Source organism: Ixodes scapularis, unplaced genomic scaffold (assembly GCF_016920785.2).
Source record: "Ixodes scapularis isolate PalLabHiFi unplaced genomic scaffold, ASM1692078v2 PGA_scaffold4__175_contigs__length_147842914, whole genome shotgun sequence".
Taxonomy (NCBI): domain Eukaryota; kingdom Metazoa; phylum Arthropoda; class Arachnida; order Ixodida; family Ixodidae; genus Ixodes; species Ixodes scapularis.
Window position 1 is genome coordinate 15433231 of NW_024609879.1, and position 72089 is coordinate 15505319.

The window sequence follows — 72089 nt, forward strand, 5'->3', positions numbered from 1 at the left end:
CAGAATGAAGACGGGCACCTTTTTCCTTGTTTCCGACATGTCAGACATTGTGCATGCATACCGTAATATCCCGAGTCATCACCCACCCCGGAGTCATTGCTAACCCCCGTTTTGGGCGAAATATCGATTTCGTAAAAAGCACAAGTCAACGCCCCCCGCCCCCCGCCCCCGCCCCGCCCCCCCGGCAATCGATTAAAAAAAGCACCGAGTCATCGCCTAGACCTGAAAAACGTCAATTCCGAGCCCCACAAATGGCAAACAGAAAAAAAAAAAAAAGAAAAGAAAGGGCATTCTCCTGCATTTTCACGACTCCAAAATCGGAGGATGCGTGTGCAGAAGAAACACAATAAAGATAAGAAAGCGAACCTATTTGCCTCGAGATCGAACCGTGCCGCCACCGTGCAGCTGAAATTGGAAACGCGCGAAAGCGGGGATACCGCCGTGCGTCGTCTGCTACGGGCGCACGCTCAGAAGCATGGATCTCGACGACGCAAGCCCGTTTCAGGCTGAGCTTGACATTCCTTATTAAATGTTTTATGTTTTTGTTGCCGTTGCTTCTAAAGGTTGTGTTGTATCATTTGCCATGCGTAGAAATTCAGCAAAGCGATTATTATTAAGTCGGAAGCTTCCATAATCTTAGTGTGTTGTTTTTTATACAATCGCTGGTCCCACGTATTTTTGCTATCTCGTACAAACCGTGGCTTTCATAAAGCATTGAATGTTGAGTGGGTCTGTGGTTTGATTAGAAAATTAACCCGACTGATCACTATCTTTCAATAGACTAATCAATCAATTAATCCGTGTGTTGATTTTTCCCCGGTCATATTGCGTGAAAGACGTTAAAACTACATATTTTTTTTACTGGGTTTACTATGTCATAAACGGCATATTGCATTCCCATTCTAAACTTCACGTTGTGAATCCTACATAAATATGAACACGGAAGCATTTTAAAATGAAGTATTTTTTAAGTTATTATTTAAACAGTATAATCACCCTCGGCGAAGTGACAAGCACGCTGAAGTGGTTTACCGTGCAAGCCTGTGTCACAAAAGAAGTAAAGACGCCAAAAATATTAAAGCAGGCATATTTTACTCCTTGATGGCTTTCCCCAGCACAAGACTCCAATTAACCGGCAAAAAAAAAATTGCAATTAAAGCATAACTCGAATGATCTGAAAGTTAATCGATGAACTGCCCAGTCCCGATATACGTTAGTTAAGGGCGAAAGGTGATCGGAAAGTCTCGTGAAGGTTGCTAGCCCTCATTAGTAAGAGTATCACGGCGGCCGATGCTGTCTGTGTCGTGGTGCGCATCGTTTGTTTTGGTTGCAAAGTCTACCGTGTTTGAATACAAGATTATTTAGCCAGAAATTTATAGTATTAGCCATTTGACATCCGCGGCCCTCACCGAGAAAATTGAAGCGGGTGAACCCGCACTACCGAGAAAAGCATTTAATAACAGGAACATTGTTGCGTTGCTCGGTTACACTCGTTTATTGTCACGGCAGATATATTAGAACTGTTTGTTTCACTTGTTTCAGTTGTGCTGCCAACGTGCAGTTTGCAGATTTTCACTAGAAGAGACACTCTCTCCTCATCGCAACGCAGTAGATTTGTTCAGACTCCAAAAACCTTACCCACACTATGGAACACTAAAAGGGCAGAGGAACTCAATAGCATGGTAATTTCCAATACAGCGCTAACTTATCTTCATTCTAAATATTTATATTACTGCAAAAGCTAGACGTTAAAAAAAAGCCTAGAAGCTGCGATTTCACAGCCCACAGGAGCAGTATTATGTTATCTGGGTTGGAATTTATTATTTTTTTAATTCCCATGTTGATGAACCGATACATCCATTCTAAAAGAAACAAATATTTAACATAAATATTCCAGTTTAGCCGCAGACAGGCATCAGTCGTGGTGATCCATGCTTTCCAACGTCTGCCTAGAGCAGACGACGCTCCCACAAAAGCGATTATATAAATTTGGGCCGCACGCTGGCAGCACGAATCGATCTTCACTGAAGCACCAAACAGTACTGCATCCTTTTCCGCTAGAAACGTTTTCCCACCGATAGTATGCGACAAAATAAAAGCAAAAATCTACGCCGTCTCGCGCGCGACCTATGAGAGCCTATGGGGCGGCCGTTTTCCTATCCCCGCTTTGATGATGATGATAGCGCGACCGTAGCGCCACCACTAGGTCGATCTCGAGGCCAATATTTATCTGGCAAACAAAACCAGACACGTTTCCGATCCTTTCTCTCCTGCCCGCACCCCCCTCCCCCCCCCCTCCCGAAAAATAAATAAATATAAAAGGCCAGAAGGTCTGTTTGCAATATAGCGCCTGCACGCGCGGATCATAGGGTCAAAAAAGGTCGTAGGAGGGAGAGAAAGAGATAACAGAATGCCGCTTTATGTTCTTTTTCCTGTTCATAACTGAAAGTCCATTTTCACCGAAAAGATAAGTCAAGCCGCGAAACCTCAACTTAAATAGGACGCGGATCGGATGACTAACTCAATACTGCGAATACAAGTGGTTCAGAACAAAAAGCCTCGTTTGGATTCGATTCTCTTTGTCCAAAACCTACTCCGGCCGACTTGGCATTCTTTGAAAACGTCACGACCACTCCACGCGAAGTCGAAGTACGTTTATAGAACGCCGCTTCCTTTTGTTCCTAACTGAAAGTCCATGTTCGCCCAAAAAATAAAAAACGCCCATCGGTAAACCGCAAAGGGGGCAAACACACAGGCATTCTTTGCGAATGCCGCGACCGCCGTGAGCAAAGTCGATTGGAGTTCGCGACAAAGAGAGACGAATGAGAATAAAAGGCAGCTTTGTTTCGTTTCTAAACTTGCATTTGCAGTATCGAGTTATTCATCCGGCCCGCACCCTATTTAAGCTTCGGTTTTGAGGTCTGATTTCCACTCTCCGTCTGTTGCTGCCAGCGGTGCTGCTCAATTTTTATACGAGATGCGGAACAGCTATACAGTGAAGAGGAAAGTAGAGATTGTCGAATGGCATCAAAAGCATGGATCGAATGTGAGTGCAACCGGACGTCACTTCGGCGTGGACCGCAAGCGCGTGAAGGAGTGGGACTCTAAATTCGAAACGTTGCTGCAAGAGTGCCACGGAAGCAAGAAGTTCCGACGATCCATCCACAGCGGCCGCGCCGTTTTCAGCGAAGAAGTCGACGAGGGCCTGATGGATTTTCTGACAACCGAAAGAGCAGCGGGACGCGCGGTGAGTAACCGAAGCCTTCAGGAGCACGCGCGGCAGCTTGCCCGGGAGTTTAGTCTCGGAAACTTTGAGGCCTCCCACCAATACCTCTCCCGATGGAAGGAGCGTTTCAACGTTTCGCTCCGTGTCGCGACAAACGACAGCCAAAAGCTGCCGGAGGACTACGCGGACAGGATCGCCTCATTACGCCGACTCAACGAGTCCGCCTCAACGAGTACACCGACTTCAACATTGGAAACATGGACCAGACCATGGTGAGGATGGACACCCCTGCAACCAGGACAAACAACTTGGTCAACGAGTCCAGCATCCGGATCACCAACACCGGTTGCGCGCGGCGGGGCTTTATGGTTGCCCTGTGCGCCACGGCTGCGGGGATCAAGCTTCCTGCTTTTGTCGTCCTCAAGGAACCTACCGGACGCATTCCACCCAGCGCCTATGATGATGATGATGATGATGATGATTAGGAGTTTATTGGCGCAGCAGCAACGAGGGCCATAATGCGCCAAACTGAACATATTTAGAGCATATTATAACAAAAGTTTACTTTGAGGCTACATATTTACAAATGGTATAAATATTCAGTTTGTTTTAAATAGTCTAAGACACGGCTGAATGGAACTAAAGGTTTATCACCAAGCAAAAAAGAGGGATGAAATGGGAGATGATCCCTAGAAAGTTTGAGAAAACATGATTGACGGAGTGGTTGATGGGACAAACAATGCCAGAAAAATATGCAACACGGTCAGAAGCTCTCCACAATGTTCACATAGTGCAACATCCTCACCACGAAACAGATACTGATGTGTCACATGGGAGTGACCTATTCTTAGACGGCATAGAAGAACCTCCACACGACGTTCCCTGTTGTAAGAGCTCTCTTAAACGCCCAGAACGGGCTTGATAATTTGAAGTTTGTTGTTGCTCTCTGTATCCCATTCCAGCTGCCATTTGAGAAAAATAGATTTCCTCAGAAGTGGTTTCAAGTCTTGGTAAGGTAAGCAATTGAATGTTATAGACGAGCCTCGGGCAGATACGGCCAATTTATCCGCCTCTTCATTGCCCAAAATCCCAATGTGGCTTGGCACTCAGCAGAACTTAATGTCCCGACCGCGTCGCAGGGCGCTATTGATCTTACCATGTAGATGTTGTGCAAGGCGGTTCTTTGTGGGCATCAGGGAGGACACAGCCAATAAGGCACTTTGTGAGTCGACAAAAATTACAGCTTTCATTATACTATTGTCGAGTATATGTTCGACCGCTAGTAAAATAGTATAAAGCTCTGCAGTGAAAATGCTTGGCCTACAGTCAACTTGTGTGGCTTTGCTGTAGGAGGCGGAATAGAAAGCACACCCTACAAAAGACAACGATTTGGACCCATCTGTATAAAACTCCAGGTAGTCTGCATATTTTTGTTGCAAGGAGAGGAACTCCTGCCGGAGGATTTGTGGTGAAATGACCTTCTTACTGTATTTTGCAAATGACCAGTCACAGAAAATCGGCAGAACATCCCATGGAGCAACCCTATGAGTGTTTTTAAGCAAGGGAATCTCATGGAGGGGGATATTAAGGGGTTGACAAGTACTTTGCAAACGGAGGCTTAATGGTCTAACAATGCTCGGCTTATTTTCGAAAAGCTGTGAACTTCTGCAAGTATGAAGGGCACTGTAGGAGGGATGTTTTGGATCTGAAAATACTTTGTAAGCATAAGAGACGCTGAGGTACTGCCTCCGTTTCTCAAGGGACATTTGATGCGTATCAGCATACAAACTCTTCACAGGAGATGTGCGAAATGCACCTGCAGAAAGTCGTAGTCCAAGGTGGTGTACTGGGTCAAGCATCTTAAGAGCGGATGGCCGCGCTGACCCATATACTACTGCACCATAGTCGAGGCGGGATCGAACTAAGGAGTTATACAGTCGTAGGAGACGGCGCCTATCAGCACCCCACGACATCTGCGATAGCACTTTTAGGATGCTTGATGACATCAAGCATTTCCGTTTCAAATTCTTCAGATGGGGTACAAAGGTAAGTTTCTTGTCAAAAATAACACCCAAAAATTTGTGTTCTTGTTGGACTGATATCTCAATGCTATTAGGATGCAAGGAAGGATCAAGAGACAATCCTCGGCGTAATGAAAAAGGAACGCAGACTGTTTTTTCAGGAGAAAATTTGAAGCCATTTTCGTCTGCCCACTTACACATTCTATTGATTGTAAGCTGCAATTGTCGTTCACAACTGGAAAGGTTACAGGAAGACACAGAAATTTGCACATCATCCACATATAGAGAGTAAGTTACTGATGATGGCATAACCTTAGCTAGACTGTTTATCTTTACAGCAAAGAGGGTAACGCTCAACACTCCTCCTTGAGGAACACCATTTTCTTGAGAAAAAAACATCTGACAGTGTGGAGCCCAATCGGACTTGAAAGGTTCTTTCGCTGAGAAAGCCCTGTATGCACTGAAGCATGCGGCCCCGTACACCACAGTTGTACAAGTCACGAAGTATTCCATACCTCCATGTGGTATCATATGCTTTGTGTAAATCAAAAAACACCGAGACACAATGCTGCCGGTGTATAAATGCCTCACGTATAGCGGTCTCTAGGCGAACCAAATGATTGGCGGTCGCTCGTCCCTCCCGAAAGCCGCACTGGTTTACATCAAAAAAATTCTCAGTCTCTAAGAAATGGACAAGACGACGATTCACAAGCCGTTCATAAGTCTTCCCTAAGCAACTTGTGAGTGCGATGGGACGATAGCTCGTAGGAATGGAAGGGTCTTTCCCAGGTTTCAAAAAAGGGATTATGTGGGCATGTTACCAGCAACGAGGAAAGGCAGCAGCTTGCCATAGATGATTAAAGAAAGTTAACAGACCGTTCATAGATTCAGGGGACAGTTTCCTCAACATTTCATAGTGGAGTCTGTCTGGCCCTGGTGCAGACTGCTTCTTTGCACCAAGAGCGACTTTGAGTTCACACATTGTGAATGGTCTATTGTAAAAAAATTAACCACCCTCCGACATCGAGATGGGCTGCTTTTCAACAGTCGACTGGAACTTCTTGAATTTTTCGCTAAAATTAGAGGAGTTACTAATAAGATGGAAATGCTCCCCAAGAACATTTGCTTGATCTTTCAGCGATACAGAGGGGAAAGAAAACAGAGGAGTTTGGAAAGATTGGTAATCTCCTCTAACTTTCCGCAGGCGATCCCAAACTTCTTTAGCTGGGACAAAACTATTTAGAGAAGATGTATATTTTTCCCATGATGTCCTCTTTGCCTGTTTCCGTGTCCAACGTGCTTTGGCCCTACATTTTTTAAATTCAATCAGGTTCAAAGCAGTGGGATAACGGCAAAATATACTCCATGCCTGGTTCTGTTTCCTGCAAGTGACTGTGCAGTCCTCATTCCACCAGGGTTTGCACCTCTGCACCCCGCGCCTATTGCGCGCTAAAAATTCCAGGTATTGTATTCCTTTTTTACTTTCCAGTTCTTTTATCTGCATTCATATGCTTAAAAACAAACCGACTTTTATTAGGCTGTTGTTCCTAATCGTCGATTACATCTATTGCAGCGAACGTGCGAGTAACGTGCTCAAAGAACAGCTGGATGACATCTCCTCTGCTTGCACAATGGGTCACAAGAGTCTGCGGGCCCAACAGGGATGACGTACGGCGTCTTCTTGCGTTGGACCAGGCACCGATCCACAAGACCGAGGCGGCTCAAAAGGCCTTCAGCGAGATGGACACCGATGTCGTCTCGATTCCCGGAGGATGCACGTCAATCCTGCAGCCTGCCGATGTGTCATGGATAAACCTGTTCAAGGATCACCTCCGAGGCATATGGGCCAAATTCATGAGAGTGGGAGCAACGACACCGAAGGGGAACCTGAAAAAGCCCTCCCGACAAGACGTCATCACTTTCGTGGCGGAGGCATGGGCCACGGTGTCGGAAGAGACTGTCTATCACTCTTTCAAGAGATGCGGCCTCTCCACTGCACTTGACGGCTCGGAAGATGGTGAGCTGAACGAGCGACTGGTATCCGCCAAACAAGCTGCACCTGCGGCGCTGGAGCCGGAACAGCGAGAGGGGATGGAAGACGAAGCCATCAACATTCTGTTCGACTCCAACAGTGATGCATCATTTGACGGTTTCAACGAGGACGACGAGTAAATAAAGATTTGCTCGTACACCCAGCGCAAACGTTTTCTTCCTATTTTTCCGCGCTTCGTTTATCTCGGGCGGCATGCCAGACGCACTGTCGACAACGCAGCCAGCCACTCTACGTGGCACCTTACGCAAGCCGCGATATCTGTAAAAGAAAACACTGTTGTTATTGTTGAGCGTTGAAACGCCGTTAGAGCTGTAGGCGATCGAAGCCTCTTTCGAGCTTTTTTTCTCCCACTCCCCTTCCCCCAACATGGCGCTGGAAACAAAGCGTCATCTTCCTTTCCCAAAGCATCACCCCCCCCCCCCCCCCCCCACACACACACACACAAGCCAACCGGGCGCCGGCGCAGAGCGTAACCGGTGGCTGCATTCTGAGAACAACCAATGGCTGCGCTCCGCGTCGGTGCCCAATTGGCCTTGGCTGCCCGCAGCTCCGGTTGTACTGCCACAGAAAGTCGTCCCGCAGCCGTTGTGCGCACGCACGAACTTGAAGGTCATTAAGTTTGTGCGTGCGCACGCTTCCCGCGGCAACAGTCGCGCCCGCGGAGAGAGTCTTTTTATGGTTTTCGCTTTTGTCATCTTATTTTTGCTTTTGTACTGGGTTCGTTTTACGCGTCGGTTAAAGGCTGCCGGTTTGCTTGGTTCCGAAGTCGAAAAGGAAGCGGGGACCCGCTTTCCTTTCGGCTTTCGTCACCTTTGCTCGGTCACTGTGGCTTTTTGCAATTTTTCTTTTCTTTTTCTCTTTTTTTTTCGATGATTCTCTTCTCTTTTTTTTCCGTTCACGTTGGGCCGAAGGCTGCAGCGGTCGTGGCTTCGAATTGCGCTTGCTCGGAGGAGGCGGAAACGAGCTACCCGCGAAGCAGTGGATTTTGCTTGACAGTAAAATGAGTCGCAAGTAAGATACCAACCCGAGATTTGAGTTCAGTTAACCTCCTGTCTAGCTTCGCTATACACAGACAAAAAAAATCACATTTTTAAACTTTTTCGAAACTTTTTGAGCTCGGTACCCGAGCCATGGCCCACCCCACAATTTTTTAGAATTTCAGGCAGTGGGGGGGGGGGGGGGGGGGGGGGGGGGGGGGGTTGACTCGGGATATTACAGTAGGCAAACCTCGAAAGATGAGGTCAAGTCATCTCTCCACAAAATTGAATCGGTGAGCTAAATTTTAATAATTTATGGTCAAGTACAATCTAACGTTGGTCGGCTTGAACCCAGAAAATGCCTTGTTTACCTAATGTCTTCTTCTTGTTACTTTGTGCAGCAACAAACAAGTCACGCCCTCGCTCTATAATCAAAGTTGCGCCCAATGCTGGTGCATCAACTTTTAAGAAAAGACAAGAAAATTACCCCTACTAAAACACAAAAATAACTGTGATGTCTTATACCCTAGTTACACGGGCCGTTTTAACTGTAGTTAAGCGTAACCGCGGTTAGCTTAACCGCAGTTACCCGCTGTTACACGGCAAACCTAACTGTGGTTGGCCGCTAACCGCAGTTAGCGCAAACTGAGCTTGGCAACCTCAGTTAGGGCTCATAACTGACAAGATGGCAGCGCCCGCAGCAGCAGCGAAGTCGCAGCGCTCGAAATCGGCGCAACCGGGCAAGAAGCGCATTAATTGGCCGGTTGCAATCACCGAGGCCCTCATCAGGATTTGGGAGGACAATTTGCAAGCGTTGCGCTCGAATACGAGAAACGCGGCCATCTACGCCGCAATGGCAGAGCAGCTGAACGCCGGGGCCGGGCTTCGGAGTGGCGAAGAACCGTACACGGGAAAGCAAATTCGCCAGAAGCTGGAAAACCTGAACAAACAGTACCGGTGAGTGATGCTTGTGACGATGCACTTCAGATGTTAGCTTTGTTGCGAGACTTGTAATTACGGCGGCGGTCCCGTGTTATGTAGGCTGCTTGACGCACCGGTGCCGGCTCCCTACCTGCCGCAACCACCGGTTCGCGTAGTCCCTGAGTATTTTGTTTCCTCTTAATATATCCAGTCAGGGTTACTAATTATGTTGCACTAGCTCGATAAAATAATGAATTGATAATTTTTGCGCGATTAAATGGAAGTTTTCTGTTCTCAAAGCTACATCCAGTATGGTTGTTGACAAATACATTTTGAAGAGTTTGTTACAGATTTTCAAGCCCTATCATTGCTGGAGCACAAATTTATGCTGCAGCAATATTGCAGACGTTGTTTGCTGTGAGGTTTCGTTCTCTGAAAAGTACTTGTCATATTTCCCATTCCGCATCTGTATTTTTTCTTAAATGTTGATTGAAAACATTGATTCTTTCAAGGAAGCTGAAGCAAAGTGGCACGACCACCGGATCCAAAGGTGTTGAGTGGCCCTTCTACTGGCAACTCCATAATTTCCTGGGGTCCCTGCCCATCAATAATGAGTTCCTGGCGGAGGAAAATGTCGAGGTAAATTGCAACTCCTAGACTAAAAGCAGAGGGTGGAAAGAGCTTACTAGTTAGATTATATCTACAGATGCCGTGAACATTGTCTTCAGACCTGAGGATCAGGCTTCAAACCAAGGGGCTCCAAAGGTCCTAATGTCTTCCAACTTGCAAACTTTTCACGTTGACAAATTTTGCTGTTCTCAAGCCTTCGCATTTATTTTGTCAAGAAACTCAATGAGTTTTGAACTGCAACCTCGTTAGTACGATAGATTTGATAATGTATCAGTCAGGCATGTAACTAACGAAGCCCAGGAGGCCCAAGTGCCCCCCATCAGTTTTACTGAGACCTCCTCTCTCTCTTTCCCCCCCCCCCTAGACCAAAGCCTGGCTGCATGCCTAGTATCAGCCTCAACTGGAGCACACCATCATACGCTTGTTTTAGGGGTGCTGGCCTAGTGGCATTCAGTGCAACTGATTAGCCACGTCACCATACGCTTCTTTTAGGGGTGCTCGCCTAGTGGCAATCGGTGCAACTGATTAGTCCCGTAAAAATGGTTCCAATGCAGTGCGTTGATAGCCGCGTCCCAATAGAGCGACAGATAGCAACAAACAACAGCGACACACGACAACGAGCGACAGACGACACCGACGGACAGCCTGTTTGTCGGAGTCCGCCGTCCCACCTGGCGGACAAGACGCAGAACACGGGGGCAAGGAAACTTTTTCCTAGTGGGACTGGAGTTGTCAGCAAAACACTTCAAAATACACAGACAAACAGAATCTGGCGACGTGGTTTTCGTGTTTTGCTCTTTGGGCATAAAACGCGCCGACAAACACGGTTAAAGTGGAGACAATCATTTTATTTCTTGATTAAAGCTTCCGCTTCTCTTCATTTGCCGTTGGCGACTTTCCGTAAACAGTCATGACAATCGACACCACACTTTTTCCGAACTAGAAATACCCGAATCGTTTCTTTTTTGGGCCGTTCGAGGCATTCTAGGTGAGCGCCACGGAATTTCTTGCTGATTTTGAGGATGTTTATAACTTCATATTCAAATGGTCGAGGTCAGGCGCTCTTTGGTGGACAATACGGCATCCTGATTATCACAGAACGTGACCACAAGTCTCTCGTCTGCCGGAATGGCTTGCCGCGAAACGTCGTGTCCTACCTCGTGGTGAGCGGCCTCTTTGGTCAGTCCTCGAACATGGGTGTAGCCATCCTGATGCAGGGGCGTAGACTTCGGCATCTTGAAGCACCACCTCGCGCACCAAGTTTTCGCGAGCAAAACCAGCCACAGCGAATTCCCTTTTGCAACACGATCGCCCGGCACCAGCCAGCAAGCCGCGCCCGCGACCACTACGTGCAATCGAGAGACCGGAACTGCGCAGCCGGGAACGAGGAATGGCCGCCAAGGGCTTCTTGTTCCGGGAGGAAGGGTAGAAGGGTGGCAAGGGAGGCAACAGAAGGCATAAACGGGCGAGGAGGATAAGTTTGTCTCTGAGAGATGTTCCTCAGTGGGACTGCTTGCTGCGCTTCAAGTCCAACGACAGACAAGAACTCGTCCGTCGTCGATCGTTTGTCGGTGCTTGTCGGCGAATGTCGCGGGTGTTGGTCGTTGCAGTGGGACAGCCTCGGCGACACGGAACTTTGTGGTGTCGCCGGACAAAAAACGGTGTTTGTCGCTCTAGTGGGACGAAGCTATGATGGACTACGGTAGCTCTTCAGATAAGATTTTGTGGAAACATTGCCTTTTCTTATGTTTTAGCGTGTCTTTGTGCTGTGCCCTGCATTACACCGCTTGTCTCTAAAATGAAATAATAGAACCATTCCAATCGTTGCATTGTTCACCACAGCATGCTTAACATACCAGGTGTTTTTTTTTTATTTGCACCATATTTTCAAATAAAGAGCAGCAATATGTTGGTGGGACTGCCCCAAAAGAGCTAGGAAAGGTGCCGAGATTAGTTCTTATTTGCTTCAAGCCTGCCCAGCAGTCCAGGAACAAGGATAAGTTGTGTGAAGAACGAGAACCAACCCACAATCGCCGCCTCTGTGGGAAGCAGAGACAAGTGATTTGATAGACCTGCTATTGCAAAATTATTGATTATTATTTCATCACACATGGATGCTACAAACTACTGGGATTGCTTTTTGAGCGGCTTCACATTAAAACTACAACGGCTCCTAAATCATGTAGTCACAATGGTAGCACTGCTACTCTGCAGGCCTACAAGTACCTGTTAGTTTATAGGGTATATGAGGTATGGGTATGAGGTCAGACAGAAGCGTCTGACCGGACATAGTGAGTCGGGAGTGGCCTCCAGTTACAACAGTCGATAACCCTGTACCTGCAGTTTACCCTGAGCCAATGCTCAGGGTAAACTGCAGGTACAGGGTTATTGACTGTTGTAATTGGAGGCCAGTACGGGTAAATTGCAGGTACAGGGTTATTGACTGTTGTAACTGGAGGCCACTGCCGACTCACTATGCCAGGTCAGACGCTTCTGTCGCGTCCGATGGATTGTGCAGCCCTTGGTTGCCATAGCACCTGATATTAGCACTCTTTTGCAGGCGGTCGTAGCGCAGGCGGTCGTAGCGCTAAACCAGAATTTAGCCTTCATGCTACAGCACCTACACAGTATACATTGCTAGAAGGCAAATTTGGGGGTTTTACGTGCCAAACGAACGACGGGCATCTGGCACGCCCCAGCGGAGGACTGAGGATTATTTTGGACCACCTACGGATCTTTTTGACGTGCAACCGAAAGCTCGGTCACACGGTGCCTTCTCCGCAATAAGCCTCCGTCAGATTGCGGGCATCTCGGCCGGGATTCGAACCCGCCACATGGGGATCCGTAGGCCAGCGCTCTTGCCCCGGAGACACCGAGGCGGCGTATACATTGCTGCATGCCACACCATTCCCTCAACATATAATATTAAGGGGACTCCAACCTATGCTAGAAACAATGCATGACAGTAACTTTTGGTATTATGGGACGCCACGGCTCTTGCCCATGCCCCATCGCTTTTGTACAGCGCTCTTATACGTCTCCTTTCCGGGTGCTGAATTACAACCCAAGGTACAGACTGTATGGTTCAAATCGCTAGCCAGCTTTTAACTGGCTCGTGCTGGTGCTGGTGGCCTGTAACGTTGGCTCTGGTCCAGTGTAGTGTGAGGCAAAGCATAGCTGGGTGCACTATTTTGAAAAAGTTAGGTTGGTATACAGTATGCAGGCCACAGATTGTGCAGTTAGGATGCTCGGGTCAAGCTGCAGCCGGGATTGAGTTGTGTTAGGAGAAATTTTGTTGTGGCGTGATATCGACGTGTTGTCTTCGCTGTTTTGTCATACACAGGTGCCACTAGTTGATGAGATTGCAGATGATGCCGAGGTGGTTGTCTCGTGGGACCAGGTCAACGACAATGACGATATGCCTCACGAGGACTGCACCATGCCTGGAAGTGGCAATGAATCTGCGCTGGCTCATTCCCCAGGCTCGCAGAGTGTGGGCCTGACTGATGGTGCAAGCCCCAGCAGCAGCTACTTAACCACTAGTGGCAGCAGTGGCAGCAGCGGTACAAGTACTAGCTTTGCCACGAGGAAAAACAAAAGCCGCAAGCGGCCAGCTGCCTCCCTTATGCAGCAGCTCCTCACCATGCATTCCGAAGAGACAGAACGAGCTGCAAAAATGGAGAAAAAAAGGCTGAAGAGGCAGAAGGAGCTGCTGTGGCTGCAAAAAGAGTCAAACGATATGCAGGCTAGCATGCTTCGAATGATGGAAGCATACTTTGAATCGAAAAAAAAATAAAAAGTAGGGCTATGTTGCCAAAGGGTCACAAGACGAGCTAAACTTTTGGGACTATAACGAATGGGATTTCTGATGCTAAAGCTTGCGCCCACTCGCATGCACCACTTGTTAAAGCTTGCGGTTGGTGCGCAGCCGTCAGGAGCAGACGAATGCTCATGATTGTAGCGCCTTTTGCTGTTCCTGCAGACTTGGGGAAAACTGGGATAACGAAAATATCCTTGTTTTTTTAAGGTTATGGCAATGACTCAATTTGATGGATGAAAGGTGTACAAACATTCTTGTGGGAAAGCTGGGTGGCTATGAAGTTCTCATTACTCATGGAACATCAGGTTCTCTGATGGCAATACACGAGGGATGCATTAATAGCAGCTACTGAGTGTTTGTTTGGTCCACAGGCTGACATATTTAGCACGGATGAACAACACTCTTCCACATGAGGCCACAACGTAACTGCACTCAATGGGTCGTCTCCATTGTATCTTGACAAGAATGTCGTTAAAACTGGTCGTAGAATCAGTGAAACGCACCTTAAAAAAATATTTGTCGTTTGTCGTATCAAGTGCACCTTGACTGTAGTGCAAGAGCAGGTCAGCAGTTGTAGGAACCCATCTTGACAGTGGTCTGCCCTGCTGACGCAATTCTTTACATTGATTCGTTTGTAATAAACTTTCTCTTGAATCGAGACGCCCCTGGCGCCTTGATTCAGTGAGAAGATTCCACGAAATGAATTCTGGATACCAGTTAGCACCTTAGTTTCGGTTTCAGTTTCAGATATTTGCCATAATTATTGTGTCCAGACGAAACTTGCTGCTTGTGTTTTCGCGGCTGAGGCATTTTGCACGAGTGCAATACTGTATGCGTTTCCAAACAATTTCAAAAAGCGCTGGCCACTGCATTACTGGTTCCCAGCTTGCCAGATTTTGGGCAAAAGTAAGCAAACTTAAAACACTGAAGTACAAGCATCCCGGCTTGCCGGCCTTGGTCAGTCATAACGACGGACAGACATTCAAAGCAAGCCACCCAGCCACTGACAAAGGCCTTGGCGATGGTGTCTGCTCTAGTGTTGGGAATCTGGACGGCTCCTGGCCACCGTGTATACCAATCTATGCAGGTGAGCAAATAGGTTGATCTTTGAGATGGTGATAGGGACCCCACTATGTCCGTGAGCACATGCTTAAAACATGCGTTAAGCAGCGGGAATGACTGAAGCAGCACACTTATGTGTCAGTCTATGCACATTGGCACTAAACAAATCTGCAAGTCCTGAGATGAACATCGGCATTGATTGTGGGTCAGGCGTAATGCTCAAGAGCCGCTGCATTGCTCGGATGCCAGGGTGGCTTGAATTGTGAAGGAGGTGAAACAGTCAGTGCACTTGTAATTAGATTGTACATATGTTCGGGGAATGTTACATGTGCTGCTGTTAATGAAATATGCATGCAGAGTTGGACAAGCTGCAATAATGACGACTTTGAAAAGCAGTCAAACCAAAAACCTTGTACCAAGAATAATTCAGATCTCTATTATGCTTTGAATATATGTGAGACTCCCCAGATCATTTCCTTTATGCATGTTCCTTCGTCCCAGTTTGAGTGTTGAGCATGTCGGGTAATGCTACAATGATCACAATGTGGAAATATACTCAAGTCATTAAAAAAAAAGTATATTCATTCACAAAAAAATCAAGTCGCAAAGTCAGGATTTCCTCGGAACACTTTAAGATTTAGACCTACTTTGGTTCCAAAGCGGCCACGCTTTGCTGTGGCCGCTTTGGAACCAAGGTAGAGAGAGTAGTGCGGCTGCGTCTCTGCTCTGCTCTCTGCACCTTGGTTCTAGGAGCGCCAACCACGTAGCATCACGGTAGGCTCCAATGATACTTGCCGCACGCTCAGATATTCCCTCTCATACAGTTCGCGATAGTACCATCTCAAACAGCACAACACAGCAGGGCCGCACAGGCACAGAAGCCAGCCATACCAAACTGTTCAGTTTGCGGCATTCCTAACTTCCACTCCTGATGGCTCCTCCACGCTGGTGAAGCGGACTGGCTGGGGCCGGTTCTTGTCGTCGCTCCGCACCGTGTTGAGCCAGTTCTTCTCACAGCGATCATTTAGCTGCTCACATATGTTGTGGAGCACACAGCACGCGCGAACAATGGTGTTCACACTCTCGATGTCCGATTCCAGTCCCTTGTGAAGGATTCGAAACCGCGCCTTGAGCCGACCAAATGCGTTCTCTACGACTCTCCTGGCACTGGAGAGACGGTAGTTAAAAGCCTGTGTGGGGGACCCAGCACTACCAGGCTGCGGGAAGGGTTTCATCATGTGGCACTGCAGAGGGAAAGCCTGATCTGCGAGAAGGACAGGGCCAACAGAGATCCCTTCAAAGGTTTCGGCTTCTGACTGAAACAGATCGCCAGCCAGGACGCCCGGAAGCCGTGAGCGCTGGAATACAGCTGAGTCATGATTCCTCCCAGGTGATCCAACGTTTGTGTACAGGAACCTGTATGCGTGGTCGGCTACGGCCAAAAGAATGGTGGAATACCACCCCTTATAATTATAATAGTCTGAGGCATGATCCTTCGGAGGGCACACCTCGAGGTGGCAGCCGTCCAAGGCGCCCACCCCTTGAGGGAAGCCTGCAACTGCTGCAAATTGGCGCAGGTGTTCAGCCTAGTCATTGGGTCGAGGGAACTTGACGAACCGTGGTTCAATGCGCTGCACCAGAACTTCACAAAATTCTCTGAAAATTATGTTGACGGATGACCGGCTGACGCCGAAAAGATTTGCGACAGTTCTGTCTTCTGCCGAGGTCGCCAGGCGATACAAGGCAATAGCCACACGCTTCTCCAGAGGGATAGCTTGACGCATGTTGGTGTTGTTTCGTCTCATACACTCGCATACGCTTACTACGTACCGGAAGGTGCTGCGGTCTAGGCGGAAGTTCTCCCTAAACGTGCTCTCAGGAAAGTACGGGAGCGTTGTCTCGTACCAAGACCTGGCACGGGGATACGCCCACACATGCCGCTCGCGGGAGCAGAGTCGCGCAGCCGCTAGCACAAGCCGGTTGCGCCGTCTCTCAGCGCGTTTCTGCTCAGAGAGCAGTTCGTCGATCTCGGCGAGTACACTTTGCTCCAGCATACGTCGCCGTTGAAGCACGGCTTGATGAGCGGCGAACATCGACCAGAAGTTGCATTCGTCCTCATCGTCCAGCACAGGATTGTTGAGAGTGCTCAACGCCATTCCACGTTACGGCGTGCAGATGCAAACCTCACTGACGGAGGGGAATACAATACACAGCAACGTGGCTCCGACGAAGATACGAAGCACGTGAGACCAAAGCGACAGAAACAAAGCCGGTCAATGGTCAACCTGAGCTACCCTACCTGAGCAAACCGGAAGCCGGAAGCGATGGATTGTTTCGGCTGTCGTGTCGGCTAACCAATTTAAAGCAGTCGATCACTACCAGTGTTTGTATTTTACCGAAAGCTGAACAGCTAAACGAACATATTTGACCACGAACTGTCTTAAATAACCACAAACTGATTATAACTTGAATCAACTTTTGAAACTAATGTTTTCTTTTTAAAGTTCAGTCGCATAAATCATGAGTATATCTTCGCCTGGACGGCAACCACGTGATCGTCCACATAGGCTGACTGAGAAGAGGACTTCCGTGTAACACACGCGCACCGCGGTTACCGGTAACTGCAGTTAGCGCCCGTAACCATAGTTTGCCGTAACTGCAGTTAAGGGTGCCCGTGTAACTGGGTATTACTCGTGTTGTTGTATATCTATCTCTCCAATTCGTACTGATCGAAGATACAGTTTTCTGAAACACTGAGCTTGGCTACGACGGAAACTGTCCCCTCTCCTCACTAAGCTTTTTAGAATAGTCTTTACTGACACCTAAGATCCTTGTCTGAAAGGTGTCCTTGAAATTACCTCGGCATACTGAATTAGTGAAAAAGCTAATGCACAACAAGCATATGGTTATTAGCAGAGTCCTGCATATCCACTAATTATCTGCAGAACATCAGTGTATATCCGTAGTCAACTGGCGGATTGTGGATCGGATGTTACTATCCGCTGGACCAGATATATATTTTTTCTTTCTAGGCGGCCCATAAATATGTGCAACCACTAGCCTTCGACGGATTGGCGGAATAGCATGTGCTACATCTTGGCACATATTGTTGATTGGCTAGGACAGGGCCATAACCAGGGGGGGGGGACGGGTTAGGTTAGGTTAGGTTAGGTTAGGTTAGGTTAGGTTAGGTTAGGAGAGGAGAGATAGCCAAGAGGAGCGCTGCCCTAGGTAGGAACATGTGGTGACGTTATGTTCCACTTTTGGCGCGCACGTTTAAAAGCTGTAAACTATAACAAGTCGAGTGCCGTAAATAATGTGCAAAACAATATTTTCTTGCGCAAAATTTATTATGTCATATTTGTAACTTTTTTAGGTTAAATCTCTTTTTCCTTTTCAGTGTCTCTTGGCACAGTTGCAGTTATGTGTAAGTCTTTGTTTGATTTTGATTTCTTCAATTTCTAATGGTTTTGTAGCCGGAATAGACCAATTTCACCATCCAATTTGGTTACACTGCCGCAATGCACCAAGGCAACTTCAGTTTCTGCATTTGCAACAATCTCATTGGAGCTCTGCATGTGCAGAGCACGAGACGGCACGAACCGTCTCTTTTACTGCCTCTTGTGGATGAAAGTAATAGCGGCTTCACGCATGCATCGGACGCTTGGTGATATCGGTCTATTATGAAGCTCATAGTCGGACGGGAAAAATGTGTCACAGTGGCAGAGCACTATGTCGAAAAATAGTAAAAGAACCTACTTTCACATAATTTCTCACTATTTTTTGGTACTAAAATCAGCCCAAATACTTAATGGACACCCCTCGCATGAAAGGAATCTTTTTGTTTGTATGAGTGTGTTGTAACCAGAAAGCAAAACCCAATTCTGAATCCATGACAATAAAGAAATTATGTTTTTCTTCTATTGCAGAATTGTATTGTAGCATCCTGTCAAATGCTCCCAGACATTACAATCCTGGAGCATATAGATAATAAGAGGGCAAATAAAATCACGAAGCTTCAATCAAAGATTATTTCTTGGCGCATCATAGCCTTATACTTAATTTCAGCTTAAGTACAGACGCAGCCGATACTACGAGCTGATGGGACCAATCAGACAGCGTCAAAGGCACACAGTCACTCTGTTCGCCATTTTTCTGTGAGTGTTCAATCGTCGCTAAACCAATCATAAGCAGAAGAAGCCCAGTGACTTGCACTTTTGACGCTGTTTTATTGGTCCCTTTAGCTCATAGCATATGCTGCGTCTGGACTCAAGCTGGAACGAAGTATAGTAGTTGCTGTTGCGCCACAAAGCTCCAATCTACTACTAAAGTCTCGAGTCTTTTTTCAGCCATGCGAGATTCTTCTTCACACTGCCATTGTATGGAGCATTACGTTTTTTTCCCCCTTTGTTCGTAGTGTGGTGGGCGTAGCAGTGTAGTGTTGTGGTGGGTGCCGTACGTAGCATGCGGTCGGCGAAAGTCTTGTGGGAGGGCCGTGTTTAACCAAGCGTGTCAATAAAGTTTAGTCAGCTACCTTTGAGACGTATTGTGTTGGCCTCCTTTCCCGGTCGGCCATTTCATTCTTACACTATATGACCTCGATAAGTTCTTCAACACAACACAAGACCTCGTGTTGCTTTGTCCTTCCTTCTCGCCAGTCTCGAGGTTTTGTCTAAAATGTTGGCCTCGATGTTCTTCAAGACCTGAACAATAGCGTGACCTCGAAGTTAAGGAGTAAGGCCCCTGGTCATACATAAAAGGAGCTGCGCATCGTGGCATGGCATCAATATCTTTCCGGAAACAGCGCAGATTTCAGATTCAGGTGAGACCATATTTCTCTTTTTTTATGTCATCTCCAAAGAAAGTTTTTTGGCATAGAGTGTAATGAGTATTTTTTTTTCTGACCAAATGTTAGTTTAGGAATAATAAGATCCATCTGGTTATTCCTACTTCTTTATGGACTGCATAATCTAATTCTTGTTGACAGTTTTTTTCTGCTATTTTATTGCTTTTCAATACCTGTCCGATCAACTTTAAAGCGCTTTCGACCCTGGTTCAAAACAATTGGACCATGTGTTTTCTTGTGGAGCGCCCGGAATATATATTTTCCGGCTCTCTAGGCAGCGTATAGCCCCAGGTAGAGTAATAATCTTTTTCTTCCGCTATTCTCCAGCACCACCAAGGCTCGCAGCACCCTAAAAGAGTTCCAGGACCTCATAGACGACTACTTCAGCGGGGAACGCGGCGATCGTCACCCTCTTCGAAAGAAGCGCGTGGAAAACGCACTGCAGCTGTCCCTACTCATCGAAGTCGAGAGCCCGAACCTTTGAAGCGCTTTCGACCCTGGTTCAAAACAATCAGACCATGTGTTTTCTTGTGGAGCGCCCGGAATATATATTTCCCGGCTCTCTAGGCAGCGTATAGCCCCAGGTCGAGTAATAATCTTTTTCTTTCACTATTCTCCAGCACCACCATAGCTCACAGCACTCTACGAGAGTTCCAGGACCTCATAGACGACTACTTCAGCGGGGAGCACGGCGACCGTCACCTTCTTCGAAAGAAGCGCATGGAAGACGCACTGCAGCTGGCCCGACTCATCGAAGTGGAGAGCCCGGACCTTTGAAGCGCTTTCGACCCTGGTTCAAACAATCAGACCATGTATTTTCTTGTGGAGTGCCTGGAATATATATTTCCCGGCTCTCTAGGCAGCGTATAGCGCCAGGTCGAGTAATAATCTTTTTCTTTCGCTATTCTCTAGCACCACCATGGCTCGCAGCACCCTACGAGAGTTCCAGGACCTCATAGACTACTTCAGCGGGGAACGTGGCGACCGTCACCCTCTTCTAAAGAAGCGCGTGGAAGACGCACTGCCGCTGGGTAACAGCTGGGTAACAGTACATTTGGCTCGTCTGATTGACCACCACAAAAGATGGTAAAAAGCCGAGATTTTTAATGGTGAATAAATCAACAAATGAAACCCTGCTTTCGCGTGTCTTCTCCTGGTGCCCTTCCCTCACTGCATTCAAATTCGTATTTTGCCATTTGATGGGATGGATTAAAAAAAAATTTACTTGGTCTAACTCAATATGGTAATCAGCAAAATACAAATGTAGCATATGTGTAATGATGCATACCATTTTTTTAACTGTAACGGAAGCGAGTTCCTTTTTCACATAAGAAACTTGTAACGGGAACACGTTCCAAAAATTAGAAAGTAAACTTTCATTCCTTTTTTTTTTTTTTTGTGGAGCATGTACAACACTGCTTAGGGGTTGTGCTGCTCTATCTGAAAAAAAAAATGTTTGTGACTGCACTAGAAATTCAGAGGCAGCCAGGTGCAAGAAATTACTTCGGATTCTCAGCACTGTTTTGTCAGACCAAACCTCTTTTTCACTTGTGGGGCTTTTTAAAGCAAGTGCGGTGCAAATGTGACTGTCTCCACTGCAGGAAGACATGGTCCCTGAGCACAAGCTGGACTTAAGTAAGCCCGGGATGCCAAGCAGGCGTCTTCCTGATGAGCCCAACCATGTAGCCCATGACTACAACCCCGACGACAGGGCCCTTTTCCAGGAGATCCTGAGACTGAACCCAAAAGCGGTCGTCCTCAGGTCTATACCTAAGATGAACGACGAGGACACAGATTCGGCATCTGAAGACGAGCAGTCTTACACATTCTTAAGGCAAGTTAAATGCTTTTTCCCGTTATTAAATATCTCATCAACAGAACTAGCTTACAATAGCTATGTTTCCTGAGGCATAAGACAACATGGACTATGATGAGCAATTTTACAATTTATAACACACTTGGGTTTTTTTAAACATCTGCATCCTACTGGGCCGAGCAGTCGCGTCTTCGGCCAGTGTGCTTTCTCTTGTGCTAGCTTCAACATTTACATAACAATCAACGATACTTCATAAGTGCAAGAGTTATCCAACAAAATTTGACTGTGGCAGTGCTTGTTGCCTCATTGTGAAAGACATTGCCCATCAGGGACAGAAGTTGACGTTCCACATATTCATATATGAGGGACACCCATTTTCCAGTTCTTTTTGTAATGTTTCAAAATTATTTTTCTGAAGGAAAGTGAGACGGACGGGGGCAACGCGAGCTTCACTGCCATTCGACATGTTTGTGCCCATCAACGAAATCGAGCGGATCGAGAAGAGCAAGCGACGCCAGGCAGTAACCATATTCTGGCGGCAAGTTCGGTATGGAGGAATAACTGCCTCGGTACTGAACAAGGTATGTGAATTGTTGACATTTTCTCGCCTCTTGCAGGGGGGTCTTAGTATGCAGTCTTCTTTTTCCTTCAACAGATGCAGACGATGAGAGATAGTACGTCGCCGAAGGCCACCCTGGACCTGATCCTGCAGAGGAGCACTCCCGTCGACACTGAGGCCACCCGCTGGGGGATCGAGAAAGAGCCAGTGGCAAAGAAAGCGTACCAGGGCCCGTTTGCTCGAACAGCTAACCGCGGCTAAAGTTAGCCGCAGTACCTAGGAGAGGGATTTTTTAGTCACGTGACTGGCTCGGTAGGGATACGGGGAGCTACGCATTGCCCCGTCGCGTCGTTCGACAAAATGGCTGCGGCGTACGCAGTTTCCGCGGTCGCGATCGCATTGGTGTTTGTCTTCAGAGCGATGATTTAGGTTCCGTGTTCTAAGTTAAGAGTGTACAAGTATCCTACGTGCGCCTTAAAGAAACTGACATTTCGAGGGGACTGCGACTGAAGTCGACGGCAGCAGCCCGTCGACAAACAGTGGCTCAGAGTCACCGATTTGTAGAAGTACAGTGGCCCGGAGTCGCCGACTGTCGAAGCTTCGCATCGGCTTCATTGAAGCACGGCAAGAATCATGCATCGCAGCGCCGAAATGTGGGATGCGTTCCAAGGAACACGATAGCCGAGTACGACAAGCGTTTTACGGTGAGCACCAAAACATTTCGCGATAGGGTTGTGATGAGGCCAGCCTCATACTCACGTTATGTTGAGCGCTGTGAAACTAACTTCAAGCAGGAGCAGGATCAGAATACGTTTATTGAAAGGAAGCATTACGGAGAGTTGCCTTTTGAGTAGCGATTGCGGTTTATTGAAAGTAGTCACGCCGGGAAAATTTCTGTTCAGGGTGTCCATTTTGTACAAAATCCTCGTATTCTGCTTACAGTGCGACTGCAGCTGCAGCATCAACCGTTCTGCAGATAAACGGCGGACAGAGGCTCAACGGTCCAATGGATTTTAGCAGTGATGAGTAGCAGAACTTTCTCTGGGTTTAGTGAAATGCTACGTTGTCCATAAAAGACCAGTGACCTGCCGATCGTTCAATTCACTCGCCCTCCAAGAAAGCCGGTACATGCAGTTTTTCCGAATCAACTCCGTTGTGCCGTCTGCGAAAGTTGTAGAACCGAGAAATAAACAATACTGAAGTTGTTGGAAATGCACTTGTTTGTTATTTCGCGTTGCTTCTGAAAAAATATTTTACGGTTAGCAGGAATAATGTTGCAATTGTGTAGATAAACAAACCAAGGTAGCAGACGATCATGCTCCTTCTGCAAACGAAAATGAACCGAGCGACTACCTCAAAGGGGACCGCGCCGCTGCGTCAAAAGAATTGGACCCTAGATGAAAAATTGGAATTAGTCCGGGAAGTTGAGGCTCGAAAATACCAAATCCTGGGAAAATTCGGCCCTACCGTGACTACTAAAACCAAAAGACGCGCCTGGGACCAAGTCGCCAATTCCATGACCCGCCGCCACCAAGTTCCGCGTTCAGTGAAACAGCTTCAAGAAGCATGGAGAAAATTACTTAAAAAGTGCCGAACTTTGTACAGATTGTACAAAGAACATGACCAACGGACAGGTAAGTTCCAATATTTGCGCTACAAAAACAGAAAAAAGGGCGATATTTGTAAAATCTTTATTGGAAACTTTGGGTGCACTGTACAAATTTATTAGAGAGTGATATATTAGCCCCTCAAATTTTTGGGGCAAATATCTCAACCGAAGACCCCATTCAATGCGCGACAACTAACATCTCGCTCAATATCATGAGAGGGCAAGCCCAAAGATTAATTAGCTCTTACTCGCACAAGTTTCAACACAGTGGCACTAACACAGAAATAGCCCCAAAGCACCTTGGATCCTGTTCCATGCAGTGGGCCTGCGTAATTTCTCAAAATTAATGTCCAAATTTTGCTTGCCAAAAACATTGTCTTTAGCACTGTAAACAATGTAGACACTATTGCTCAACTAAACACAGAAGAAAAATGTATGTAGGCAAGTAGCGTGGGAACAAGGGCAGGGGGGCTTCAGACCCCCTTCCCCTTCCCCCCCCCCCCCCCCCCCCTTGAAATTTCAGACAGCTGCGGTAAACAATGCTGCAAAAGGGGGCGGGGTTAAGCTCAGAGGCCCCGTCGCCCCTCCACGTTTCAAACACTTCCGACGCAACCGATTCAGGCACAGAGTGGGCCAGGCTAGCCGGTAGCTGGCAACAGTGAGTTTGCTGTCAAACAAAAAAAAAAAAGAAATAAATTGTCCAACATCACATATTACCCGAGACCGGATAATAGGAACCTGAGGGTGAAAAAAAAAACGAAGGTAAGAAAACAATCTTATCATTATTGGCAATTACATGTTTACGCGTTTTCTGTTCATTCGCACATTGATACTATGTTGAATAATGAACACCCTGTCTCCCCTCCCCCACCTTTAATTGTGCTTACATCCTAGAAAACAAAATAAGTGTACTTCAATTCATAGGTGCTGGTCCCAACCCCCATCAGCTGACACCACTTGTCGAGACTGTTTTAAATGTGATCGGGGACGATTCCCCGACGATCTGTGGGATTGACGTCATCATCGGTGACACCGAAAAGTAGGTAACACTTTATAGGCCATGCTGTGTATGCTATGCTCCTGTTGATACTTTATACATTACAATACTAAAGTTGTAGGTATGAGCACGTGGCTTCGTCAATCACCTTACTTGTGCTAATTGAATGGCCCACCCTTACGCCTACAAGTTTGATATCGTTGCACACTGTATGTAGACTGTGACAATGGAGGCGATAGTACAGTGGAAGCTCTGCACCCAGTTACAGCTTACTAGCCCTGACAGCACAAGGATGCACAAGCAGCAGAAGAGAATGAGCACGCGCTGAAGGTGCATTCTTTTTCTGTTCTGCTCGTCACATTATGAGTACTTCCACAAGATGATAGTTATGAAACTGATGATAGGGATGTTCTGCTGTCACTGATGATAGGTATGAAACTGAGCACAGACACAAGGCATATCAAAAGTCACCAATTGTTGGCATGCTCCTAGAAAACATTGATGAGCATAGGGAACAGTTTGGATTGTCATAAAAGAATATATTGGTTTTCCATCTCAAAGTAGACATGTCAGTTGCATAACACTACTGCTGCGTGCCCTTACATAGAGACCAACTTCATGAAGCAAAACGACAATATTAGGAGCACGAGTCAAAACCTGTCCAGTAGAGAACAGAACACAGCACAAGGACACCACCTTCACATATTTAGCCATTTCTGCACTGCTGAAAAAGTGCCAATGAAACCATTTATTAGGGTAAATGCAGTAAAACTCACAGTTTGAAACTATTTGTACCACAAAATTACAAAGAAATATTTACATCATAATCAACAAAGCTATGGTAGTCTTTCTCTCAAGTTGAGATCACCTATTTTCTTCAAAGTCAGGTCACTCAATACCCAAATTTTTCCACTGTCAGTGGAAATGTTTTTGCATGATCTTCGTACATGCCTGCTAACGTAGCAAAAATCCATTCTTTTTTGGTAACGCTTATGAGATTAAGTTGAGAATGCACCAATGACTTATTCGATGCTGATCTGTGCCAACAAAATCTGAAAAAGTATCAATGTCCCAGTTAGCCGGACAGTGCTTGGGTACACAATAATCACATATGACGGCTGGTGTGAGTGTGCCACATCTACTTGTTTTAAATCTTGTACAAATGTCTATGTGGCGACTCTACCAACCGCCAATGAAACAAAGTTGCGGGGTTAGGCACTCCAGTCTGTTGTACCACCAACATATGTGGTAAAATTATGACAAGTGTTACTGTCACATCTGGATTAAGGTTGCCGCACGTTGCACTCAGTTCTCCCACACATATATGTACCCTGATCCAGGGTGACGTCAAAAATGTCATGCACTGCAGCCCTCATGCATCACTTGGAGAGATAGAGGACGGAGAGAATCATGTCACGGAGGACGTACGTGCACGAGTATGGTGTCTAGTCACAATCCTTTGCTTCAATGCTCTGAGCAGCTCTCTGGAGCTGTAGCCCTTGCAGTTTGCTAAGTTATGCTGAAATTTACAAGTTCACTCCTGCCCAACAATAGCCCTCTGTGAGCTGCCATTTTTCTCACTGCGCATGCTCGGAACACGTCCCGAGCATTAACTTTATGCAGGACAATATTGTACCTCGGGCTGCCATCCACAGCCAGTCAGTGACCTGGGTTTTTAAGTTTGCTGATAATCGTTGTAAAGGCTTATGCGTTAAAGGGATACCTCAACGAAATTAAAAATATACCCGTCGTGTTCAAAAATAGGTTGAATATGATCCACTGTATCCCTAAATGACAATCGCACGTTTGTATTTTGAACCTGGTGGCTATAGTTTTCGTTACAAACGGCCCACCCTGACAAGCGCTCGGAGAACAGCCAGCGGAGAGCATGTGACACCCAACGCAATCGTGACGTAGTTCGTCTCGGGACGAGCAAAGCTGCGACGAGGCTGACGTCGAGAGGATGGCCTAGTCGTTCCAGCCACCAAAGCGGCTGCTTTTGTACGAATTTTGAGTGAAGGGTTAATCTTTTATAATCTTGCAGGGGGACAATAGCAACTTCTGGGACATACAGAAAGGATTCTTTGGAAGAGGAGAGTTCCTCCTTCCCCTCTTCTATTGTGGTAGCCGGAGGCGAGACAGTTACCGTCACTAGCTGTCAAGGTTCTTAGACTGGCATTACAAACGAGGCGTTAGCGACATCCACCTGGTGCTCTTTGCCAATCGCTTAATTCGTTTTAAAATTCCTTTTTGTGACTTTTTTAACAAGATATTGTTGTGTTCGATGTGATACTGCTCCTTCGAACACATATAGACCAAAAAATGAAACCCGAAATTTTGTTGTAGTATCCCTTTAACCTCAAACAATTTCCTGGTCATGCGTGTCACTACAGCAGCTGCACGGGAAGGGTGACGACGCCGCCACCCTCGTCATCTGGCAGCAGTACAGTTGAAGACGACGCAGCACAGAGAACACTGGCCTCTCCTGTTGTGCAGCACAACCAGCGCTGGACCCGTGAGGCTGCACAGCAGTACCAGAGAAGGGCCGAGCGACAGCAGGATCTGGAGCATGAGAATATACTCCTTGAGAGAAAGTACACAAATGGGGCCATACAGGCTGCAAACGCAACCCTCGCTGCAGCAGATGCTGCACGGAGTTTCTATGCTATAGGGGAGGAAGTGCTCAGGGAGCAAAGAGAACTCATTAGACTTGAAACCACCCGAGCACAGCTGCAAATTGAACTGATAAAAAGACAATTAGGACAAGATTAACTCATGTAATGAGCTACTTGCATTGTTTGTCGCTGTGTTGTATACATATTTTGCGTTTTTTCTGACCTACATACTTGGTTGCACGATTATAACGCTCACATTTTTTTTGCCAAAATGGGTGCCTAAAATTAGATGCACTTACAATTGAAACCAAAACTCAAAAGAAAAACGCAAGGCAGCTAGCCCAATCGCCTTTGTGACCGTTTGTTTACATTAGATATTTTGGTATCCGTATCGCGCGTTCTTTCGCCTTTATGTCATCACACTGACGGGAAACGATAACCACGGAGCGACACTGCGTAGCCTCGCAATCCCAGCGACCCAATGAGCTCGCGAAGTGTTGTATGAAAAAAAAAAAGTGAAGGCCGTTTACAACTCTGTAACGCCGAATTAGAGCGCAGCTCTTGAGGAGTAGGGAAGGGTACTGAGGGGGAGGGGGGTCACGTGACCTCGGCGGGGGGGGGGGGGGGGGTCACGTGACCCCCAGGTCACATGACCCCGCAGAGAAATTTTTCCGCTAGGTTTAGCGGACAAATTTTTCTGCTAGATTTAGCGGGGAATTTTTTCCGCTAGATTTAGCGGGGAAATTTTTCCGCTAGATTTAGCGGGGAAATTTTTTCACTAGATTTAGCGGAGAAATTTTTCCGCTAGATTTAGCAGAGAAATTTACCCATCATGCACCGGCGGTTACGACGACGGCGACGGCGACGCCGCTCAAGCCGGAAACGAGCGCCTAAGAGCTGCACTTATGGGTGTTCAAAGTGCATTACTTTACCTGCGCGGTAGAATCGGCAGCAATTAAATTTTTCGATATCTGGGAGCTAAAATTGCCTGCATGTAAGTATCGGGGCCACGTTAGAATCGTGCAAACATGGTATGTTTGACACTTCATTTATTTTATGCATGCTATCTACAAGGGAAGCTTGCACACAATCTTTTCCATGTCGTTGACTATCCCTACACTAGACCAGCGTGGTTGTTCTGATCGCAATATTTTACGCTGTGGTTAAGTAAGCAACAGAATATCATACTGGCAGTATGGCACCCAGGCTTTCGACGCCCCAAAGGTGGCACATAATTTACATGGATACCTAAAATAAAAATATGGGTTAAGCTCAAAGGCAGATGTATAATTCCTTCTTTCCTATATCCCTTCACATGTTTCCCTTTCATAACGCGGCTCCCCGTCACAGCTCAAGAGAGGAGGTCGCCAAGACGATTAGCCTCCCGGCAGAAGACCAAGGTCGAGTTTCTGTGTTTTAAGAAAATGTTCGAGTCATCGATGAGTGGACCACAGACACTTTCTGACTTGCATCTGCAAATATTCCTTCTGCTTTTAAGATAAAGGCTTTTTCTGCCTGGATATGCTCCTGCGACCTATGGACTGTGTGCTGCTTATGTACGAAAAAGTTCATACTAAGAATATCCCGAAACTCAGGAACAGAAAAAGGGATCAAACACAACACTACATCATTTTGTTGCGTGTGTCACCTTTTGGGGCCCCGGGTCTTCAACTCTTATTACTTTGAATCGTCACCACTTACCTTGTTCTTTAAGTATTTATTTATTTATTTATTTATTTATTTATTTTATTTAAAGAGTACCTTCATCGCCTCGAGGGCATTATTGTAGGAGGGGTGGGAAATAACACACATACATAAAAACACAAAGTGATCACTTGTCCGCACGGAATAGATATACAACCGAGAAAAAAATACACTGTTATCCAACACAACAGTTTTTTGGAGCTGAAATCTACTTGCTGCTTGTACGTAGGCTCGCGATAATTCGAACTCGGATATTTCGTACTTCCAGTTAATTCAAACAGGTTTAAAAATTTTGGTTGTCCCGCTAAGCTTTTTTATGTATTTATAAGCCACTTAATTCGAATGGCGTTTTCGCTTAATTCATAGTTTTTTGCTCTCGCGGCCCTGTTGAGTGCGCTTCTTTCCGAGCACCGGTGCACCGCAGAGAAGCAATACCTGCGGAGCTTGCTTTTGCGAGTGTTGCTTCTCCGCAGTGCACCAGTGCTCGGAAAGAAGCGCAGTCAACGGGGCCGCGAGAACAAAAAACTATGAATTAGCGAAAACGGCACACATGAACGGAAAACGGCGTTCAAATTATGTGCTTCAAGACTAGCAATGATGACCAAGACGACAACGAGGACGAGGCACAGCTCACTGGCATCATGATTTCTGGCCTTGAAACACGTAATGTGAACGCCGTGCAGGCGAACTATATTAGTCTTGACGACGATGTGTGTGTTTGTCATGATGACTCATTAGAGGACATAGTACGGAAAGTAATGCCAGCACAGTGCAGCAGTGACAGTGAAGATGACGATGAAGAAATGGATGACCCACTACGAACTGTCACAGCCGCAGAGGCCTTTGAGCACATCGCTCAGCTCCGGAAGTTTCTGTCTGCAAAGGAAAAGTCCCGTAAAGAGCTGCTTGCGTTGGCTGGCATTGGAAATTTTGTTTTGAGATCTCATGTGCTGACTAAACAGTCCACAATTGACGACTTTTTTGCCGGATGAATAAACTTAGTCACAGTTCTTTCACAAATGTGTTATGCCTGTACTTGCTTATAGTTATGCATTAACTATAAGCAAGCTATTGTGCTATGTAGAGGAAACTGGCCAAAATCTGCTTTGTATATATCGCTATCCATGTAACAAATCATAATGTTCTCTAGTATCATATATATCCAACTAAAATATGTGACTTTCTGGAGTTTGAATTAATGAGAGTGTAGTATGTACAATAAAGCTCCTCTCTGGACAATGCCCTACTAAAAATAAATGTTTTGCAAATGATGTTATCATGCCAGCCAGGATGAAGAAAATATGAACTAACCCTAGGAGGTTTGTGAAAAATAAGAGAAAAGCTTTGCAGGTTGGAAAAACCTGTGAAAGGTGTTATGACTCAACACTCAGAAGCGTACACTATGTAAATCCTATGAGCTAGTAACCATGAGTATGCAGTGAAAAATGAACATTCTATGGGGTAGTATATATAATTTGTACTGATAGCTTTGAAATTGGTATCAAATGAACATTGTTTCACTATACTCTCCTATTCATGCTCCTGTACCCATTAAATAGTATCGGTTTGTAGATATTGAATGGGAAAATAACTGTCTTCTTCAGTTGCCTCATTATAAACTGTGCACACATAGTCTGTTATAGGGCTGACTTCAGCACTTCCCATAAAGCATCCGTCGGTGTGGGAAATGTATTACAAAAAATAATGACAGTATAAAAAGAGAGCTCCAGAGAGTGCGAAGAAGTGCACAAATTTGAAGAAGCATCCCTCGTGTCATTAGTTAGAAGTTTGAAAAGTGCATTGTTATGAACTCCGGAAATCAAATTCAAAATCTATTAGTTTAAGAGAGCCCGTGTGTGCCTATGCTTGTAGCTCTGCGAGAGTGCAGGAGTTGATGGGGAGGAGACCAAAGCAGTAACAAGCAGTTGAGCTGCAGCGTGCGATTGCAGGAGTGTTGGACATTGCACTGCACTCCCGTTTGACCAATAGCTTCGGCAGGGATTTTTTTCGAGCACACTCTTTCCAACGAGCTAATTATAAGTGCCTCAAATGACACATTTCGAGCTTTGTAACAATAATGCGGGAAGTAAGAAAATTTTTTTTCATTACTTATTTCGTCGCTCATGCTGCAATTTACACATACTGCTATGGAAGCAACAGGTATAAGGGGATGTCCATCAATCATTCTTTACATTTCTATCATCCAAATTTCGAAACTCTATGTGGGATATCTGCAAGCACTACCCGAATTGATCTGTGCAAGAGTGATATATGCATTGCTGGAATGTCATTGTCATGTTGATAACACACTTTCAGCATTGTCACATGTGTCACACTCCTTTATGGGTTATTTTGGGTAGAACTTATGATAATCTTACATCCAGTTAGATCATACAAAAAAAGCTTAAAATAAAATTAATCAATATCTCAAAGCTGTTGGCTTCTTGCTAACTGTGCAGCACGGTTGAGCCCCTAACTGTTGCAGTTTCCAAAAATACAATTGATGTTTAAGTAGCAAAACAATAAATATTATTTCAAGCAATTATTTGATCTAGTTAGACAACTGTCTGACATAATTTTCTTATAATTATCTGCAAAGCCTGATAAACAAAAGGTGAAAGCAATAGCCACGATCATAACAAAGCATCTTGCATTAGAAATGGACAGCCAGAAGATACCTATCCAGACACTTACACTTAGCCGAAGAAATGGTTGACAATAAAGTCTCGGGCCTCGTTGCTCTCAGCACGGTTGGCTGCTACGGGCTCAACGGGAACCTCAGCGGGGATGGCGGCCACGGGTGTCCTGCAGGGGTACCTCTTGGCCAGGTTGTGGAGGGCACAGCACGCGACAATGATGTCGCAGCACCGTTCTGGAGCCATTCGGAGCTCAGCGTGAAGGCAATGGAACCTCCGCTTGAGTTGGCCGATTGTCCTGTACAGAGCGCATGGATCAAAACCACATGTTATTCCTTCCCAGAAACCCAATAGCAAAATCGGACAACAGCGTGGAACGCAAATACTCAAGAGGATGACACGCAACAAGGACAAATTTACAGCTGAATTCGAATCGCAAATTGGCTGCCGTGCCCGATATCACACCTCCTAATTTTTCCAGCCCAAGCTCCAGCCCATTGCTCCAGGATATCGAAAGCTGGGCATTATGCATACCATTTTATTTTCCTTCCGAATTATTTTTACACTGCGTTCACATCCGGGGTCACCTGAGGTTAGCCTGTGCAATGTATTTTATAGAAAGCAACAAGCAAAGTGCAGCTTTATTCAAGCGCTATCCTCAAAGGGTTTCGTGGATATGCTTCCAACCAAACACCTGCATATGCACAGGCCAATATGTTAGAATTTTTTGCTACCTGATTGCTGCCAACGCTGTAAGAATTAACTTGTAACCAAGCTTTATACTGCAACAAATACAGTACCATCAAAATTTCATTCTACATGTTACTTGTGAGACAGAGTGAAAAGAGAAAGAGAGCCAGACTCTTGTCTTGTTGAGCCTTTTCCCTTCCACTCTCCAGGAATAGATGTTCGTGGTAGCGCAACCCATCTACTTTTGTCATTGATCAATAAGAATCCGTCTTGTAAGTCTGGGAGATGTAAAACGTAAAGCACTTGATATAACGCCTTATCCAAGTACTCCTACCCTTTGATTGTGCCGCTAGTGTTCCTATTAGTTAGTGGTCCACGCACCGCCATTTCTGACTCAAGTGGAAGCTCCTGGACGCATGCAGCCAAAGTTTTGGTAGAGGGTCTTATGGCGCTTTCACAACGGAATCCCAAGCAAGATTTGCCTGAACATTTGAGATTGCAGCGACTCATCATCAGTCATGAATGACGTGTAAGATGGTGTCTAGAGACTATTTGTGGAAACTTGTTATTGCATGCTCAACTTCAACATTGTCCAAAATGATGCCTTGGCACTACTCTTAAATCCATCGATGAGAGCAGAATAGGTCATGCTAGGCATGTACTCTTGGCCAATCGGTCAAGACGGTCAGCAACACACAATTGTTTGCGACTTACACCGATGTGCCGCTATTTTTGGATCACACGCATCTTAGCACGCACGAGCTTAGCTGTACTTGTGCACTCAATATGAGTACATACATATCTAGCACGTTTAGTTAGTTTTCATTAAACAGCCCGAAACTGACATTTCAAAAAGTAGACATATGAAAGTGCCAAGGCACAGTGTTACTTCCACTGCTGTGTCTAGGAAAAAAATTCCATTGTCATTAATGCTTCTTTTTGTCCAATTAACAAAATATCAACTTCTGTCCGGGTCTTGCGTAGCACTGGCACCTGAGGTGAGTTTAGTGCTTTTCCCCATTATTGCCAGTCCTGGGGACCTAAGACATAACTGAGTTTCTGCATTTTCAGTCTCAAGCGATAAAACCCAATAAAGTGTGGTGAGGTAAGTTTCGAAAGTTTGATTTTAAACCTAAATGGTCAGTACTTTAGACCATTACAGGTGCATGTGACCGAGTAAACAGAGTATAGAAGCATGTGACCGAGTAGTCAACTATCTTATCTCCGTGCTTTCAAACTATTCTGTTGGAAGCACACTTTAGGAAGTATTTGGGTTTGTCATCGATGCAATTTGCGTTCCTTTGTCCATCAAGTTTGCTGTGGTCGTCTAGAGGGCGGATTTGGAGCGTTTTCATTGTTTGTCAAGCCATTTGGTCTTACTTTTGTTCTGGGAGGAATGGAATGTCATTCTGTTCCTATTGTAGGGAGCATAAGAAAAAAACCAAAGCTGTTTAAACAGCCTCTCTCAAGGTGCTATCTGGTTAGAGGAAAGCAGCTTTAATAGTCCTCCACATGTGAAGAACAAAGAAGCGTGCCAAGAATTACGTTTGCAAATTTTGCGATTAAGAATTTGTCGTCACAGCACATGTATAACCAAGGTTACGTTTGCCATGTCCGCAAGTGTTGCCGCTTGACGAATAACTCAGATATGAACCTAATCTACTGCATTCTCGACAAACCTGCTTGAAAAAAAACGTAACTGGTCAATAGATATCGACCGGAAAAAGGCAGTAAGCTTTCGACTAAAAATATTCATCGATAAAAACTGAAAATTTCATACTCACAATAACAACCGAAAAAAGTATGCCGATTCCAGAAAAATAAAAACTGAAACCGCAGAACCCTAGGCAGCTATTATAAGTTGTATTGATTCGTAATCTCAGGATACTACTTTCATCTTGCTTACATAAAACCACGGTATCTTATGCTTCGTTAGATTAATATAAAAATTTGTATGAATATTTTTATGCCATAAAGAATAGCAACAGACGTAAGGAGCATGCACGTGTTGCACATATTACGTCAAGACAGCTAGTCGTCTCGAAATGTCTTGCATGAATATCTCTGTGCCCTTCACAATATATGGCCTAGATTTACCGTTCAACAATGCTTCTTGTCGTCGTGTGTGCCGTATTGTATGCGACCTCGGCTGCTGATGACGGCGACAGGAATGGCGTCATCAGCCAAGGTTGACAGGAGTAGCCGCTGTCACCAAGCAGCAGGCCGTCGTACTCTCCACTGGCCAGCTTGACTGCCAAGGTGCTCTCCGTGAAGATCCGAGAGTCGTGGGTGCTTCCAGGCCACCTTGCAACCACGTTGCGAATCCGAGAAGAGGCGTCAACGACCACCTGTACGTTGATGGAATGGTATCCATGGCGGTTGACGTACGCCTCCTCGTGCACATGGGGTGCCTGGATCCGGACATGGGTACCGTCAACAGCACCCACGACCAAAGGAAAGCCGGCCATGTCGTAGAACTTGTGCTGCAAGGCTGCCCCCTCCGCAGCGTCAGGCCATCTGCGTCGTTGATCCCCTCAGCAATTAAACCACATATAGTAAACTTACAGCTACAATGCTTATGAATACCTTTTTAATGAGGAATGCTAAGGACTTTGGCTGTGCCCTTCAAGTTTGTGGTAGCAGTAAAGTGCCTCAGTAGCACCTGTTCAATAGTGAAGTTTGCATGTTTTCATAGGATCCCTTTTTATTTTTGTTCAGTTACCAAGACCTATAAAGTGACTGTGATTCGGTGCAAGTCCTTACCAAAAGTGCAAACGGGTCGCTTTCTGAGGTTTCTCAGAAAAATGGCGTGCCCGGGCCCTTTCCAATCGGGCAAGTAGGACGCTTACGGCCGTAATCATTTTTTTTTCTATTGAAAAGGGGGGGAGGGAGGGCTAGTTACTAGTAGGTAGAATATTACTGCCATAAAAAGGCAACCTACAAAACATCCCTATCACCAGCAATTCAGATATATTTTTAGTGTATTTACTTTACTTCAATACGGCTGGCAAACTACAATTAAAAGGAAAAAAAAAGGACCCTTACCGTATGAAGTCTTGTGCTCGACGAGCCAGCGCTACGGTGACTTGCCTCACAGCCCGTGAAGCACTTGACACATGCACGCGGATGTAGTCGCCTGCAGTGATCAGAAAGTTCCCAGTTGCGTAGAACTGCAAGGCGATGATCACTTGCTGCTCCGCAGAGAGGGCGCGGCTACGACGTGTACGGCGCTCCAAGTCCGGACGCAGTGTGTCGGCGAGAAACATTATGCCCGCTCTTCCAAATCGGAACCGTTGCTGCAGCCCATCCTCGTCGAAATCCTCAAAGGGGTTCAGGCGGTCCCGCAGCACACGCTGTCGCCTCATCATTGCCGCTGCGTACTGCGCGTCCGTGCGGTCTCTTCTGTGTCGGCGATTCCTTGCGTTGGACATTCTGCCCGGTAGCAAAGTCGGAAATCGGTCCGCAAATCTTATCAGTCAGTCCGTGGCCGGTCGGAGGGTTTGTCGGTGGGTCGGTCGGTCGAAGGGCAGAATACAGACAGGAAAACTCAGATGATAACCGAAAACGAGAAACGCGCGTTGCGTGCAACGAGGCGAAACTGGTTGTATAAACAAACGCCGTGCACGCGACACGGCACACACGGCGTTGCCAGACTTGGAAGCGACGGTCGACGCACTTGCTTTTTGCAAAACACGACAACAGAAAACTGCAAAGCACTTTGACTAGGTGTCTTGTCTACGCTTCCACACTTCGAAAGAAAGAATTTCGATGCAAAAAAGAAACTATCCTTTTTCTTTTCAATTGAGCAAACGTTTCTTGCAAGTTACAACTAGATTTAGCCGAAAACGGTTCCCATAAAGCAAACGTTGTATCATAAAAAAATAACGATTTATTTTTTTCAGCACAAGGTGGCGCAGGCTCCAGCCCAATAATAAAGGACGGATTTGTTTTATGTCCAGCCATTAAAGTTTCGTAGTAGGTACAACGTAGGTACAACTAGGTACTTTCGGTACCTACTAGAGACTTTGGCCAACGCTAACCGCGGTTAGCTCTTCGAGCAAACGGGCCCAGGAGTACATGTGCACAAAACACAATGACTTTCGGCTCTGCAACGTTGGATTTGTGGTCGATGTCAAGGTTGTACCTACAACATTTATCGCAATTTTGAATATGCAAAAGCAGATATTTTTGATGCAAATTTCTTGATTTATATTGCAATGGCAACAACTGTAACACTGTTGCAACAAGTCCTATGGTGTTGGTGGTTGACTTGACCGACCTGATATAATGCAACAATTCGCATGTCTTGCATACTGGAGGATCTATGCGCCGGGAACAATTGTAAACTCACTTTTTGTGCCTTAAACAGCCTGTGCCTTAGCATGACTTGCCATTGTCAACATGGCTGTTTCTGCATTCCACACCTTGGGTTCCTGTGGCTGCAGTTTCTGCTTCCTAGCACTTATTTTAAACACGGTAACATACAAAGCAAACAACAGTTTTCGAAACTACACTCTTCCATATCCCCAGAAAGGTGCATTACCAGAGCTATCCATTTTATTATCAAATCAACTATTGTACATAATATACTGCTAATAAGAGTAACAAGCACCTAATACTTTATTCCAATTTCAACCCACTACATACGTCGTTCTTCAGTGGAGGTGCAGATATCGCTGAATCATGCATTAAAGGGATGCTGAACCGAAATCTGGCTTCCCCAAAACACGCAGCAAAAGCGTGCAAAGGGATGCTACAAACACCAAAACATCACTCATACAGCGATATCTCGAAAATTTCCAAAATTTCCAAAAAGTTCCAAAAGTTTTAGCTTATCTTGAGACCAGGGCAGCAAAAAAATGCACTGCATTGTCTGTTTCAAAGTGCAACTTTTTTTTTGCTTCTGGACATGCTACAAAAGGCTGAAGTCCACTTCCACCACTGCATCCTGATATAACTGAAACTGAATAATTGATACCAAAAAATGCATGTGTCTTACACATGATTATTTTTCTAAATCTAATTTTGCTCTTTTGTTTTGTTGTTTTTTACAAACTTGCAGGAGAACATTGGGAATGGAGTCATAGTTCCCACAATGCTCCTGGCCACACTGAACAAGAACTACAGATCTCAACCCAAGCTGGCACGGCCCTTGGTTCGCAATGTTTTCACCGTGGAGGAGAAGCGGGGCAAGCCTTTAAATGGCAAGGTGTGCATGCACGAAAAGACATCCCCGCAGAGGAATGCATCAACAAAGAAAGGATGGATGCCATCATCAGTAAGTCCAGAAACTTGTGTGGTTTATTTTTTTTCTTTCTTATTGAGCTGAGTGACCCACTGTTTGATGGTCACTCAAAATAAATAGGTACTTTTGATTCTATGTGCCCCAAATGGTGTGAAACATGTCGTTTATTTCTAAAAACTGTTTTCTTTTTGCTCTTTTCATAGAACTTAAATTATACATTTTTTTGGATAATGTAACCAATCATTCATTGATATTACCAGCTTTGCTCTATAATCATATTTCTAGTTACTTAGCTGCTGCTTTAATATATGTAATATGTAGGTGTCATGTTACACTTAGAAAATTATATTGATTCTGGCTGATTGTAACAAACATTTTTCTTCCCCAGCCTACGTCTGCAGCCAGTGCAAGGTTGATGACACAAAGATTAAAAACAGCCTGAGCAACATGCTATCAAAGGAGTCAAAAGGATAGACTTTTATATACTGGAACTAATAAAAATTAAGAGTGAAATCCAATGGCACGATTTCAATTATTAGCAATCATTAAGTACACAAATGACATATCACAACCATCTCAATTTTTTTTTAATTATGCAATGTGATCCAAAATTTTTAGTTGTCAGTTTGTTGTAGGGACTACAAATGCAATGGAAAGGCAGCAGAAAAGAGTTAATGATTGGCATTATGTCAAGGCAAATATGCCATATGAATAGCCTCAAGTAACCACGAAATGTGGGACAATATACACTGAAGTAAACTGAAAAGCTAATAAAAAAACAGCTGACATTTAATATCTTCTGTGTCACTTTTCGATTGAGTAAACAGACATCTTGTGGGGATTTTCTGTTGAAACGCTGAAGAAAAAAATCAACAGGGAATACTGAATGTCAACACCTTTTCAACAAAAAAGCAGCACAGAATGTCTTGAGTTTAAATTGATACGTGGGCCAATATTCAATAGAAAGTTGTCTTTTTTACGCTTTTCTTTTAAAACGTTGTTGACATTTAATATTCAATGTTGACTTTTCAACAGCTTTTCAATAGAAAAGCATCACAGAAAGTCTGTTGACTTTACACAGAAAAGTGGGCCAATTTTCAATAGGATGTCAACACATTTTTTAATAGCATCTACTGAGTTTTTTAACAGCTTTTCAACAGGAAAGCATCATGGGAAGTTTGTTGACTTTGATTAGAAAAGTGAGCCAATATATAAAAGAAAGAAAAGAGAAAAGCTGTTGACATTTTATATTCTCTATTCACTTTTTCCAACAACTTTTCAATAGAAAAGCATAACAATTCTTTGTAAGGGGGAGAGTAAACATTGCATGCCCAGTATGAGAGTCATGTCGACATAATTCTAGTTGACACCAGAGTTTTTTAGTGTTACAGGTCTTAAAGCTGAACTTCACAGCTTGAAGAAAGGCATTGGAAGTCAAGCCAACAGCCTACAGCTTGAGAAAGGTCAAGTGCTCGGGATTGTACGGGTTAAAACCGAACCGGCCCTTCTATCAATAACCTGTGTGCCCCGTTTTCAGTTATTCTAAAACATCTGCGACCTCTATGTGGCATGTTGAACCAGAGGAAGGAATTCAGCATCAGTAACGCGGACGCAGTATTGCTAACGACGATGAAGCTCTATCACAATCTGACATTTTCTCTTCTTCGTGTACTATTTGGTGTCCCTAGGACAACAGCTTTCAAGATATTCACAGCGTCAGTACTGTTATGTATATTGTCAGCACGTCACTAGCGCCACCTAGCGCCAGCTACAGTGTCCCCAAGCAAGGGCCAAGCCTAGTCAAGGGTCGGACTACCCTCGATCATGTAACCGACCGTATATAAAACACGTGTTCTCAGTAATCCCAGTAATCTGATGTCATCCTGTTAATCCGTCCCAGCATAAACATAACATGATGTCAGAAGACGGATAACGAAACCATGGCCACATTCCTACAACAGATTGCTCCATTTTCGGCGGCGACCAACCCGGCGGAGGCGTGGGCAGATTGGCGACGAGACTTCACCATATTTGAACGAGCGTGCAAGTATCACATCGAGGATGAAGAAACGAGAACGTCGTTGTTCTTGCAAGTCGGGGGAACCGAGATCAACGAGATTTACCGCACCCTGACGTTCCCGCCATTGCCAGACGGCTGCGAAATGACACTTGCAGATGTCCTACAGGCACTCGACGAGCATTTCCGGCCGTACAAGAATTTCACGCACGCATCATACATGTTCAAGAGCCTCTAACAGAAGGCAGGTCAGTCGTTTGACCAATTTGTCACAGAAGTGAAGCTCAGGGCGCAGGAATGTGCGTTCGGGACAGCGCAAGACCACATTGTGATATGTAATAATTGAACCCAGGATGCCTGGGTTATGCAGCGTGAGCTTTTGCTCCATGTGCTCCGAGCTGGTCGGTCACCGATCGCCCCAGCATGCCTCCACCAACAACATGACTGGCACAGCTTGCACCGACGAGGCTGCCGCCTGGAACTGTAGTGTGGCTCAAGTCTGAGACATTGTGGCTCAGACTTGAGCCACACTACACGACTGGAACTGTAGTGTGGCTCAAGTCAGTACACGTTGCAAGATATGTGAAGCCTCGCCTATATAATCAGGTGCCATTTCTAAATAAACGCCATTCATCACCCGACGTCTGGCTCGCTTACATGGTGGTAGCTGTAAGACACAAACTTACGCCTCCTGAAAGACTGGCGTACCGAGCTATTCCACCACTAGCTGAAGAGATGCCCTACGAATTTTTTAAGTGCGTGACGTCAGAATTGCCCTCAGTCCACCTTCCATATCTTGGTCTTCCATCGCATCTTCATCTTCATGTAACTGACTTTTGCCATATTTTCATGTTGGGTTGAAACATCTAACAACTCATGACTCAGTTGATCTTGCCTTTATGTGTTCTACCGCAGCAACAAAATCAACGGGTCTCACCAACCACGAGTTAGCTGATCGTTTGCATGAAATATGACGGTAGAACCGAGTATTCATAATATGGTCTTCGACACAATCCCAAACACCGTTGATAATTTTAATTTTAAAAAAGCGCAGGCCCACGTAGGCCCTGCACTCCTTTTTATTTTCACGGGTGGACGTCATTTACTACATTTTTGCCAAACGAGCACCGCATTATTTTTTTTACATTTTGTAACCCACTGCCGCTTACGCGTCGCAGCCGGTGCTGCTTGTCCCTCGTTGGGAGTTTTTTGTTTTACATAACAACAACCCACCGCAGAGTTTTTTTTTGTCTGAATTGTATTTTGCATTTAGACGGGACGTGCATTTTTTTAACAAAGAAGGACGCCTTTGTCAATGGTATCCCAGATGGTGGCTACGCACGGTCGCGTTCCCGCTAATTCCTCTCTACGCCCGGTGAGCCGGTAATGCCATGGCTCAGATGGAAGGGCGGCTTCCTGAACTACCTCGATGCGATGGACACCGAGAATTTTCCACCGAGACGAAAAAGGGCGATTTTATTTTCATATCTTGGCGAGAAAGGAAATCGCGTCATTGATGCGTTCAACTTGGCAGGGCCAGCTGTTAACATGGCACAAGATGAGTTTCAGGGTTTGTTGTCCACTCTGGACACCCACTTCGCTTCCGCTCAAAACGTCGTAGTCGAGCATAGAAAGTTCGTCACAAGGGTACAAGGCCCAGGCGAGACAATCCTCGAGTATCTTGGGGCGCTCAGGCGCCTAGCCTCGTTTTGCGACTATGGAGAGTCCTTGGAGCCGCATCACGGAAATGTTCATTTTGGGAATCCGTAACACGGAAGTGCAAGATCGTCTAATCAGAGAGTCCGGCGGAGCTAACGCACCTAGCCCCGAGCGTGCTGTCCAGTTAGCGCAGCAGTTCGAGCGGACGTCTCGTGATTGCGATCTCTTCCGACGCTGTCGCAGGTGGACAGACTGCTGTTTAACGCCGAAAAGATCGTCGTGCCGACCAGCCTGCATGACCAGGTCATCGAGATAGCGCACAAAACGCATCAAGGGATCACGAGGACAACAGGCCTCATCAAAGAACTCTACTGGTGGCCTCAAGCATCTCTCCACATCAAGCAATATGTCCAACATTGCACCATCTGTCAGTCTAAAGACAAACCTGCGAAGACATTCCAAGCACCCTTACAGTCAGTCGATTTTCTGTCTCGTCCTTGGACGAAGCCAGGTATGGACATCGTTGGTCTGTTCAAACGCACTCCATGTAACAAACGTTTCTTCAGAACCCTTGTGGACTACCACAGCAAACGGCCGGAGGTCATGAGTGTCCACAGCGTCACGACTGCGTCTGTTATAGACTTTCTGAAGTTTGTCTTCGCACGAGAGGGGTTGCCGGAAAAAATAGTCACCGACAACAACCCCCAATTCATCTTCAAGGAATTTACAGAATTCCTCAAGACTCGGTATTCGGCATCTCTGGTCATCCCTGTACCACCCTCAAGCAAATGGACACGTGGAACGCCTCAACCGCGTCTTGAAGTCCACCATTCAGATGGCTGTCATACAGCAACGTAACCTCCGAGAAGCCGTCATGGAATACTTGAGAATGTACCGTGCCACTCGTCATGCTGCGACAAGAAACTCTCCTGCGTTCTTGCTTCACGGAAGGAACCATTGCAACCGTCTTCATCTTTCGGGCCGTCCAGTTCCAAGGTCTATAGTCTTAGAAAGGCTTCCACAGACAATAAGGAAATACCAAGAACGCATGAAGATGTACTCGGACAGAAGACATGCTGTCAAGCGACCTACATTCATGCCTTGACAAACCGTCAAGGTCAACAAGCCTCGTCACAAAGGGAAGTTACAGATGAAGTATGCTGCTCCTCAGAAGATCCAAGACCAAGTGGGTCCGCTACATACCGGCTGGACGATGCATCCACCTGCTATCTGTCCAAGCTAACGCACACAACTCTTCAACCTAGATCAACCAGAGCATCTTGGTTCTGGAAAGATTTGTTCCCCCGGACCCTCCCACCTCTTCCCCCGCAGTTGTTCCACCTGCAGTCCGGCAGGCTCCCCCAGAGGCCACCTTTTCCTGTTCTTGGACCGGCCAGCCCGGACACCACGAATCCAGACCCCGAGGGTCAACGACTATACTTCGTTTCAGCTTAGGTCCGAGCACGGCTGATGTTATGAGCCGAAGGGCCAATCAAACAGCGAAAGAGGCACGTCATGGTGTGCTCTTTGCAGTTGATAGGACCAGCCGGTATTCGCCGTCTCTTTGTGCACTGCTCCTCCGCCGGCTAGTCCCATCAAGCGCAGAGAGCACGCCATGACGCTGCGCTTTTTGATTGACCCCTCGGCTCCTAACATCGACCGCGCTCGGACCTAAGCTGAAACGAAGTATAGCCTCAAGCCTGAGTTCCGAGGACTACCCTCCTCTTCCTGAGGATCCTGCTGTGGCTGGGAGTTCCCTTCCACTCCCCGAGGGTCCTCCAGAGATCGTGGAGCCTGTGCCCGAGGAGAATGCTCAGCCCCCTATGCAAAACCTGTCTCCTGAGGTGTCTGCAGACAACAGCTGGTCAGACGCCAGCTAATCATCCAGCTGCACAGAGACTGCCACTGAGGGTGCAGCCTCTAGCACCTCCTTTGACGGTGCACCAGTGCCAGTGCCGTTCCCTGTTGGAGTGTCGCCAGCATCACTCCGTGAGACGACACCAAGGTTGGATCCTCCAGAAACCTAGGGCCAGGGTCCAGGTACGTCCACTCCCCGGCAAGAGAGTCGCCCGCGTCGAACTCAGTGACTGCCGGGACGCTTTAAAGATTACGTGATCACACTAACGGACCTTTTAAGTTAATTTCAACAAATGCATCTATGAACCAATGGACACTAACCAGAACCAACCTCAGTGAATTTTTTTGTGTGGTGACAACAGATATTTTAGAGGACTTAACTATTTTCAATGGTACTACATGTCCACGAAAATTTTTTTTATGTGAAGTGTTCACTTTTCTCGCCTGCAACATGCAGTAAGAAGAGTATACCTGGCTACGCGCCCAGTGTCTTGCCCAATTTTTGTTTCACTTGCCCAAATGTTTTTACCCAATTTTCATTTTATTCTGCCTTTAAGCTTTTCGCCTTATAAGGTGTCGTGTTTTCAACTGCATTTTGTCGCATCGTTTAACCCACATTGTCGCAAGCGTTTCACTTAATGCTTTGCATTGTCTCAATTTTTGTATCCATTTAATACTTAACTGATACTGTCAGTTAATCCAGTCGTTTCTTTTCCCTGTGTGATATTTGCTTTTGTCTTTAAAGAGACCATAGCTGCTTACTTTTGTATAAGACAGCCTTTCCATTTTTTTTCCTAAGAGAAGGAAGAATATGTTGTTTTTTTTTAAGGAAAGTGTTCTATTTAAATTTTTTCATTTAAGTTTCACCACACTAGCTAGGTGGCACCACGGACTGCCACAGATTCATCGTAGCCAGGTGGCGCTACTGTCCACCCATCGGGCCCGTGCTCTCAGACAGGTACCCCCGGGTTGTTTGGCCATGAATAAATGAGTATGTGTTTGGAATTCGACCCCAACTGACGTGTCTCCTCTTCTGGGGCGTTCGCGCCCTTGGGCTCCGCCGGTCCTTGCCTCACCACTTGGCAGTCATTTACTACACCAACCAAGGATGTCCACAACCGACTACAATCGATCCGCTAACCATAAAGAAGGTACCGTGGTGCCAGGGAACTGCCGACGTTGTCACGAGGGGAAGAGGTCACACCTACGAACATGAAAAACAAAGATGGGCAATGGCTACCGTCCTGAGACAAGCTAACACACCTCGCTCAATGATCCTGCAGACCAAAGAAGGACGCGAAGTCTGCGGCACCCGAGAGCTTCTCCACGAGGTAGCGGCCCCGCACGACCCAGCCTCTGCCACAGCTGGTGCGCCTGGAACCTTTGGTGCCTCCGAAGCTCAAAATGTCGAACAGCTTCCAGAACTTCGGACAAGTCCGAGAGTAGGTCAAGAACCTCGTCGATACCCTCTGCCCTAGGGACATTCGGATGGAGGGGAGATGTCATTATATAAGTCGCTGCCTTTTCTGAATTAACGCCTTTCTTTATCCTATGTCTGGCCCACTTACAGGAACAAAGGTATGAAGCAGAATATAATCTTAGTAATAATACCATTATTCTTCACCACGGATACATGTGGTGAATGGGAGGCCAGAGAAAAAGCTGCAAGACCATAGCTTGACGATACCTGCAAACCTTAAAGACATCTCATTTGGAAAAAGTGATAAAAATTCAGAAGTTCAGGGAACTGTAGATGCACTACAGTTCGAGACTCACGAGGAGTACTTGCGGCATATTGAGGAGGGACCCCTTGCTGGGCATATAAAGATGCAGGGTACCCTGTTGCATGACATGTTGAAGGCGCCTCGATGAGACCCTGCCCCCTGTTCAGCAGTTTAAAAGAACATGTCGCCTGCCCTGGACCACATCAGTCATGACAATCCAAGTGCCCTTCCTAACAGCCGCACTGCCTGCTGGAAGGCGTGCGAGATTGTAGCCACGAGTGTACCTGGGATGGAACTGCTACACCAAAGAACAGCAGCAAAGCCACTGCTCACTTTGGCACAAGAGCCACTACATGCAGTTTACGTCATCAGTGATAAAGAGGATTCCTCTAAGGGCATCAATGAAACCCTCCAATACTGTGAAAGACACCCTCCATTCGTCTTTTCGGGAGAACCAAGCAACAGAGCACGGCCGCTGCAGTGAGTCGAGAGCTAGCAGCAAGTTTATGATAATATTTAATTGCCTTGTTCAACAAATGGGCTTGGTGGTTTATCCAGAGATGCCATGGCTCGCTAAAGCCCTGATGGCATCATTGATGGACTTAATGCACAACGCACGGGCGCTACGCCACCCACTTTTCTTTGCCCCCCCTTCCAAACCACACTGCACTCCCGGCATTCGAGGATGTGATACAAGAGACAACAGCCGTTGCAGTCAGTTTCATGAGGAAAGCAGGCCATCAGACACCGTACTACAGCCCTGACCCTTGTCGTCACCGTTCGACTAGCCGTATACTGTTGGATCTTTCCGGTCTCGTGACCGTTCGACATCACCTGAGGCATCTCCTGCTCGACAAGCCATCTCTACGGCCGAGCAGGCGACGTCCACAGAGCATGTTCCCAAATCCGAAGTCCCGATGTTGGCACCCATCTCTGTTCGGGAGATGGCTGAGCTCTGTCCAGGCTCAAGTTCATCCGATGGAACTTTGAAGTCTCTTACCCTCCTTCCAGTCCCCCCCCCCCCCACCCTCAGCATCCTTGAGCTCTCCTGCCAAGATTTGACTTACTGGTCAGAATCACCACAAATGCCCTCTCCAGCCACTCATCAGTAGTGCCGTCATGGCATAAACGGCATTTGACGCTGTCTGCACTCAAGTTAATTACAAAAGCACAAAAGACAAGGACCATACAAAGACCGAACAGGACAAGCACTTCCTACAAACTGATTGTTTGATAAGAGATAAGAGAAAAACGAAAATGAAGGGAGAAATACTAAATTAAAGTGCTAATAGCATACGCACAAAAAAATGTTCCCAATTTATTTGATAAAAAAATTAACAAAATTAAATCGAAAAATGAGACCGATAGGAAAAGGAAAGCAGCCAGATTAAAAAAAAGGGTTGAGGTACCCTATCTCTTTCTCAGACAGTGATACTGATAGTGTGCTAATGAATAGGTCTCCTTTTTCTATTATAGTTTTTGCTTCGAAAATTTCTCTGGCTCTGTTGCTCCAAAAGCGTATGCAGTTGCATTTTAATTTATTATTTCTCCTCTCATTTTCATCTTTCTCTTATCATGCATTAAACAACCAGTTGATAGTAAGCGCTTGTCCTGTTCAATCCTTTTGTCCTCGTCCTTTGCGCTTCTCTAATTAAGATGTTTACCCAACTAGCCTAACAGTTAATTTTAATATTGTACTCAAGGCTCACCACCAGGCAACATCCGCCGATTTGCAGACACCGAAGGGGGTTGCCTGTCCCTCAATCGATCACAACCTGCTCTGCGACCCTATGCAGGCATTTGCTGTCGAGCAGAAGCGTCGGCAACCCAACTATTGGGTTGCCGACGCCAAATGTTTACTTTCAAGTCTTTACGCCGGGACTTCGGACAAGAGGCAGCAATTTTGGCGAAACGGTACGTGAACGTTTCTCGCTCCATCGCCATATTTGAGACTCACTTAGATTTCACAAGCACTTGCCGGGACCTACACGTCGTACCCCGAAGCCTTTGCCTCAAACGCCTTGTCCACACGCGAGAAGGAAACCAAATCATCGCACAGGCAGAACACCGTTTGGTTAAAGCTCGCATCCACGATTGTCAAGCCACGCTAAAGCGAAAAAGACTAGACCTCTTTTTTATTCGTCGGCAACTAGAACACCGCATCACAAGCCTATTTCCAGCACTTCAGTCTTTCGCCGACAGTGTCGCCTCCACTTCTGCAGACAAGCAACGAGTATCTCAGAGGGAGAAGCTTTTGAGCCTGAAGAAGAAAGGCGAAGCAATGCACAGCACTGATTCCACTAGGTTTGTTACGAACCTCTCCTCCAGGCAACTAACCCCGTGCGAGGTCAGTGTGTTGGCGAAGGGTCACGGTTTCAACATGACCACGACAAAACCCACTTTGCCAAAAATGGTTGCAAATATCGAGGACGGAATCTTGCACCTAGATCCAAGTGCCCGAGACCGAGTCCGGCAGAAGGTGATCGGCATCCTATCGAAACTTCCACGTCGTCAACAGCCTAACCTGCCACGGGAAGAGATAGCAGCTCTCCGGGAGCTTCGAGGAGACACAAACATCGTGATTCTACCCGCGGACAAAGGAAACTCGACTGTGGTCCTTGACCGGGATGCCTACGAGAACAAGATTCAGGACCTTCTTGACAGCTCTGCCTATGAAAAGCTCAGGAAAGACCCGACATCACAAGTTCAGACAAAACTGAACAATATCCTTTCTGAAATTTTTAAGAAGTACCCTGACGCGCGGAGCCTTCATCTGCGGCTTCTGTGCAGGAATGGGTTTGCGCCCGGTTTCTACGGTCTTCCTAAGGTTCATAAGCCTAACGTCCCTCTCCGGCCGATCGTGGATTTCACAACCTCACCACTTCGGGGATTGTCGAACTACCTCCACAGCACTCTCTCTCCTCTCGTTGGAAACACAGCGACCTATGTGCGGAACACCGGGCACTTTGTGGAACAGGTTGCGCAACTAAAGGTAAACGATGACGAAAGCCTCGTGTCGTTCGACGTCGTCTCGCTCTTCACCAGCGTCCCGGTTCCCCTGGCAGTCGCCACAACCAGAGCTGCCCTCGAGGGAGACAAGAAGCTGAGCGAACGGACCAGCCTTACGGTGGACGAACTGTGCCGCCTGCTAGAGTTCTGCCAGGGGAGCACCTACTTCAGCTTTAAAGGAGAATTCTTCAAGCAGACCAGCGGAACCGCAATGGGCGCATCCATCTCCGTCACCACGGCCAACCTGACAATGGAAGCCATTGAACATCGCGCGCTGGAGTCTTTCACTGCACGCCCTAAAGTGTTTTTACGGTATGTCGACGATTGCTTCTGCATTATGAAGAAATCAGAAGTGAACAACTTTTTGGCACACCTCAACTCCATCGAGCCAGCCATCCAGTTCACCGTTGAAACTGAAAAGAACGACGCCCTGCCGTTTCTTGACGTGCTGGTCAAAAGACAAAAAGATCAATTGGAATTCACGGTGTACAGGAAACCGACACACACTGGGCGCTATCTCCGATTTGACTCAAACCACCCTGCGAGCCACAAGGCGTCGGTCGTCCAGACACTCCTGTCCAGAGCGAAGACTATTTGCTCGTCGGAGGACTACAGAAAAAAGGAAGAAGAAACCATCATCTCCGACCTGCTAAATAACGGCTACACACGCAGTTTTATTCAGCGAATCGCTCGTCGTCAACGTAAATCTGATCGACGCCTAAGACCAATCGGCGAAACACAAGAAATCGCGCATCCCCGCTCAACCACGCGCATCTGCGTCCCTTACATAAAGGAAACCAGCGAAGCGCTCGCGCGTGTGCTGGCAAAAGAAGGCATCCAGATGTCCCACAAACCAGTGTCAACGCTTGGACACCTGATGCCCCGGCCAAAAGATCGTCCCCCAAAGGAAAGAGCGCAAGGCGTTATTTACCAGATTCCTTGTGCGGATTGCCCTGCCACATACATCGGCGAAACCAAAAACTTTAAAGAAAGACTTCGCCAGCACAAAACCGACGTGCGAAAATTCGATCATGAGCGCAGCGCGGTTGCGGAACACAGTGACTCGAATGACCACCGCATTGACTTCGACGACACACGTATCCTCGACATTGAGACCAATTCCCGGCAAAGGCTCTTCGTCGAGTCATGGCACATTCAAACCACACCGCAAAACATCAATCGGTCGCTTGGCGCTTTACCGTCGGCTTACATCAGCGGGCTCAGCCACATTACGATCGCGGAAACATCACGTCCACCGCCGTAAAAGAAGACCACTTGCTCCTCGCGCACACAGTCGCCCCTGAAGAAGAAACCAAGCAGGTTTCGAAACGTTGGGCTCCTTTTTATTTTTGGTTGGCGTTCCTTCCTCCTCTTCTAATTGTTCTTACCCAACCAGGCAGATTTCTGCCAAATGTTTACTTTCAACTATTGGGTTTCACGCTCAGGCCGTTCTGCCATCGCTCAAGCGGTGCATGTGGGCGCTCTTGATGAGTAAGTCTTCTTCCGCGAACGGTACGAGGACCGCGAGGACGAGCACGCCTCGGCCAAGGAGCCTGCCTGCCACACCACTCGCCGAATGGTACGCCGTTGAGACACAGAACAACTTTGTTGGGCTTGACGGCTAAGATGACATACAGTCGGTATCGACGACTACTCTGTGACTGAGGCTGCTGAATGTGGGAAGCAGCTTGCGCGTGTATCGGGTTCCAGTGCACGCCCTGCATAGATGCAGCCGACGAGCCCCCGTCCCGAAGCAGTCAGCTACAAGGCTGAGGTCTGCGAGTTGGAGGCTCAAGAGAGGCGGCCTCCCAAGAACCCAAAAAAGAAGGCCCACAGACCCAGTCAGGCCTCCACCCCGCCTTAAAGAGAGCCTTGAGACTTAGGCAGCAAGCTCAAACAGCTTCCTATACACGTTTGCAAGTCTGGCTTCAGGGCACTGCCATTTTGCTCGCTGGGGTGCGCCTGGACGCGTCCTAATCCGATTACGAAGCCTTGCTAAGGCATAATCGTATTACGGCTGCGCCCAAGTGCACCCCACTGGGCAAGATGGCGGTGCCCCGAGACCACACTTGCAAACACGTATATACATCTTTACCCACTTGCACTTGCAAGTGGCAACGCCTTCTGGCTACTCTCGCCACGTGACGTCGCAGCCTTAGGCCCTTCGCCATAACTTGCAGTCTGTGTTTTCTCCAACACTTCCAACATGTACTGCTGTCATTGGCTTCTTTGCCCAGCTGCCCGCCACGGCCTAGTACGTGCTGAGCGCCCCAGGTTCCACCCGGGTGCGAAACATGTGTGACGACAATGATGTTGAGGCCAATTTAGGTCCGGTTCGCACCCCGTTGAGCATGTCTGGTGTCGCTACCAGCCGTGACTACACCGATTGGTTTCCTGAGAATTTCTAGCATTCACAATATTCTCGTTGTACTTATAATATCTTCATATCGCACCCCGTTGAGCATGTCTGGTGTCGCTGGCAGCCGTGGCTACACCGACTGGTTTCCTGAGAATTTCTAGCATTCACAATATTCTCATCGTACTCATGATATCTTCATATCCTCGAAGCTTTTTTTTGTCAAGTGTCGTCATGCGTTCCACGAACAAAAAGTGGTGCAGCAGATTACAAAAACATCCAGACGTTTAGCTACTTACTTACACACTTATTTTTAATGTTAAGCAGATTAAAGCCACCCTGAGATTCCGGGACCAGAAGTTACTTGGAAAAGCTCTGCAAGCACTTACTCCCAATGCCCTTGCTACAACTAAACTTCTGATGCCATGATTCAACATGCATGAACCCTGTACTACAAAAAGAAATCTTTAAGGTGTCAATTTCCGCACAGTTGGATCCAAACCGCAGCAGAACACCCTTTAGTTCAGGGTACCGTCCTAGGTCATACCGTTACTGCTGTGGCCGAGGATCAGTTATAAACATGATGCCACCTGCTCGGCGACCATTGCGAGAGATACAAGGACTCAGCGTCTGGCTTCCACTCTTCTCTTCAACTGTTATCTTTATGCGCACCATATACTTCCATCTTATGCCATTAGCATCAAAAGTAGCCGTGGGAATTCGTCGTCAATTTTAGGCTGAGAGATACATGGCAACCATGAAACCGAAATTAAATTTCAAGATCAATGTTCATTCATTTTCTCCAGCCTTCTTTTGTTGGTGGGAGCGGACATTCAGTCAGACTTCTTCAATACAACCCCGCAGTGGGCAAGACGTAAAAGCTTCCTGATGATGACATAAATAAACACCCGGATTTTGTAATGAACGGTAGTGATGCCTTTCTTGGCTGCAAAGTTTTGCTTTATGAAAGTTAGCATGGTTAATGGAAAGGGCAGGACACTTTCTGCATCACTGTGCGGCAAAAAACACCTTCCAATGTTGATTCAAAAAAACTTCCAAAAATGCATAATTGTACGCATAACATAAATTACGGAGTCGACAGATTTAAAAGTGCTGTTTATGCCTCGAGCTTTAATTTCGAGGAATAAAAAGCAAAGAAATGTTCTTTTTTATATATATATATTGCCGCGCGCAGGGGTCACGGACTTCTAGAAAGTTCTCGTTCACTCTTGCTGCGGACATAACTATCGTTCATCCCTGTTTTAGTTGTTCTAGAAAGTGCTTGTTCATTCTCGCCCCGAGCGCGCTACGCTCGAACCTTCTCCGCCGAATCTTCGAGATACTGACTCACTCTAGATAAGAGGCCGCCCGCGACCTTGTCGAGTCAGTCTCGCCCTAGCGCTCGATTCTGCTGACACGCCGACTTCGACGCCCGCGACGCTCTGCTTTCTTCTGTTTCCTTCTTTATTTTTGGCACAAGTTCGCCACATTAAACGTTTATTTATTTCTGTTTATTTCTTGTTTATTGGTCACGACTCACCACCCGTGACATTCTGGTGGAGGTGCTGGGTACCGCATGTTCGTGCAGCGCAGCCCTCCGAGTTCCCGCAGTACAAGTCCGAATCCAAGCTCCCGAGGACCCAACGAAGACCAGATCGAGACTCGATCAAGTCGCCGCACCCAAGGGCTAAACCCGGAATACGGACTTCTACCACCCAGGACCAGGCAGCCGACGATGGCCAACCAGTCGCAGACCCCCGCCGCTCCTGCCGTCGTCTACCTACCCGTCGCTCCTCGGACACCGGCTCCGTTCCACGGCGAACTCCACGAAGACGTTTAAGATTGGATCGACCAATTCGAACGCGTCGCCCGCCACAATAGCTGGACCAACAAGCAACGGCTGCAAAACGTGTATTTCTCGCTCGAGGGGACTGCCAGAAGCTGGTACGAAAATCACGAGTCTTCATTGACATCCTGGGACATTTTCAAGAGCCAGCTGAAGGCGACATTTGTCAACCAGCACCGCCGAGAGAGAGCCGAAGACTTACTGCGTACCAGGACTCAAGGCCCCAACGAGAGCATCACCGGCTTCGTGGAGGATGTTCTCCGCCTAAGCGCCCGCGCCGATCCTCAGGCTACCGAGGAGAAGAAGCTGCACCACCTGATGAGGGGTGTGAAAAGTGAGATTTTCGGCGGTCTCATCCGGAATCCCCCAACAACAGTCGACGAGTTCATCACGGAGGCGACAAATATGGAACGGGCCTTGCTAGCCCGTGCCAGACACTACCAACGACACCCTGGCGTAACTACTCTAGCGACATCTGGATCCGACCTGGGCACCACCCTCCCCGACATCCGTGACCTTATCCGTGAAGCCGTCCGGGAGGAGTTGAAGAAGTTGCTACCTGCTGCCACAAGCCTGGATACGCCCTCAGTCGCCGAGATTGTCCGGGAAGAACTTCAGCAGGCGCTGCAGCCAGAAGTTCTCGCCAGCGCCGCTCCTGAACCACCGAAGCTGAGCTACGCCGCAGCTACCCGACGACCACCGCCCCCTGCTCACCCGTATACGGCGCCACCTCGACGTGAACCTCTAGCGCCGCAGTATTCACGACGCCATGAAGATCGGGCGTACGTCCGCCCAGAACAAGCTGCTCCACGAAAGACCGACGTGTGGAGGACGGCCGATCGACGCCCGTTGTGCTACCACTGCGGGGAGGCCGACCATATCTACCGTCGTTGTCCCTGCCGGCAAATGGGCCTGCGTGGGTTTCACCCGAACGACCCACGCCCGAGGTACGGCGAACGCCCTCACGACATCAAGGAGTACCTCCGACGTTCCCCCTCCCCAGTGTCGTCACTCCGCCATGAAGCCCGCTCCCCATCGCCACGACGTTCAGCCTCCCCAGCGCCACGATCCCGCCGAGAGAGCCTGTCTCCCCTGCGTCGTCGGGAAAACTGAGTGCGGCAACGCCTGGAGGTGACGTTGCCGAAAACGACGGAAGCAAACAGCCTCCAAGAACGCCGGAGCGCTCCCACTCTCTCGACGCCCCGCATTGCACCGACGCGCCTGCAACGGTGTCCAACAACCTAAACGTTGTTATCGATGGCCAAAACGCATCGGCACTCGTTGACACCGGGGCAGACTACTCAGTATTGAGTGGGAGGCTCTCTCGCCACCTTCGAAAAGTCATGACGCCGTGGGATGGACCGCAGATACGAACCGCCGGAGGACACCTCATCACGCCTGTCGGAAGGTGCACCGCTCGCGTCGAAATTCACGGCGAGACGTGTCCTGTGAAATTCGTCATTCTACAAGACTGTTCCAGAGACGTCATTCTCGGCATGGACTTTTTGTGTGTATACGGCGCCGTCATCGACCTTGGAGAAAACAGATTGACGCTGCGGACACCTGTTCCGCCTTCAGAGAAACTCCAAACTGCGTCAGCCGCCGTCCGAGTCGCGGCCGACCACGTGAATCTGCCGCCGCGATCAAGTGTTGTCGTACCTGTCGTGACCAATGCAGCTACCCGTAGCGAAGTTCTTCTGGAAGGTAACCTCCAGTTGCTCCTGGGAAGAGGAATAGGCGTCGCACGAGGAGTAGCTGAACTTCAGGATGGCCGCACTCTGGTCCTCGTGACGAACTTCCGGAATGAAACGCAACACCTCACGAAAGGTGCAGCCGTTGGCCACGTCGAGGATCTCCGAAACTCCGCCGAAATCGCCGCCATTACTGATGAATCCTCGCTACCTCAGCAAGACGGTACGTCGCCAGCGCAACTCGACATCGACCCTAAGCTTCCGGACCCAAAACGACGGCAGCTGATTAACCTCCTCGCCGAATACCGTGACTGCTTTGCGACGTTGTCGAAGGTACGCCAAACAGCCGTTGCGAAGCACCGCATCATTACCGAGGACGACGCGCGCCCTGTGCATCGATCACCGTACAGAGTCTCCGTTAAAGAAAGGGAGGTGATCCAGGAGCAAGTTCAAGAGATGCTGAACGACGACATAATCCAGCCATCAAGCAGTCCGTGGGCCTCTCCAGTCATACTGGTTAAGAAGAAGGACGGAACGCTTCGGTTCTGCGTGGACTACCGGCAGCTGAACGCGGTGACGAAGAAAGACGTCTACCCACTCCCCCGAATCGACGACACGTTAGACCGGCTGCGCCACTCTCGATACTTCTCATCGATGGACCTGAGGAGCGGCTACTGGCAGATCGAAGTCGACGAACGGGACCGAGAGAAGACAGCTTTCGTCACGCCGGATGGGCTGTACGAGTTCAAGGTAATGCCCTTCGGACTATGTACGGCGCCAGCAACTTTCCAGCGTGTTATGGACACCGTACTGGCAGGACTGAAGTGGCAGAGCTGTCTGGTCTACCTCGATGACGTCGTGGTGTTTTCCAGCGACTTCGACGAGCACTTGCGACGACTCCGAGCTGTTCTTCAAGCCATACGGACCGCTGGACTCACCCTCAAGCCGTCAAAGTGTCGGTTCGCCTATGACGAACTGAAGTTTCTAGGTCACGTGGTTAGCAACGAAGGCGTGCGCCCAGACCCTGAGAAGACTCGCGCCGTCGCGTCATTTCCAGTGCCGACAGACAAAAAGGCCGTGCGAAGATTCCTTGGACTTTGCGCCTACTATCGTCGCTTCGTTCGGGATTTCGCACGGATTTCCGCACCGCTCACAAACCTCACGAAGGACGCCGAGAGGTTCGAATGGGCCGAGGAACAGCAGCAGGCATTCGACGAGCTGAAGCGACGACTCCAGACGCCTCCGGTTCTTGGACATTTCGATCAGGATGCGGACACCGAGATTCACACTGACGCAAGTAACGCAGGACTTGGCGCGGTACTAGTTCAAGTACAAGAAGGCACCGAACGAGTCATCGCCTACGCAAGTCGGACACTGTCCAAGGCAGAGAGAAATTACTCCACGACTGAGAAAGAATGCCTTGCGGTCGTCTGGGCAATCACAAAGTTTCGTCCGTACTTGTACGGAAGCCCGTTCCGCGTAGTCACGGACCACCACTCGCTCTGCTGGCTTGCGAACCTCAAGGGCCCGTCAGGACGCCTCGCTCGGTGGAGCCTCCGGCTACAAGAGTTCAACATCACTGTGGTTTACAAGTCAGGACACAAGCACAGCGACGCTGACTGCCTGTCCAGGGCCCCTGTCGAAACACCTTCCGGCAGCAGCGACGACGATGATGACGAGTGCTTTCTAGGGGCAGTGAACACCGATGACATGGCACGACGTCAACGAGACGATCCGGAGCTGAGAGCCTTAATCGAGCACCTGGAAGGGCGCGGCGGTACCGTACCCCGTGTTTTCTCACGAGCCGTGCCGACTTTCACCATTCGACAAGGTGTACTCTACAAAGAGAACTTCGGGAACAACAACTCGCCGTGGCTGCTGGTAATACCGACCGACCTTCGAGGGGAGATCTTTCAAGCATGTCACGACGACCCGACGTCCGGACATCTTGGATACAGCCGGACACTGGCCCGTATTCGTGAAAAGTATTACTGGCCCAAGCTCCCCAAGACCGTCCACCTGTACACACGATCATGCCACGAGTGCCAGCGACGCAAGAAACCTCCGACGAGGCCGGCCGGACTCCTGCAGCCTATTTCTCCTCCAACTGCACCCTTCCAGCAGATCGGAATGGATCTACTTGGTCCTTTTCCGCCTTCGACGTCGGGGAACCGCTGGATCGTCGCCACAGATTATCTCACGCGGTACGCCGAAACGAAAGCTCTTCCTTCGGGGACTGCTGTGGAAGTTGCCAAGTTTTTCATTGAGTCCATCGTCCTCCGGCACGGCGCTCCAGAGGTTCTGATTACAGATCGCGGATCATCGTTCATGGCACAACTGACCCAAGAAATCTTCCGACTCAGTCACACCAGCCATCGTCGTACAACTGCGTACCACCCGCAGACCAACGGGCTGACGGAGCGACTCAACAAGACAATCGCCGATATGATCTCTATGTACGTCGACGTAGAGCACAAGACGTGGGACGAGGTGCTGCCCTACGTCACGTTCGCCTACAATACGGCGGTTCAAGAGACCACTGGATTCACCCCTTTCCAGCTGGTACATGGTCGGAAGGTAACGACCATGCTGGACGCCATGCTGCCCCATGAGCCATCTCACAACGAGAGCGACGACGCCCAGGCGGTTGCTCAACGCGCCGAAGAAGTTCGCCAGCTCGCCCGACTCCTGATTCAAGACCAGCAACGCGTCGACGCCGGCCGCTACAACCTTCGTCGCAGGGACGTCCACTTCCAGCCCGGAGATAGGGTGTGGGTATGGACGCCCATCCGTCGCCGCGGCCTCAGTGAGAAATTGCTGAAACGATACTTTGGACCCTACAAAGTGCTTCGTCGCCTCGGTGGTCTTAACTACGAAGTCCTCCCCGACGGAACGCGCCCATCTGCAAGACGTCAGCCGCGACCCGAGGTGGTGCACGTCGTCCGGCTGAAGCCGTATTACGAACGATAGAACTTTCCACTCTCGTCGACGGGTGAACTGTGAACTGCGGCTCGCGATTCTGCTGCCTTTTTGTTTTGGATTTGTTTTTGTTTGTTGTTTTTCGTTTTGTGCTGCATCGGGACGATGCACTTTTTAAAGGGGGGGATAATGCCGCGCGCAGGGGTCACGGACTTCTAGAAAGTTCTCGTTCACTCTTGCTGCGGACATAACTATCGTTCATCCCTGTTTTAGTTGTTCTAGAAAGTGCTTGTTCATTCTCGCCCCGAGCGCGCTACGCTCGAACCTTCTTCGCCGAATCTTCGAGATACTGACTCACTCTAGATAAGAGGCCGCCCGCGACCTTGTCGAGTCAGTCTCGCCCTAGCGCTCGATTCTGCTGACACGCCGACTTCGACGCCCGCGACGCTCTGCTTTCTTCTGTTTCCTTCTTTATTTTTGGCACAAGTTCGCCACATTAAACGTTTATTTATTTCTGTTTATTTCTTGTTTATTGGTCACGACTCACCACCCGTGACAATATATATATATATTTCTACCCGCCTCATACAACTGCAGTGTCCTTCATATTTTATGACACTTTTACTTATTTGCTGCTTCCCAAACCAAGAAAATTATGAATTGAGAAACTGGAAGCCATTGAAGACAAGATCCCGTTCATAAGTAGCGAAGCATGTGACAGAATGCTTGCAGTGGAAAACCGAGTGGGTGCTTTGCTTCTGTTGCAATTTCACAACATGGGATCATAATGCAGACAACTTTTCAGAAGACTCCATTCAAACTTTTAATATACTAAACCAGAGCCGACCAGACCACATCTTCAGTTATTCGCAAAACCGAAACTGTGGTGCTATCCCTTCACGCAGAAAGCCAGGGTTCGATTCCTGGACGCAGGTACGCAATTTTGTTGACACTAACGTGATGTTCTGGCAAATTCGAGAACCGTGTTGCTTGTGCTAGGTCATAATTTTCTACGCGCCGAACCTTCTAGGCCGATAGTTGTAGAAGCGCACGCGTGTACAAAAGGGGCTCCGCGTGGCGAGCCGGAGTCTGTCTCGCCTCAGCGTTCGACTCTGCTCTTACCGTCGACTTCGACGCCCGCAACGCTCTGCTGTTGTCTCCCGTTTCCTTTTTATTTTTGGGCACAAGTTCGCCCCATTAAACGTTCAGTTTACCCAGTCATTCGCCGCATCATCACTTGTCATTCGTGACAATACGTCAGTCAGCAATGAAACACAATAGGTTGGTCACAGTAATTAATCAATAAAACGTTCCTAACATATTGTATGCCACTTGGACGAGTGCACATGTTCAGAAATTACATTCATCCCGCCCCTCAAGCTAGTCTATCAGCTATGTCTTTCATCGCTATGGGAAGGGGTCAGCTCAGTTGCTACTGTTTGGAAGGTGGAGGGATAATGTGCAGGGAAGCTGAACTCCGTCCCCCTCTCTCATAGTAAGCGGACTTTATTGTGCGGAACAACAGAGTCCTGGCGAGATTAGGTGCATGCTTGGGATCAAAGCAAGAACTTATTTTTGCCATATCGTTTGACAATCCTATTGGGATGTGGTCCAGCCGATCAAAGGTGCTGAGTGGTTCCCTATACTCTTTATTATCTCGAGAACACTGTTTAACTCCCAATATTTTAATATATGATCCACATTTTTCCCCGGCATTTGTTGAAAAATTCTGGACAGGCCAAAAATACTACCACTGCAGTCCGTAAACTGAATACCGCAACAATTCACTGAAACGTCTTTCGACTCGTTCAGAAAAATGTCGCCCTTCAGAATGCCACACCTCTTGAGAAACAGTCTCCACATAAGTGGGGGAGGAAGTGCTTTGGCCCTATGCGTAGTCACCCTGAAATATGGGCAGCCTCACTCTCGCTGCTGAGGAACGTTCTGCAATAATCACTCATGTGAAAGTATCGGTTCAATGGATGTTTGTTATGTTAGTCTCAGTCAAAAGTTGGTGACTCTTGCCTCCACTGCAGAAACAATTTGTCCAGTACAAAATAGAACTTTTAAACTGCCACCTTTTTAATCAGAGAGGTATAATTCATATGTAAAGTAATTTTTATGTCACTCTTAGTTACAGGTATAAAATCCGAGGTGTGCAAGCACATTGCCAAAGCAAAATGATCTTCTGTTCCGGCCATTTTTACTGAGGATGGCAAAATAGTAAGCAATATTCGTAATTTTTAGGTAACAGATTTTTTTGTTGTTCCAACTGTATAAGGCATTGCATGAATCTAACCTATACAACTCTATGAAAAAAACTTGTCATATTTTTATTTATCATTAACTGCTGTCAAGACTTGCTCAAACTATGCAGTTTGTACAAACATCAATAAAACTAAATAGGAGGCACCTTTCAAGCTCCACAGTAGTTACATCTGAAAATGCCAAACCCCCCCGGGGTGCGAGTTTGGTGGCGCTGTTGCGGCAGCCTACACAGTGTGCAAGGCTCACAAAGATTTCCTTCTATTCCACACTCAAAACAATTTCGACAGCCTGCATCAGTTCTGCATGAAATGGACTGTATAAAAGATTGTGCTGCTGCAAGATTAAAAGACATGCACAAGAGCATCACAGTGGTAGTAGAAAAATGCCAGAAAGTTGTCTATTCTTTTGCTATCTTGATGCTTGACAAGTACATCTACACTTCATTTCACCTTAAGTACTAGCGAAGTGGAAACTACAAGCACAAGGGTCTTGATTTGAGTAGTGCTTGCACCGTGTGAAAGTGGGTGCACAGCAGCTATAATTAAAGTGCGGGGCCCGCGCACATAGCTTTGGCTTTGCTAGCACTTAAGGTTAAATGGCGCGTATATCTGATCACATTGAAGGGTGATTTCAGATAAGATTGACCAAAGGGTGGCTGGTCAACATTTTTAAATCAACTGATGTTTTTATATGACATTGTGTAGTGTCTGGTATAAACGAATCCACACTTAGTTTTGACCAGAAAAAAAATTTGGAGACAAGAAAAATTGTAAGGCAGGGAGAGGTGGACAGTTGCAATAACGTGCACTGATGGAGGGGGCAAGTTTGAAAGTGAATAATTAAAACAATAAAATTAGGAGAATTTTAAAACTTTTTACAAACAAACTATGGGTACAACTTGCTTGTAATATAAAGTAATAATATTTATTAGAAATTTATTTAGTTTTCTAAAAATTGCCAAACATGCCTGCTCGAACGACAAATGGCAAACTTTGGAAATCTGTATCTCATGAAATAATTTAATCATTATTACATAACTTGCAGACATTATTTTACTAATATATGGCTATTATTGAAAAAATAAATAAGGTATCTGAGTGACACAATAGTTACAATATATTTAGGCAAACATGGGAAAAAAATCAAAGAACAATTCCAATGCGAATAAAAAAAAAACACCACCTTCGATTTTTTTAAAATTTGGGTACCCTGTTATACTCTATTTCGGCATTCATTTCTATTAAAAACATGTTGCATCATTGCACTGTGAAAGAAGAAACAACTCCCCAAAGTAGGGTCCTTTTTCAAAGCCTACACTTAGCAGTGTCCTATACAAGAAGTGACTCTGAGTTCCAGTTTCATGAAACTTGCACAAATCTTTTATATACATTTATTCAGATGAGGTCATTGATAAAAAGAGCGATCGGTCACACAGTAAAAGGGAGGAGAAACTATATACAGCATTTTACATAAGCGTACAAAGTGGTATCATATTAGAGACTAATGATTTGAGAAAAGATGATGCAGTGTGAAGTTGTACCTACCGGTATATTTTACATCTAGAGTAAAATAAATAACTTTACTTCCACACACAAAAACAAAGATATAATAGTAAGATATTTAGGTTGGCTGTGTATTTACGATTACAAACAATTTCAGGTGACGGATGCCATAGTGCCTAACTGGAGCAGCTTCGATGCTCTCGGTGTATGAATGAATCGTGGCAAGCCGATATATTTTATCCTGCTCGAGGATAACATTTTGGGATTTTTTTTTATAGTGATCAGATAAAAATTATTAGTAACCACCAACAAAAACAGTAGGTTAAATACCCCGTGAAGAAAAATGTGATAAATAAGATGTCCCTGCATTCAAAATGAGCAGTCCTTGGGAAATCAAATTCGGCACTTTACGCTAAGGTTTTCCTCGCTGTACCCATTTAATAAAGTTGCTTCCAAGCAGATCCGACTGTCCGTGCTACATATACGTCACAGGTCCCTTCTGTTGATGACTTGCTAAGCCGCCACGCGTGCCAAGACTGAATGCCAGGGAAGGCGCGCACCGTCAGCCACTCTTCTTTTTTTTTGTTCACGATACCGAACAACCTCATTTTCGTCCAGATATACAAGATGCACGCCTTTCAGTTTCTTTGATAGAACGCTCACCATTGTCCTGGCCGTCTGAATTGCGCTTACTGAACGTTCTCTCAGGTTGTTCAGCGTGGCCTGGTGCTTCACGAGTCCGCCAACTTCGTCACATGCATTTTTCCCATGTCCAGATGCAGAAAATAACCACTGGGCTTGTGGGCAATCGTCCTTTGCAAATTGGTGAAGCTGGTAGCGATTCTTGAAATGACTGGCGGCGCCGTCACTCACGTACGTCACGTACGAGTATACCGCAACGTTGTCTTCAACCCACTCCTTCACTTTTTCTAGAGCCAAGCAAGCGTGAGCGGCGTCGTGACACAGGTCCTCACTGATGATGGCAAAGCTGTTTGTAGATTTTCTTGTCGTCACTACGCATGTAAATATCGAAACTTGTTTTTTTTTCCAGTGATATGCTTGCACTTCGTCAGGAAGCACGATGGTCCAGTTTTCAGCAAAGTCAAAATGAAAGACAATGCTCCCGCGTTGCATGCACTGTTTTTTATCGTAGATCGCTTTACCTTGCGCTTGCCGGATATGGTTGTGAAGTACCCAACTTCCAACCGTCACTTGGATGACTTTTAGGAAAGTCTCAGGTTCCAAAGTTTTTTTCACAAGGTCGCCGGACTCCCATGTTGCAAGCACAATCTCTTCATCCTCCGGGATATCAAGTTCCTGGAGCGTAAGAAACTGGCCTTTTGGGCAGTGATCACAGTCTCCTTGAAGGCACAGTTCTGTTGCTGGGTCGCACAGAAATGCCGAGTTCATTTCACCAGTGTTGAATGTTGAGCCTGTAACGTTCTCTAGAGCGGCAATACAAAGATAATAATTGGCGCAGCGCACACAAACGCACACTTCCTGGTGTGGAATACATTGGACCCATCTAGGGCGCAACGAATAAAATTTCGTTAGCCCAACGCCGGAATCGGGATGCTTGTCTTTGTATATACGGAAGGCCTCTCGTATTGAGCGTGTCATGAAGCGCTTTGGCACGAACGTTTTCTCTCCGTTGAGCATGACAGAGATGACGTCCTTCTGGTTGGGACTTTGGCGCGAACATTGTAGCTCGTCTTTCGTGAAGTACTCTAGGGCAGCAGACAGGTTCTCAGGGCTCACCTTGCACCTCGTGTAAGGATCCGGCTCATACCACACGCCATGCTTTTCCTTGAGTTTTCGGGATTTACTGATGAGGTACATTGAGGCCTGTGGAATCATCTTTTGAACCTCATTCTTCGTCAGTGTTGACGGCAGGAGTGTAAGCAGTTGACAACGTTCCCGGAGAGAGGTGGCGGTTTCAAAGGCCTGCCGAAAGTTGTCCACCCACTCAGTGCATGTGGAGCATGTTGGTTCGGACGACCCCGATGGTGCGTCCCTGTCGTACGCAATACGTAGCCTTGAGCGTATATTCTTGACAGCAACCTGCTCCAGTTCTGTCTGCTTTCTCTTGACATAGGCAGGCCTGTCCCGACTTCTTACGACGCTTGGTTGTCTCAGCGGCGACACATCTGTAGGTAGTATGCAGCGATTTAGATCTTCAATTGCTTCTTCAGCTGGCACAAATATGTCAGGGCACTGCTCTGAGCTTCGCATCGAGATCTCCTTAGTGATGTGCATGAAGCAATGGTAGCACAGGTAGTCCGTCGCACTCACTTTGGTGGAACAGTCAGGCGGAAGAATTTGCTTCAACGAGTTTAGGTCCAACTCGCCAACACTTCGAAAATTCCGCTGCTTTGGTATAGCCTTTTTGTGTTTGCAAAAGTAATCTGCACAAAACACTCGTTCGGAGCTCCAGGACGTCTTCATAATGTATACATAAATAATAGAAATTAAACCCCAACTGATGGCGTATAATTGCCAAGTGAAAGAACTACTGGGTGCACAAGTGACAAGTCCGAGGCTGAGGAGCTCACTCACTGCAAACATACATTTGAAAAGAGAGGTCACAACTGAGGCTGTCGGCAAAGCTTGATCCACGTCAAAGGAAGAAAGAGGGAAAGTCTCCAGACAAAAAATTGTGGTCAGCGGCCTTCGAAAAAGACTTTCCGGAATCGCACTGTCGTCCCTCCACGCGCTGATATGAAAGCACCCGAGCTTCTACCACGTGCTTCATGACACAGCCTGAGCCATGTCGGCGACCGGTTCGCGAGGGGTTGGCGGTGGGGTTACGTTGATGGTCACTCGGATTAGCCCTTGCTGTACTGAGCTACCGCCTGCAGTGCCTTATCGCCGGCTGGTGTCAACAACGAGAACACACACACCCTGTCTACACCAAAACTACAAGCGTTCACCGCACACGCGTCGCCGCCGCTTTTAAGCTTTTGTGAAATTGCTTTCTTTTGCCGCGGAGAACCGCCTTATCTTAACTACGCGCCTGAAATCCTTCCAGGCGGGCGTACACAATATCAAGCGTTTCGAGAAATGCCCGTGGAGTAGAACTATGGGAAAATTCGGAGCCCGCGATGTCGATATCGTCGCCGTTGTGTTAGTACGCCGTCGCGTACTGCAGTCCCCCGTTGGGGGAGGGGGGGGGGGGCGGTCTTGCTACGATAACATGGCGACAGCGTTTACACTCTATGTATTTACGCGAGGCTCGAGTATTTGGGGATAATGCTGCCGGTTGGTGTGCCCCTTTGTGCCTGATATTATCTCCCGTGACGCCAGCGAGTGAGATGGCGACAGGCATGACTGCTCAGTAAACAGGCGTCGGCGGCCATGTTTTGCTGGTTGAAGCGAACCCCCTTGTCCTTGACAGCGAGCGGGGAAATGCGAAAAAAAGATTGTATCGGCCGTTTTGCCAGAACTAGCGACGAGTGTCGTCTGCGGTTTCCGGCAACTATTTTGCCATAATCGTGAGCTTAGCGAGGAAATGATTTTTGCTAGCCACAGAACACTACCACGCAGAAAGGGAATGCTTGAACATGTTTTTGTTCTGGATATATATCAGGGATATATATGAGAGAGAGAGAGAGATGAAGGTAGAGCGGAAGAGGGAATAGCATATAGTGTCGCAGGAGAATGAAGTAAACAAAGTTCCTAGTGGCCGATGGCTGCATGATCTTTTCTCGGATCACTAGTCCGTAATATGATACCTCTTTGTACACAGTAGTTTCTCCTTAATTTAAGTGTGTGAACGATTTCTTTAGTTATCATTGGCCTCATCTGAATAAAAATATATAAAAGATGTGTGTTGGTTTCATGAAACTGGAACTCAGAGTCAGTTCTTGTATAAAACACGGCTAAGTGTAGGCTTTGAAAAAGGACCCTACTTTGGGGAGTTGTATCTTCTTTCTCAATAAAATGATGCAACATGTTTTTAATGGAAATGAATGCCGAAATAGAGTATAACAGGTTACCTAAATTTTAAAAAAATCGAGGGTAGTGTTTTTTTTTTATTCGCATCGGAATTTTTCTTTGTTTGATTTTTTTTCCATGTTTGACTAAATATATCCTAACTATTGTATCACACAGATACCTTAGTTATTTTTTAAATATTAGCTATATATTAGTAGAATAATATCTGCAAATTATATCATAATGATTAAATTATTTCATGAGATACAGACCTCCAAAGTTTGCCATTTGTCGTTCGAGCAGGCATGTTTGTCAATTTTTAGAAAAATTAATAAATTTTAAATAAATATGATTACTTTATATTACAAGCAAGCTATACCCATAGTTTGCGCCTAAAACGTATTAGAGTTCTCCTAATGTTATCGCTTTAGTTATTCACTCTCAAACGGGCCCCCTCCATCAGTGCGCGTTAATGCAACTGTCCACCACCTCATGCCTTACGATTTTTCCTGTCCCCAAGTATTTTTTCTAGTCAAAACTAAGTTTGGATTCGTTCATACCAGACACTAGACAATAACATATAAAAACATCAGTTGATTTGAAAATGTCGACTAGCCATCCTTTGGTCGATCTTATCTGAAATCACCCTGAATAAGACTGAATTGGAACTCTTGGCATTTTCACATTTGAACTAATCAATTACTATTTCTGTCTTATTTTTTCTACATGCTAAGACTCTCAACATAACCTTATTATTTTCTTCAACATTTCTCACATTGAGAATGCAGATTTTTTAAAGCTTGGCAAAACTTCTTTATTTTCACGCTTTCTTGAAAAAAGGAGCTGTCTTGTCAGATCGTTGACAATGTTGTCTGTCATTTTAACATTTGTGACAGATTGAATGCTGCTCTATATATTTCATTTTCAGGAAGGATGCAGAGAAATCTTGATCAGCCAATCTGGAGGCACCAAGACCCGCCAAGAAGCAGAAGCCTGCCCATGAAATGCCTCCAACAACAAAAACTGAAGCAGAAGCGAAAACATGCCAGAGATCAACAGATGGGGAGCTTTAGCCACAAAGCCACAGCCATGCTCCTTCACGTCACGGCTCGAGTCTCGTTCTACAAGCTGCGAGCCCCCTTCTGTTTCAAATATGGCTGCAGCCGACACCACTGTTTCGCAGCTCACCAATATCTCTGCGTCCACCCCAAGCCAGGATATGAAAAACCCCCTAGAGGGAGACGACCTAGGTTGGAAATCAATCACCCCTGGAAAGTCCCGCGAATCTCGTCTTCCGGCCCACCCCGACCCCAAACTTCACGCAGTTACAGTGCATCTCCCAATCCTTCCTGCTGGAGCAGCCTCTTGGCATTTTGCCGGCGTTCTTGAAAGCTGCACAGCTCCCTGCCCATGCATGTACCGACGTGTCGCTTCACCTTCTTCAAGCTAACCGTCTCACCATCCTCGCACCCATCATGAAGCGATCATCAACTGGCTACTTCGCATCACCAGCATCACCTTACAAAACACTTCCCTCCCCGTCCACTCCTACCTAGCCGCTCCAAACATCCCCTGCTGAGGAGTTCTACATGGAATAGCCCCAGGAGCCACCCCCGAGGAGATCATAAATGATATGAAGTCTTATCAAGCTGACATTCTTTACGCAAGGCAAATGGGCACAACAGATTGAGCCATCATCACCTTCATCGGAACCCATGTCCCTTACACAGTGTACTACTGCCACCTCAAATTTTGCTGCCGTCCGCACAAACCTCGAGCTCACCACTGCACCAACTGTCTCGAGAACGGGCACCGTACGCTGGCCTACCAAGACAGCCAGCGATGCTTCCCCACGTGTTCCACCACCCTGGCTTGCCCGGACGAACCTCATCCCTGCACACCCTGGTGTCTACATTGCCAGGGTCACCACTCCATTTGCCGAAATTTGACACATCCAGAAACAATGCGATGACGCCTCTCCTGGAGCAGCTCTCTGTCAGCGCCTCCGACACAGATGACAGATGACCTGCTTCACGATATCGCCATTGCTCCTAACCCGACTGGTACCCCCGACCGGGCCGGCACCCCGCCCAATCTCAACCTTCTTCACACTGCCCGCCACAGCCACTTGGAGCGATCAGAAAACCCTGGCTCATTGACAACCTGCGGGTCTGCAGGCTACCACCAAAACATCGACCACAACATCATCAGCCTCCACTGTCCCAGCTTCTCTGCAGCCAGCTATCGACACGACACAGGTGAGCCTGACGCGGCCTGCCGTGCCCCTCCCCATCCCCTTCCACCCCCTCTACCACCGTCTTGATCGATTTGACAGTGCTGTGGCAAGGCTGGTCAAGTGCATCGACGCCCTTCCCACAGTTGTTGAAGCCTTAACAACAATACAACGGCACCTCAACTCCCAGAAAAAAAACACATGGCCCATCTCGAGGAACTAACAGCCATGCTCACAGGATCACTCAACACCCTTATATATACAATCACCAAGAATCTCACCGACATTTATATTTTCATGGACAAGCAAACCCAATCCATCAAGCGCAGTCACTAAGCCCCCAGCCTTAGATGGCAAATCTCTGCTACTTTACTCATCTTCCCTGAACATCCTTCCTAATTAGGACCATGGCAATCAAACTGATACTGTGGAACTGTTGTAGCCTCTCCAGAAATCATACCCCATTACATCAATGGCTCCTAACACAACATACACTCCCACACTTTCTTCTTCTCCAAGAAACACAGCATGCCAAAAACATACCGGGATGCCCGCAATCTACACGCCGGCACCGTCACGCTGCTCTCCTCCATCAACATTCGCAGAGACAATTCATACATCACTGAAGACGTTCCAGAAACTCTCCTCCCTTACGTAACTGCATAAGGAAGGAGAGTTGCCCGCAATCTCCGTTCCTGTTTTTTTTAACGTTTTTATCCAGTTACATTGTAAAATATGTCCGACAAGCGATAGAAAATGGGTTGCTATTACTTGTGGGCACAGGTATGCTTACAGACAACGTTAGAGAAGCAGAGCATCTTTTTCGAATGCCCCGACTCCAGCGTGCGCTCACCGCCTTCTGGCATGCTTCGGATGAGCGTGCATGCACGAGGCACAGAGACGTCAAAGCGTTATCCTAGGAAATTCGCACTCGAGGTGTGACAACTGTAGCCCTGAAGATCCTCCTTGCCGTTCTCACCCTTTTTGTTACTTATTGGAAGCAAAAACAAACACACAGATAATGACAGTATCTGACGTCCCTTGATGAGTATCCTGCCCATTGTTTTGACTTCTTGAAACTTCACTAAAAATGCGTCTTTGGTGGTCTCCAGAGTGTAGTCCAGAGGAATAGATAAAGACTGGCAGAACTTCTTGCAGAAACCAACACACCTTAACATTTCGTCCGTAGAAAAAACGGCAGCAGGAACAGAAACTCGCGAGTAGAACAGGAACTGACAAACAGGTGCAAGGAAAGCAAGAGAAAGAGGTGCTCAAGTTGCTCAAGTCAGCTCCTCAAGCCAGTGGATAACAGTGGCTCATTTGGCTCGGTGCTGGAGAGATAAATTGTATTGCACATGTATTTTGCATTTGTTGTTTTGGCTTTACTTATTCTTAAATTTTTGGACATACAATTTGTAGTCACTAAATAATTACAGACCAACATTACTCTCCTCTGATACTTCGAATCGTAGCTCAGTCGGCTCAAGTGATGTGCCTCGGCAGCTCGATCAACTCAGTTAGTGGTAAGTGGCATGACTCGTCTGTGACTGCTCTGCTGTTGTATCTTGGGTAACTTGTTTTTTTTTTTTTTCTTTTTTTACGATGCCTGCTGTTCACTGCCTGAGATGTGAATTTAAAGGGACATCCGTCAGACAAGTGGTGAACCACATGACTGTCCACGGCTGCGAGTCGGACTTCCACAAGATTATGCGGGATCGAAGCTGTGTGACATCATTTCGTCGTCACTTTGCCTACAGGAAGCACGTTTACCAAATGCACGAAGCCATATTGGGGATAAACCCAACTCCAAATGGACGTGCTACGGGAAACGATTGCGCTGACGGAAGCAAAGAACGCTCCCCGTTTCCCGCATTGAAAGAAACAAATGCTGACAGTGAGGACCCCTCAAGAGAAGGTGTCGTTAGTGATATCCAGGAGCAGCTTGTGCTGTTCTAGCTTCAAATCACTGAGAAGTTAAAGCTTGTCTTCAGCACAGCAGATGAAATATTGGCAGAGGTGAGATCACTCATACATCAAATTTTTCCCAATCCCATTCAGCAAACACTGAAGCTTCTTTAGGAGGAAAACATTGCATCATGTGTCATGGAAAAACTGAGATCACTTCTAAATGCTGCAGACATGGTTGAAGATATTTTCTCAGGGTTGAGCACCATTCACCTAAGAAAAAAGTATGTCACTGAACATTTTCCGCATACTCAAGTCACTAAGGTGCCGTTTGATGCGAGCAGTTGCAACGACTCGGTCTGCTACATTTCGGTGCAAAAGCTTTCGAGGCGTTTCCTGCAGTCCGAAGATATTCTGGAATGTTTTATGCAACCTTTTTCAACATCGTCTGATGCGCTTTCTGAATTTACCGATGTTGACTTTGTTAATCAACACCATCAAGTTACACAAGATGCCAGCCACAAAACTATATTCCTCCTTTTGTACATGGATGAGCTGGAAATCACGAACACACTCGGAAGTGCTGCTCGATGACACAAAATTTTAGCAGTGTATTTTTCTCTACTGAATCTGCACCCTTCACACCAGTCGAAGCTGAATGCTATCCACTCGTTGCTACTTGTCGAGTACCCGGTCGCTGTGCATCATGGCCTGGATAAAGTGCTGACTTCCGTGGTGCGAGACTTGAATGTCGTTCAAGAACATTGCATTGATACCAAGAACAAGCACACAACTTGTCTATGCACCGCTTAGCATGACTGCAGTGCTCCTTCAGCAGGAGCCGGATCTCCCGATTCCACTTAGCTCGGCATGAAGACCTGAAGCAACAGCATGCCGAAGAAGGCCGAGTTAAGAGGACGAGCACAGTGCACAAAAGCCACCTCGATCCCCTCTTCAAGATTTGAACAACTTTGCGGTTACCGACCAGCTGCCATCTGATGCTATTTATGACATACGCAAGGGGTGTTTTCGGCTGCACCCTACGAACGAGTCGAAAGTGGTCATCTTAAGACACAGTGCTCTGGAGGTAGGTCATTAAGAGAGTGACAGCATTCCAATATGTGTTCCATGACAAGAAGTTGGCGCCTGTGGCAGTCAGAGACACATTCCTCAGCAGTAAGGTATGCCTCAGAGGAACAGTTAATCAGAGGTGGTGCCTCTTTCGACTGCATCCACAGATGTATGTAAACTCCATCCCTGAGGGCAACCTTCACTGGAAGGTGTACCTGGCTTATAGTCAGGTTGTAGATATCATCATCGCCGAAAGGATTCCGAAGGACTGCGTTCCTTATCTGCAAGTGAAGGTGCAAGAGTTCTTGGGGCTGTACACCAGACAGCACCCGAATGCAGCGGTTACGCCCAAGTTTCATTACCTGCTGCACTATCCGAAGTACATTCTGAAGTTTGGGTCACCTCGCCGCTTCTGGGGCATGCGATTTGAGGCAAAGCACTCATACTTTAAGAGCATTGCCTCCAAAGTTAAGAACTTTAGAAATATTTGCCTCACTCTTGCAACACGCCACTAGCTCCTCCAGGCCTACAAGCTTTCAGGGAATCACCCTGACTCACCTCTTGAGACAACTGGAGCCATGCCAGTGGAGGTGATCGAGTTGCCAGGAGACCAACAGGCTGCCATCACCGAAGTGACAGCAGAGGTTGTGCTCTCCTCCGTGAAGTCTGCAAGTCTCCACAGTTCTCACTATTGCCTTGGAGATGCGTTTGTTCACGAAGTGGAGCACGACACTCCCGAATTCTTGAAAATTCAAAAACTTCTTGTCGGTGGTTCACTAATCCTTCTGTGCCAGCGTCTTGCCACATTGCTTTGTAGCGAGCATAGATGTTCCTACATTGTAAAGGAATGCGACGACAGTCTGGCAGCATTGCCAGATCATGTGGCAAACTTTTATCCGCTTGATCTTTACTGCTGTGTGGACGTTTGCAAGGTTGTGCCCCATTATGCCATTTTGGATTAATTCTAACTGTTTCGGTGTTGTTGGAGCTAGACAACCGATTTTTTTTTCCTTTTTTTGCTGGTGGCTTTTTCTTCCATCTGCTTGTGTTGTGGTTTCTCTACGAGTGGTGTCAGTGTGCTGCATGGTTTGGCCTTTTTTGTGTCGTGCTTATGGTTTTTTGTGTTCGGGCTTAAGGACAACATTTTGGTGAATGTATATTTTTTGCTGCTGGTTTCCATGGGTTAAGGAAGTTTATTATTTTGTGTCAGATCAGTTAGTTCTGCGTTTCGCTTGCATATATTTTTTCCCTTTGCATGACACATTTACCTGTGTTTAGAACACTGCGCTGGCTGTGCTGTCTTTTGTGAAGCTGTGTTCCATCATGCAATTTGGGGTACAAAGACTAGTTTCCATATAATTCTCTTATGCAGTTCAGATGTCTTAGTTGGTGCTGCTGTAACTGGAGAACTGTGGTTCTTTTTGTGCTGGTCGCCTTTGGTTTTTGTTCTTTCTGCTTGTGTTAGGTCTTCTCTGGGAGTGGTTGTGTGTGTGATGCACAATTTGACCTTCTCTATATCATTTGCATTTACATGGTTTGTGCTGGGTTCCAAAGCTAGTTGCAACCATTTAGGTGAATTCTTTTTTTTTTTGTTGCTGAATTCCACGAAACTTATTTCTTTCATGTCATTTCCGTTGGGTCCTTTTGTATGCTGTTTGTATCCTTAAAACCCTGAGAAATTATATTCGCCATAGAACACAAAATAAAAAATAGAATGCGGCAACTTAGCCCCCACCAACGTCCGGAACTGCGCCTACGCAGGCTGCCACAGCCCACTGACTAGAAAACCCACAGCCCAGCGCAGTCGGGCAACACTGCCATACCCTCTCAAAACCAGGGACGCGCACTGTAAACCGCTTCGTTTGAGACTGCCGCTGGAGAGGTCTATATACGTGACCTAGACATTTACTAGCAGAATGTCCGAGGTCTCTCCACAAAAGCTAATGCATTTTTTTTCTAACATAACCCTAATCTATGCATCTGTTATTGTGCTGAGACCTGGCTTTGATCTAATATTTCTTCATCCGATTTCTTCCCACCTAATTTTACAGTATTTCGACGTGATCGCCAATTCTCTACTCAGAAAAAGACGGGGGTGGGGTGCTGATTGCAATTGATGCGTTATTACAATGTGCTAGGCATCCGGATCTTGAGACATCGTTTGGGTCAGTGTGGATAGAACTGCAATGTGGGAATTGTTATGTAGCGGCTAGCAAGCTGGTGCCCATCAGCTCGTGACCATCGGTTGCGCTCACACCGAGCACTTGAGAGCCGCGGGGCACGAGCAGACAAACGCCAGGCTAGGAACGTAGCGCCAGGCTCCTTCGGAGGCTCCATCGGAATAAACTGACTAGGCAACCATCTAAGGTCTACATCTCGTATTTAACAGAAATGGCAACCGTATCCTTCAGGGCACTTATTGCTTGCTCCCTGACACCTTTCCAGATGATTTTGGTCAATGTCTACGGGTCATTAAGCGTACAACCAACGGTTTCGATAAATTAAATTTATAGTTCTCAGCGTTTTTAATGCCCCCAACATACGTTGCAAAACAGCCTCAGCGTCCTCTAAAAATGAATATATTATTCAAACATCTAATTTCTTGCTTAGTTTCGCATCATTTACAAACTTAAAACAGTACAATTTTATCTCGAACACCCAGGGCAACATGC

At 46.9% G+C, this 72089-nt stretch overlaps 3 protein-coding genes across 3 annotated transcripts; 1 reads left to right on the plus strand and 2 right to left on the minus strand.

Moving 5' to 3' along the window:
• Positions 1-16296: 16296 nt before the first annotated feature.
• LOC120846168 lies at positions 16297-16866 on the minus strand. The gene has a single exon (XM_040217853.1). It carries the CDS (start codon positions 16864-16866, stop codon positions 16297-16299), a length of 570 nt encoding a protein of 189 aa, XP_040073787.1.
• A 4336-nt stretch (positions 16867-21202) lies between these two features.
• Positions 21203-36388, plus strand: LOC115309171. Its single transcript, XM_040217852.3, has 4 exons — positions 21203-21390; positions 21791-21953; positions 22028-22164; positions 36241-36388. The coding sequence occupies exons 1-4, from the start codon at positions 21203-21205 to the stop codon at positions 36386-36388; spliced, it is 636 nt and encodes a 211-aa protein (XP_040073786.1).
• Positions 24737-36181, minus strand: LOC115316134 (putative nuclease HARBI1). Its single transcript, XM_040217863.3, has 4 exons — positions 35228-36181; positions 34280-34699; positions 31551-31790; positions 24737-27099 (listed from the first exon to the last, which is right to left on the minus strand). The coding sequence occupies exons 1-3, from the start codon at positions 35611-35613 to the stop codon at positions 31553-31555; spliced, it is 1044 nt and encodes a 347-aa protein (XP_040073797.1). The 5' UTR covers positions 35614-36181; the 3' UTR covers positions 24737-27099; positions 31551-31552.
• Positions 36389-72089: the final 35701 nt, after the last annotated feature.

What these genes read in the sequence shown, in the direction of transcription:
- LOC120846168 (XM_040217853.1), bottom strand. Translation starts at nt 16,866, where the DNA reads ATGGCGTTGAGCACTCTCAACAATCCTGTGCTGGACGATGAGGACGAA.
- LOC115309171 (XM_040217852.3), top strand. Translation starts at nt 21,203, where the DNA reads ATGCCAAGCAGGCGTCTTCCTGATGAGCCCAACCATGTAGCCCATGAC. An exon ending in CAGTCTTACACATTCTTAAG is followed by an intron (nt 21,391 to 21,790) that starts GCAAGTTAAATG and finishes ATTTTTCTGAAG; the next exon opens with GAAAGTGAGACGGACGGGGG. An exon ending in AAGAAAGCGTACCAGGGCCC is followed by an intron (nt 22,165 to 36,240) that starts GTTTGCTCGAAC and finishes TAGCTCTTCGAG; the next exon opens with CAAACGGGCCCAGGAGTACA.
- LOC115316134 (XM_040217863.3), bottom strand. Translation starts at nt 35,613, where the DNA reads ATGTCCAACGCAAGGAATCGCCGACACAGAAGAGACCGCACGGACGCG. An exon ending in CGAGCACAAGACTTCATACG is followed by an intron (nt 34,700 to 35,227) that starts GTAAGGGTCCTT and finishes TCAACGACGCAG; the next exon opens with ATGGCCTGACGCTGCGGAGG. An exon ending in ACAAGAAGCATTGTTGAACG is followed by an intron (nt 31,791 to 34,279) that starts GTAAATCTAGGC and finishes CGCTCTGTACAG; the next exon opens with GACAATCGGCCAACTCAAGC.